The sequence below is a fragment of the Mercurialis annua genome, linkage group LG7 (genome assembly GCF_937616625.2).
Source record: "Mercurialis annua linkage group LG7, ddMerAnnu1.2, whole genome shotgun sequence".
Lineage (NCBI taxonomy): Eukaryota > Viridiplantae > Streptophyta > Magnoliopsida > Malpighiales > Euphorbiaceae > Mercurialis > Mercurialis annua.
Window position 1 is genome coordinate 10,470,235 of NC_065576.1, and position 60,948 is coordinate 10,531,182.

At 34.7% G+C, this 60,948-nt stretch overlaps 4 protein-coding genes across 11 annotated transcripts; 2 read left to right on the top strand and 2 right to left on the bottom strand.

Annotated features, from left to right (window-relative positions):
- Positions 1-27,757: 27,757 nt before the first annotated feature.
- Positions 27,758-29,177, top strand: LOC126655111 (senescence-specific cysteine protease SAG39-like). The gene is made up of 2 exons (XM_050349112.2): positions 27,758-28,250; positions 28,499-29,177. The coding sequence occupies exons 1-2, from the start codon at positions 27,827-27,829 to the stop codon at positions 29,089-29,091; spliced, it is 1,017 nt and encodes a 338-aa protein (XP_050205069.1). The 5' UTR covers positions 27,758-27,826; the 3' UTR covers positions 29,092-29,177.
- A 6,816-nt stretch (positions 29,178-35,993) lies between these two features.
- On the bottom strand, positions 35,994-51,082 carry LOC126654905 (protein ACTIVITY OF BC1 COMPLEX KINASE 8, chloroplastic). Of its 8 annotated transcripts, none has more exons than XR_007632789.2 (22): positions 50,477-51,082; positions 49,990-50,125; positions 49,325-49,491; positions 48,958-49,078; positions 48,751-48,851; positions 48,559-48,657; positions 47,758-47,868; positions 47,590-47,669; positions 46,861-46,930; positions 46,439-46,512; positions 46,281-46,350; positions 46,048-46,136; positions 45,310-45,434; positions 45,060-45,140; positions 44,917-44,977; positions 44,739-44,793; positions 44,530-44,628; positions 43,487-43,576; positions 37,512-37,571; positions 37,291-37,414; positions 36,939-37,041; positions 35,994-36,428 (listed from the first exon to the last, which is right to left on the bottom strand). XR_007632789.2 is itself a non-coding variant. In XM_050348906.2 (21 exons), exons 1-20 carry the CDS (start codon positions 50,945-50,947, stop codon positions 37,298-37,300), a joined length of 2,277 nt encoding a protein of 758 aa, XP_050204863.1. In that variant the 5' UTR covers positions 50,948-51,082; the 3' UTR covers positions 35,994-36,428; positions 37,291-37,297. The 8 variants fall into 8 exon arrangements, 5 of the variants coding, with proteins under 5 accessions (XP_050204863.1, XP_050204864.1, XP_050204862.1 ...); XR_007632788.2 differs by having other exon boundaries at positions 35,994-36,433; XR_007632787.2 differs by having other exon boundaries at positions 35,994-36,443.
- On the top strand, positions 38,348-40,211 carry LOC126654907 (uncharacterized). The gene is made up of 2 exons (XM_050348911.1): positions 38,348-39,676; positions 39,988-40,211. Exons 1-2 carry the CDS (start codon positions 38,617-38,619, stop codon positions 40,020-40,022), a joined length of 1,095 nt encoding a protein of 364 aa, XP_050204868.1. The 5' UTR covers positions 38,348-38,616; the 3' UTR covers positions 40,023-40,211.
- Positions 51,083-52,792: 1,710 nt separating the features above from the next.
- Positions 52,793-60,381, bottom strand: LOC126655913 (LRR receptor kinase BAK1-like). Its single transcript, XM_050350282.2, has 12 exons — positions 60,174-60,381; positions 59,937-60,083; positions 58,942-59,074; positions 58,763-58,834; positions 57,376-57,519; positions 56,307-56,378; positions 56,134-56,205; positions 55,939-56,051; positions 55,415-55,546; positions 54,996-55,337; positions 53,736-54,130; positions 52,793-53,272 (listed from the first exon to the last, which is right to left on the bottom strand). Exons 2-12 carry the CDS (start codon positions 60,043-60,045, stop codon positions 52,958-52,960), a joined length of 1,899 nt encoding a protein of 632 aa, XP_050206239.1. The 5' UTR covers positions 60,046-60,083; positions 60,174-60,381; the 3' UTR covers positions 52,793-52,957.
- Positions 60,382-60,948: the final 567 nt, after the last annotated feature.

The following is a 60,948-nucleotide window of genomic DNA, read 5'->3' on the forward strand; positions in this document are numbered from 1 at the left end:
TTCAGTCTTTTAAAAATTAAAACCGAACCGAATAAAATATACAACCAAATCAAAACATACTATTTTGGTTCGGTTTGAAAAACGGTTTTTGTCGGTTCGTGCACACCCCTAATTTTAACCATTTAGAATCTTTTCTCATTTTTAACACACACACACACACACACACACACATATATATATATATATATATATATATATATATATATATACACATATATACATATATATATATATATTACCATATTTTCTTTGAGCTTGTAAAAATTCATATTTATTTTGGACATGTTCTTAGTGTGTGACCATGTAGGTTCATGTAGCAGTGGTAGTGGGCACGAAACACAAGTCATAAGTGGTCTCTAATAAGATATTATGGCTACCAAGTCACAAGAATATCGATAATTCGACTTAACCTTTTACTTTGAATATTTTAATCTCTTTGTCACATGATATCTAGAATTAATATAAGCATAATATTGTCATCGCTATATTATTCAATCATTTGTTTTCTGATTTCAAGTAGACTGAAAATCGTAACTCTTTATGAATTCTTTCAACATGGTGTAAACACCTATTTTCCGGAAAGGTAGAAAAGTGATAAGGTACTGAAGCGTCTGATGATGATTTCTAGAGACATTCTTCCGGGTGACGAGCTAGTGATCCGCTTGTTAGAATTCGAGTGGATTGGATCGTCCTGCAGCGACAAACTTGAAGGACTAAAGTGTAGTTGTCTTGCAAATGGCCAATAAACATTTTAAAGGATTGTGATCTAACTGTAATAAATTGGACTAATTACTATGCCTTAGAAGTTTATGAGCCAATTTGCAGGTTTGATTGACGAGATTGCCCAAAACCAAACCCTAGTGGCCCTGAAAGCCCTTTTAATACTTTCAGGGACTAAAACCACCTTTTGCATGGCACAATTAATCAGTACGAATTTTGTAATTAAATAACCTAAAATAGATTTTTGACCTAACCTAAACCTAACCTCTATAAATAGCACAGTTAAACCCTTAATCAAAGGTGGACATATAATCAACAAAAACCCTAATTGTACACGTACGAATACCCTATTTTGCATACCCCTAAGCCGAAACCCCCCCCCCCCCCCCCCCACACACACACACACACTAAATTTCAGTCAATCATTCGAATTGAATCTAGCTTCTATGCTTCAAATCTGCAAAGATCTATTGCTGCACTACGATCCACACTGGATTTTATGTCAGAATCTTTACGGGATTTAGAACGGTATGTTTGAGGACCCTAACTTCGGTTTTTATCACGTTTTTATCATTACATATGCATGTTATTTCGAATTCTGTTGTAATAGGATGCATAGCTTTTTCTTATGTTCTTGACATAAACTGCCATGATTTGCCATGCTTTTTGGTTCTAGATCCATGTTTAGTAGAGGCGTCAAAATGGGTTTGCGGGTCGTGCTCGTGTCAACCTACTCTGATGACACGATAAGGGTCAACGAACATGACCCATTTAACTAATTGTGTCCAAAACTCAACCCTAACACGACGCGAAATTTAAAGAGTGACATGACACGACACGCCTAACACGTTATGATAAATTAGTTACACGATTAACACGACTAAACGACACGACCAACACGACCCGTTTAACCTGTAAAGATATTAAAAATATACAAAACAAAATTTTACACTCAAATTTATCAATATACTCAAATTATAATCGAAACTCAAATATCTTAAATTTTAAACAAACATCTATAATTTTTAAGATAAACCAAACATGGGCATAAATTAAATGTGTCCCACAAGAATAAAGTAAGTTTTAAAATCTCCTGAAAACATATTCATCACTTAATTTTTAGAACTTGACGAAGGAGGACAAATAGCATCTTATTTTAAGTCAGACTCCAAATTAAGCTCCATAATTTCTTTTATGAGTTCTTCTACTTCCAACAATTTTGTATCTGTAATAGTAAAGTAATTGAAATAGGAACTAATTTTCAAAAAATATTCTTTATCAAACTTTAGAAAATCATGTTATACCTTGGTTTCCAAGTAGCCAATCTCTACTGCACACCAAAACTTCGACAACTTTGGGTTTTAATGCACTCTGATATTGACCAAGGACCCTTCGCTATTACTAAATGCACTTTTAGAAGCCATTGTAGTAACCAGAATAGCTAAAACATCACGATCCATGGCTACAGCATGAGGATATTGATATTGATTTCCTTTCCAATATGTCAATATATCTAATTTGATCCTTCGATCCATACTTAACTCCTTAAGATAAAGCTTCAATTCAGACTTTTAAGGAGTAAGCTCATCAAACTCCAAAAAAATTAAATTCCTACAACATAAAATATATTTTCATAAATAAAATAAAGTGTTAATGTTACAAAAATTCACCAACTTTACACGTTTTCTCAATTTAATCACGTTATTTAAAATTTCACATAAAAATACACCAACTTTCATTTTTTTTTCAAATTCATACACGGTCCTGACGTGGCACTCATTCATTGGTGTAAGTCACTTTTAACCAATGAGTGTCACATCAGCACCATGTATGAATTTGGGAAAAAATTAAAGTTGGTGTCTTTTTATGAGAAATTTTAAAGAACGTGATTAAATAGGGAAAACGTGTAAAGTTGGTGAAATTTTTATAACATTACCCCTAAATTAAATAGATCTCAAAGGAATATGAAAAATTAAATGACTAAAATTTAATTTACGGTATAACTAATTACTAGTACAACGACATATATAAATATTATTAGTTAATATGTTGTGCATAAATTAGTTATGTCACTAGCAAATATTCATTAGTACTCCCTCCATTCCAAAATCGATGACATTTTAGGTTGGAGCACACATATTAAGATGTCATTAATATATAAAATTATTTCCAAGACTACCCTTAATAACTCAGCTGTTGTTTATTCCAAAAAAGAAAAAAAATGCTTTCTTTCATTCCAAAAACAACCACATCTTCTTCTCTTTTCTGCAACTTCTTAATACCACTGCTAACTTATTTTTCACACATAATTAAAAAAAACCAATCAGTTCTAAATTCTCAAAACACAAATCTTTTAAATTTCTTTTGAAATTTTGATAATCACAAAAATACCTTAAAAATGACAGCATATTTCAGCTAATACAGAAAAATTACATTGAAAATAAAATATGTTCAACCCATCAACACAAGATCTCATATACTCGTAAACAAACTTTTACTCTTCTGTATTTGTGAAAAAAAAAAAATTAGAATTTTTGTGTTTTAATTGTAATTTTAATGAATTAAGAGAAAATGAATTTAACTGTGGCTACTATGAGGAGTAGTCAGCTTTTATCCGACTCTTATGGAGCTTTTGTAGACTGTGGCGCTTCTAAACTTCATCGCCTGGCGCCGTCGCGGGACTCGACGAACTTTCTCTGATCAGCTTCAACACTAGATTTGTTTCTGTTGCGGTTGTAGCAACATGCCCATCTTGGCCTAACCCAGTCGCAACCATGATTAACTATGCTAAGAAGGATTTTGAGAGTTTTACTAAATCTCCATTGGCAAAAGAGAAGCTTTCTCTTTAGAAATATTTCTGGGCATGTTTTCTTTTTAGAAAATATGATTAGGCTCTGTAATCTATATTCTATACATGTTTTGGATAGAAAGAGATAACAATATGCAAAACGACAAGTAATTTGAAATTTTTCACATATCTTAAAACGACAACTATTGTGAAATGGAGGGAGTAATAGTTGACTGATTAAATAGTACAGCAGTCACACGTATAAATATGGATAAAAATATAACACTTTTGATAACTAATACAAGCAGTTAGTAGCCATAGATAAAAAATTTAAACAAAAAATTTAAATCAAGAAGAAACATCACTGCTTATAAAAAATGAGTAAAAGTACTAGCAAATGATAGTAATAAAAATAAGTTTCAAGCTTCAATAAAATTAAAAAAAAGAGCAATATTTATAAAGAGTAATAGAGTTAATAAAATATACCTTCAATACATTTTAAGCTTCATATGAATAATTTGCATTGTCCTCCATTATTTATATGAATTTGTTGCTAGACGCTTCACTACTCGTGTCATGACTCATAATTCATGTGATGTGTATTCACAATATTCATATACGCGAAATATCAACAAAATAAATCATTTCTAATTTTTTAGTCTCAATTAACCCCTCATCACCATATATCTTTTTTGTAACATTACTCAACAAAACTCAACTTGTACCTAGGATCTAAAATCATGGAAATAGCTAAAAATTTACTATATTTAGCCAAATATTTATTGAATTTAATAAGTATTTTTTCCGCTATTGATTAAACATATGCATTTTCACTAGAACTACCCTCATTCAATGTCAAATGGGATGAAAATACCAAGGAAAATACATATATGCTGTAGAATACTTTGTTCCGAAAAAGAGATAAGTAATATCATTAAACACTCGTAGAAATTTATAAATCTTTTTTACCTTTTTCCATTCATCAATTGATGGACAATGCTTGAAATTAGAATCATTCAATTGAAGATGAACGAAAGAATTTTGATAAAATAAAACACTATCAATCATCAAATAAGTTGAATTTCATCTTATAGAAACATCTTGTATAAGTCTTCTTCGTAAATCTGAATTGGAAATATGAACACTTTCTAAGAACTTAATTTTTCTAAATTGAGATCTCTTCACATACTTAACACTTTTTCTAATTTTCACAATAGATTCATCAATTTCTTTTAAACTATCTTAAACTATCAAGTTCAAGTTGTGAACTGAGCATCTCATGTGAAAAAAATCTCATTATTCAAAAGTCCACCCTTAGCAAGCAAAAGATTTTTCGGTAACTCGGCACAAATATCATTGGCAGATGCCTTATTCAAAGTAATGGAAAATATCCTCATATCAATTTTCCAACAATATATAAAGTTATAAATTTTGTCACATAAAACTACTCAACTATGAAGAGGAGGCATATAACAGAAATTCAAAATTTTCTTTTGCAATTGCCATTCCTTATCAATAAAATGTCAATCAAGTAAATATATCCATATATGGTTAAAGAATACCAACAATCAGAAGTTAAGCAAATCTTTTCCAAAATTGACTATAACATAGATTTAATCTGATTTTTCTCTCTATTAAAAATCTTAATGCAATCAGCTCTACAAGAGTTCCTTGAAATGATATGCAAATCAGGTTTCAAATAGGAAAATAATTTTTTCCTCGCTGTCCATTTAACAAACTAAAATGGCAAATCATGCATAATCAAAGTCATGACAATCAACTCTCTAAATACATTCATATCAAACTTCACATTCACAACATATCCATCACTTACAGAAACTAAACTCTGACCAATATCCCTATTATTTTTTCTAGGACAAATAGGTATATGGCATTTCATATTACCTGTCTCATATTTACAGTCAACTGCATATGTTTTTTCACAAGCTTTACATTTTAAAATCCTCTTGTTGTTTTTTACTCCTTAATAAAATAATTTCAAACAACCGATTATAATTTTCTTTGACGCTTTACTATCTTCTTTCCTCCTAATTCTATAACTTCATCATCGTCTTCATCAAATTGATAGTTTCATTATCTATCGACACATAATCAATTTCAGTACAAGTCATCCTGAAATAAATTTTCAAAATTAAGTTAAGTTAGTTTAATAATTAAAAAGTTAGAATATGAATAGAGATTAAAATAAAAACCTCACAAAAAAAGAGGATACAGAGGAAGACTTTAAACTTAATATTATAAATCCATGGAAATTCCACAAAAATACTAATGTGGACATTCATTTAGATATCAAATCCAATAAATTTTTTATTTTAACCTTCGGCAAATCCACTAAATTCCACCAAGTGACTAATCTGGACCAGCATTTGGAATTTTTTATTTCATATATTTTTTCTTTATTTTTTAAACTTTGAAAAAAATAACTATACACAATTTGTTGACTTAATCTCTAAATTTTGCTACTAATTTCCAGTTATGCAAGAAAATGATGCTGATTAGATTTAGCATGAAAATCCAAATAAAATCTAGCATAGAGAAAGACTTTAAGCTTAACATTATAAATATATAGAAACGTCAGAATCAAAACATTGATATTAAAACAAATTAAAAATGACATAAGTTGTGGAAATTAGAGGAGATGAACAAAACTTTCGCCAACCACAACTCAACAATGTTGTCGCCGTCGTCGTCGCTGCCGAGCAAAACCGGTATATTTGAGATGATTTAAGTTGTGAAATTTGGAGAAGATGGACAATTTAGGTTATTTTAGAGAGGATAAGTGTAAATCATGAAAGGAGGCAAAATTATTTAAGATTTTAATTTTTAATAAAGTGGTATATATATCACTAATATAAAAGACAATTGTGACTCTTCTTTCAATAATATGAATTTACCATAAGTTGTATAATTGATAAACGGGTTAGATGGGTTAGCGAGTCAACCCATGACGCGGTCCATCTATTTCGTGTCATAAACGGGTTGACACATTTCTGACACAAACCCGCTAAGACTCAACCTAGATTCGCCAAATTTACATGTTTGGCGAATCGGGTTATCGTGTCATGACTTTTTGACACCGCTAATGTTTAGGTTGTTTTAATCACCGTTGAACATGCTATTTTCAAATATATTAAATTTTAGACATCTATATATGCGTTTTTGTGTATTTTTGCACGTTTTTGGTCAAAGACCAAACAGCTCCGGATCTTCGTGTTTTAACGCCACCCAGTGGCGGAACCAAGACTCCAGCTTAGGAGGGTCGACATTTTTATGTTCGGCTATATAAAAAAATTCAAACGGCAGTAAAACTGTCAGGACCCAATCTCAGAGCCGAGACCGGCGCTAGGGAATGGGAGTGGTTGCTCCGAAACCCGTAGCAAGCCTAAAAACGTAAAATAATTTTTCGCAAACGCAAGCGTCATGCATGACATAAATAAACACGTGTCATGCAGAAGCACACATGCCAGGCATACATATCCTCTGGCAGTCACAATATAAATAACGCAACAAGCGTAAAACGTTTAAGACTTTAAAACGGTAAAGTTATATTTACAGAAAGCTACACATACAAGCTGACTTACAAAACACTTATCTACTGCAGCTCTAAGAGTAAAGTACTGTTTCTTTACATACTCAAAAATACATACTTCTGGAAGTAGGATAGAAGTCCGTTGCTTCAAAGCGTCTTTATCCTGAAAGGAAATCTGTGAGGGGTCAGTATATTGGGATATACTGAGTGAGTTCATACATTTACTAATAAGTATTCAAACAAAACATAAAATCGTAATCAATCATATGCAGCCAAGTACAGGATCCGATTGAAACCTTAATCCTCAAACATACTAATAATCAATCGATCAACCCAATCATAAATATCAATTGCGAGTCCAACTCGCTGGTGGCCCAGCCACTAGATACGGGGACTTCCATGCAATTCAAATATAAAGCAATATAAAATAATTGCTTAAATAAATACTTTAAAAGCAAATCGTATAAACTCAAAGAAAACGCTTATCCAAAAATACGTCGGGGCTTTAGAACATCAAGCTTCCCGAACTACTGGTCCAGCTGCTTCTTGCCTCGCCGGATCTAAAACAATTTTAAAACATTTGACTTGTATTAGAATCCTATTCTAAGATTGACTCTAGACTCAAGACTCGACACGTTTCACTTTCATTAATCGTCGTGCTTCTCACGTATACTCCGATAAACGGTATCAACCTCGTTTATGGATCGTATAACATTTCTAATTCAATCTTCTTATAACCTCATTAGGTTAACTACTATTCGATTTCCGATTCAACACGCGTATTCAATTAATTCAATCGAGGTACGAAGATTCAGGGTGCGAGAATCGGAAGGTGCACGCTCGTGCAGGGAGGTACACGTTCGTGTACCCTGGTACACGTTCGTGTACCCTGGTACACGTTCGTGTACCCTTGATGGTACACGTTCGTGTACCATTGATGGTACACGTTCGTGTACCACAAGTACACGATCGTGTACTGTCGTGCACGATCCCCGGAATCGATTTCCGAGGTTCCCGACCTGCTATATACGCAAAAACGCTCCAAACTCAACCAAAACGCATATTCCAAGCTCAAAACGCTATATATCAATCCTATACTCGATAAAACGATAAAATCGTTTACTGGCCTAAAACTTTGAATCGATATAACTCAAAATATAATCAACGAAACGGTAAAACGTCAAGCTTACCGTGATTCGCCTCGAGAATACGATCAATTCGAGCTATTAAACGTCAAAAATGGACGAGAAACGGAATCGAGCGTCGGAACCGAATGAAACGAGCGAGAGAGAAAGGAATGAACTGAGAAAGAAAATGAAAGCATCTGGATCCTTCTTCCTCTCATTTCTTATATATATATTCTGGCTAATTTGCACTTTGATCCTTGAAACTTTTCAAAAGTTTCAATTTAGTCCAAAACCTATTCAACTAATCTTTCTATTAATTCAAATACGTATTATTTATCTCCGAATAAATAATACTAACTTAAAATATAGATCCCCATCGAAAATCCTCAAATTTCTATTTTCGAGCTTAATTGGCTAATTTGCACTTTAGCCCCTAAACTTTTCAAAATTTAGCCCCAAAATATCTCCACATCCAACTTTTCAAATTTAATTCCTTAAATCCCGCTAACTGATTCATTAAATTTTTATTCTGAATTTCTGATATAATTAAATTAAATTCTTCTTAATTTAATTTATCGAAAATCACGACACGTGGCACGACTTAATTACCTTAAAATATTTTGGGGTATTACATTCACCCCCTCTTAAAATAAATTCGTCCTCGAATTTAAAATTAAGCCACGTACCTTGAGTGAATAGATATGGATACTTCTGTCTCATATCCTCTTCTGTCTCCCACGTGCACTCTTCTACGGATTGACTTCTCCAAAGAACTTTCACCATTGGAATCCTCTTTGTCCGTAGTTGTCGTATTTGTGTATCGACAATCTGTACTGGCCGTTCTTCGTAAGTTAGTTCCTCGCTCACGTCCACCACTTGTGGTTGAATTATTCGAGAAGGGTCTGGTACATACTTCCGAAGCATGGAAATATGGAAGACAGGATGAACTTGCGACATCTCCTGTGGCAAGTCTAGCCTATAGGCAACTGAGCCTATACGCTCCACGATCTGATATGGTCCGACATATCTCGGAGCCAATTTACCCTTCTTTCCAAAACGAATCACTCCCTTCATCAGTGATACTTTGAGAAATACGTAGTCTCCGATCTGAAATTCGATATCTTTCCTCTTGGGGTCCGCGTAACTCTTCTGTCGACTGGAAGCAGTATTCAAACGCTGCTTTATCAACGGAACGTTTTCTGACGTAATCTGGATAATCTCTGCTCCAGTGAGCTTTCGCTCACCGACTTCGTCCCAACAAATAGGAGATCGACATTTTCGCCCGTACAATGCTTCGTAAGGAGCCATCTCGATGCTTGAATGATAGCTGTTGTTGTAGGCAAACTCGACTAGAGGTAGGTACGTATCCCAACTACCTCCGAAGTCTAATACGCAAAGTCGAAGCATATCTTCTAACGTTTGAATCGTCCGTTCAGACTGACCGTCTGTCTGAGGGTGAAACGCAGTGCTGAAATTCAATCGCGTTCCTAATGCGTCTTGTAAGCTCTTCCAGAAATGAGAGGTAAATACGGAACCTCTGTCTGAAACGATTGATACGGGAACTCCGTGTAGGCTTACGATCTTATCGATATAAATCTCCGCCAATTTTGCTGCAGAATAAGTCGTCTTGATAGGAATGAAGTGCGCTGACTTCGTCAAACGATCCACAATTACCCAAATAGAGTCAAATCCTTTCTGTGTCTTGGGCAATCCGATTATGAAATCCATCGTGATTTGCTCCCACTTCCACTCCGGGATGGGTAACGGCTGAAGAAATCCGTAAGGTCGCTGATGCTCTAATTTGACTTGCTGACAAGTCGGGCATTTCGCCACGAACTCTGCGATGTCGTTCTTCATTCCGCTCCACCAGTACGTTGTCTTAATATCGTGGTACATCTTCGTGGAACCAGGATGAACGCTATACATCGTTCCATGAGTCTCCTCCATGATCTTTTGTCTTAAATCTTCCATATCTGGAACGCACATTCGATTGCCGTATTTCAAGATTCTGTTGACGATACTGAAATCTTGACTCTTTCTTTGTTGAACTTCCTCAATTAAATGCTTCAATTGAGGGTCGTCTGCTTGCAACTCTTTGATCTGATCTCTCAACGTCGATCGTATCGTTAACTGAGCCATTAGGTTTCCGAGAGATGAGATCTCAAACTCAACCCCTTGGCTAAACATCGTATGAATCTCGTTGATTAATGGTCTCCGCCACGCCGTTGTAACGTGCGAGAGACTTCCTGCCGACTTTCTGCTTAATGCATCCGCCACTACATTAGCCTTGCCTGGATGATATTGTATCGTGCAATCATAATCTTTCAGTAACTCCATCCATCGTCGTTGTCTGAGGTTCAACTCTCGTTGATCGAAAATGTACTTTAAGCTTTTATGATCTGTAAAGATCTCGCACGTAGCGCCGTATAAATAATGTCTCCAGATCTTTAACGCAAATATCACTGCTGCTAGCTCTAGATCATGCGTCGGATAATTCGTCTCGTGCTTCTTAAGCTGTCGCGAAGCGTACGCTATTACTCTACCGTGTTGCATAAGAACACATCCTAGTCCAACTCTTGACGCATCACAGTAAACTGTGAATCCTTCCGTTCCTTCTGGTAGCGCTAAGACTGGTGCCGTCGTCAGACACTCTTTCAATTTCAGAAAACTGAGTTCACATTGGTCCGTCCAATTGAATTTCGCGTTCTTTTGAGTTAACTTTGTCAAAGGTACAACGATCTTCGAAAAGTCCTGTACAAATCGTCTGTAATATCCCGCTAAACCAAGGAAACTTCTAACTTCCGTAACTGATTCAGGCCGCTTCCATTTTATCACAGCTTCGATCTTCTTTGGGTCAACCTTAATGCCGCTTTGTGAAACCACATGACCTAAGAAAGCCACTTCCGTTAGCCAAAATTCACATTTAGAGAATTTGGCGTAAAGCTGATGCTCTCTTAGCGTCTGTAGTACTATTCGCAAATGTTGAGCGTGCTCTTCTTCTGAACGTGAATAGATCAAAATATCGTCAATAAATACGATCACGAACTGATCCAAGTATGGTTTGAATATCCTATTCATCAAATCCATGAAGGCTGCTGGGGCGTTCGTCAATCCGAATGACATAACGAGGAACTTATAATGTCCATATTGAGTTCGGAAAGCAGTCTTTTGTATGTCATCTTTACGAATCTTCAATTGATGATAGCCTGATCTTAGATCAATCTTGGAGAAAAACTTCGCTCCTTGTAACTGGTCGAACAAATCGTCGATTCTAGGTAAAGGATACTTATTCTTAATCGTCACCTTATTCAGCTGTCGATAATCGATACATAATCGAAGCGATCCATCCTTCTTTTTCACGAATAACACTGGTGCACCCCACGGGGATACACTCGGTCTGATAAAACCACGATCAAACAATTCTTCTAGCTGATTCTTAAGTTCTTTGAGCTCTGCTGGCGCCATTCGATAAGGAGGTATCGATATCGGCTTTGTGCCGGGAGCCAATTCGATACAAAATTCAATCTCGCGATCTGGGGGTAATCCAGGTAATTCCTCTGGAAAAACGTCTGGATATTCCGACACAACTGGCACATCACTTAAATTTACACTTTTCTTCTCCACGTCTCGTACTACTGCTAAGAATCCTTGACATCCCTTCTTCAACATACTACAAGCTTTAATAGCTGAAATAATACTCATAGAAGATTCCATCTTATCACCCTGAATTGAAACCGGTTCAATTCCAGGCGTGTTAAACGTCACCGTCTTCTTCCGGCAATCCACATCAGCGTAGTGCTGAGCTAGCCAATCCATTCCTAGTATGACGTCAAAAGCTAATACTTCGAGTAAAATCAAGTCAACTAACAAATCTTGTCCTTGAACTTTCACAGGACAAGACGGGTAAATGATACTAACTTCCACACTTTCTCCAACTGGAGTAGCTACAGATAAAGGGTTTCTAAGGTACGCTGGTTGCATTCCTAACTTACTAGCAAAACTAGGCGAAACAAACGAATGCGTAGCGCCCGGATCAAATAAAATTAGTGCGTCTTGAGAAGCGATAGAAAAGGTACCTTGCACCACCGCATTGGAAGCCTGAGCCTCCTGAGGATTCAGTGCAAAGACCATAGCTTGACTTCCGCCAGCCTGCAAAGTCTGGCCAGTACCGCGTCCTCCGCCATTTCTGCCTCCTCGATTTGCATAACCACGGCCTCTCTGGCCAGTGAAGGTACTTCCTATCTGATCATATCCTGACGCTATATGTTGCGCAGTTCTCTGCTGTTGATAAGAAGGCTGTACTACAGTAGTCATCGAACCTTGGGGCATCTGCCTTGGACAATCTCTAGCAAAGTGACCTCGTTGACCACAGTTAAAACACGCTCCATTAGCAGTGTAACACGCGCCATAGTGCCTCCTATTATAGTTCAGACATAAAGGAACTCCGCCTCCCATGTCACTCATCGATCTGGCACTAAATCCGGTGCCTGAAGTGCTGACTCTAGTTCCATACCGAGCTCTCTTATTTCTCTGTTGACGTGATGGAGGTCGAGAATAACTCCCAGCATATGATCGGGTAGGTGCGCTCTGTACGCTGCGAAACGTATTATCTCTCACAGGTGCAACATTGGAAGGGTCAGGAATTCTTCCAAAACGGATAAGAGAAACTTCCATTTGCCTAGCACTGTCAATCAGTTGCACTAGGGTTCTTCCGATATCAGACGTCAGACTCACAAATTCAGCTCCTAGACCCTCTATAAACCTTGAGTTCACTCTGACTGGGTCTGTAGTCAGGTCTGGTGCAAACCTACTCACTCTAGTGAACTCCATCACATACTCTTGCACAGATCGATTGCCTCTACTCAGGGTCAACCACTGACTACGATAACTCTCCGTCACCGCATAAGGTAAAAAGTATTCCCTAAAGTGGTTTGTAAATTTAGCCCAGGTCATAGTGTCCATGGTTGGCTGAATATACTGCTGAAACCAATCTTTCGCAGGTCCTTTCAATGACATTTCCACCATAATGATGGTCTGTCTCTCATTAGCTTGCAGGCGTTGAGCATTACGTTCTACTTCTTCAAGGAAATCGAGAGCATCGCCTGTACTGTCAAACTTAGTTGGCTTGAGGCGCATATAAGCCAAAACGATATCTCGATCAGTGAAAGCCACATTGCGTAACTGTTGCTGCTGTAGTTGTTCACGATGCATATTTTGCACCCCAGCCTGATTAGCTTGCATAGCCGCAATTCCCGTAAGGAACTGATTCAGATCAAAACCCACAACATTAGGTTGCTGGGCTTGCGCTTGCACTCCAGGTGCCTGCGCCTGGGCCTCTTGCAACCACCTCCTCCGTGAACAGAAGACTCATCTTGAGCTTCTGGATGGACGTTATGCGCCCCTTCTATAACGTTTCGTGCTGCAGCGGCAGCTCGCTCTACTTCTTATCGTTGGTCAGACATCCTGACCGAGACAAACATCGTTACTTAGCTACATAATCGCATATTATCGCAAACGCATACCGTATTAAACACGCATCTCCTCACATGCGAACACACACATAAGACAGACTCACATCCTAGAGGGAAAGCTGAAAGTTTGAAAATCAAATGAATACGTAACAAAGACAAGACTTGAGTCCTATATGCTGCAGTAGAATCCTAGGAAAATCAATCACTCTTCTGACATAAGCAATGGTAACTGGACCATGCTCTGATACCAACATTGTCACGACCCAATCTCAGAGCCGAGACCGGCGCTAGGGAATGGGAGTGGTTGCTCCGAAACCCGTAGCAAGCCTAAAAACGTAAAATAATTTTTCACAAACGCAAGCGTCATGCATGACATAAATAAACACGTGTCACGCAGAAGCACACATGCCAGGCATACATATCCTCTGGCAGTCACAATATAAATAACGCAGCAAGCGTAAAACGTTTAAGACTTTAAAACGGTAAAGTTATATTTACAGAAAGCTACACATACAAGCTGACTTACAAAACACTTATCTACTGCAGCTCTAAGAGTAAAGTACTGTTTCTTTACATACTCAAAAATACAGACTTCTGGAAGTAGGATAGAAGTCCGTTGCTTCAAAGCGTCTTTATCCTGAAAGGAAATCTGTGAGGGGTCAGTATATTGGGATATACTGAGTGAGTTCATACATTTACTAATAAGTATTCAAACAAAACATAAAATCGTAATCAATCATATGCAGCCAAGTACATGATCCGATTGAAACCTTAATCCTCAAACATACTAATAATCAATCGATCAACCCAATCATAAATATCAATTGCGAGTCCAACTCGCTGGTGGCCCAGCCACTAGATACGGGGACTTCCAGGCTACACCGTAGCCGAGTTCACTCGCATATCGAAATCATAACCCAATCGTAAATTTCATATTCATCATCAGCTCCCAGCTGAGTTATATCAAAACTGGTGATCACACAGTCCTATTGTCGCCCAATAGGTAGCACGTTCCATCGGATCAATACTGGTTTCAAATCAACCATATGTAATTCATAAAAAGAATTCGCATATAAAACATGCAATTCAAATATAAAGCAATATAAAATAATTGCTTAAATAAATACTTTAAAAGCAAATCGTATAAACTCACAGAAAACGCTTATCCAAAAATACGTCGGGGCTTTAGAACATCAAGCTTCCCGAACTACTGGTCCAGCTGCTTCTTGCCTCGCCGGATCTAAAACAATTTTAAAACATTTGACTTGTATTAGAATCCTATTCTAAGATTGACTCTAGACTCAAGACTCAACACGTTTCACTTTCATTAATCGTCGTGCTTCTCACGTATACTCCGATAAACGGTATCAACCTCGTTTATGGATCGTATAACATTTCTAATTCAATCTTTTTATAACCTCATTAGGTTAACTACTATTCGATTTCCGATTCAACACGCGTATTCAATTAATTCAATCGAGGTACGAAGATTCAGGGTGCGAGAATCGGAAGGTGCACGCTCGTGCAGGGAGGTACACGTTCGTGTACCCTGGTACACGTTCGTGTACCATTGATGGTACACGTTCGTGTACCACAAGTACACGATCGTGTACTGTCGTGCACGATCCCCGGAATCGATTTCCGAGGTTCCCGACCTGCTATATACGCAAAAACGCTCCAAACTCAACCAAAACGCATATTCCAAGCTCAAAACGCTATATATCAATCCTATACTCGATAAAACGATAAAATCGTTTCGTGGCCTAAAACTTTGAATCGATATAACTCAAAATATAATCAACGAAACGTTAAAACGTCAAGCTTACCGTGATTCGCCTCGAGAATACGATCAATTCGAGCTATTAAACGTCGAAAATGGACGAGAAACGGAATCGAGCGTCGGAACCGAATGAAACGAGCGAGAGAGAAAGAAATGAACTGAGAAAGAAAATGAAAGCATCTGGATCCTTCTCCCTCTCATTTCTTATATATATATATATATATATATATATATATATTCTGGCTAATTTGCACTTTGATCCTTGAAACTTTTCAAAAGTTTCAATTTAGTCCAAAACTTATTCAACTAATCTTTCTATTAATTCAAATACATATTATTTATCTCCGAATAAATAATACTAACTTAAAATATAGATTCCCATCGAAAATCCTCAAATTTCTATTTTCGGGCTTAATTGGCTAATTTGCACTTTAGCCCCTAAACTTTTCAAAATTTACAATTTAGCCCCAAAATATCTCCACATCCAACTTTTCAAATTTAATTCCTTAAATCCCGCTAATTGACTCATTAAATTTTTATTCTGAATTTTTGATATAATTAAATTAAATTTTTCTTAATTTAATTTATCGAAAATCACGACACGTGGCACGACTTAATTACCTTAAAATATTTTGGGGTATTACAAAAACGCTGCAAAGCTGTAAGTTTGTAGTTGTAGGGGAGGTTTTTAACCGCCCCTAGCACGTGTAGGGGCGGTTTCTAGGGGCGGTTATACATAAAAAAACCCCAAAAAATTCTTTTTTTTTAGTTTTTTTTCCGGCGATGAGGGTCGGCCGACCCTCCTCGACTCTCCCTAATTCTGCCACCGCCAGAAAAGAGTGGCGCCGCCGACATATCTTTTGGAGTATTCGCCACTCTATGTGACGCCATGATTCTCCAGTCCTCAAATCCTCCGGATCTTCATACTTGCATTCAGATCGTCTTTTTGTGTTTACGGGCTCATTCAGGCTTGAAATTGCTCTATGTTTGAACCCACGGGCCTGTAATTAGTTGTAGGATTTATTTCTGTTTCCAGTCCTAGTTAGCATCTTTCCGCCACATCAGCAAAAGTACGCATCACCATATCATCATGGGCTTCGAAGCCCAACAGCCGGCCTAGCAACTTCTAGAGGCGTTTCCCACTTTGTTCGGACCCAAAATCGATTCTGGTTTAGATTAGGGGACTCATGTTGACCAGAGGAACAAATTCTGTGTTTTGACCGAACCTGAATCTGGCTATATCGATAGATAACCGCCAAAGGCTCTAGAAAGAGGTTTAAAAGTACCTCTAACCTTATATGTATATCAACAGCAATTTGGGTATGTAAACGTTGTTTGTTGCTTTGAATGTATGTCCAAATCCATCATTAGCATGACTAATCAGATAATCATGTTAATTTAGTTTCAAACTAATCAAATCACATAAAAATTCCAGGGCTTCCATGAAAACAATTATTAGTGGTTGTATAGGCATTCAAGACGGTTAATCTAAAACCAATATCACATTTACATCTGGTTTAGGCTTTATGCATGTAATTAGAATAAAATCCACATTTGCCTGGTATGTGTTAGAAATCCAAGGATTAGATGCTTGTTCAGGAGTACTTGCTTCTTGTGTCACCATGCCAGTCCAGGTCGAGTCATATGCGAGTCTTAAATGTAATGCATGTTTACATTTCTGCACTTACTTTCTAGTCCTTTATTTTCCAATTATTTACCTTTCTAGCCGTTTTACTTTCCAGTATGCTATCTTTTGGACTTCTTGCTTTGATGAGATGATATTTCTATTTGGAATATGTAGGTTAAATTGATAAAATCAATAAGTCAAGTAAAGAGTTAGGTTGTGTCCACGAACCCAAATTTTTTGGTCTAATGCACGATAATCTCATTGATAGGCGTCTGAGGTTTTCGAGTCGGTAGAAAAGGTATCTTCCAGCTATGCTAGACGGCGACTCCATTTTTTAAAATAAACCAGACCAAGGTTGTCATAAGCATGGGCGAGCCCGACCCCCACTTCACTCACAGTGGCGACTCAACTGGGGACATATCAAAACTATTTTTAAACATATAGAACCAAAAAAACTTTTTTTCAACTATTTTATCTTGGACACAATCACATGACTTGCAACATATTGATCCTATCAATGTACCAGACATATCTCTCACCTGCTGCATTGCATTATAATTTATCTTCTCATCTTACTCTCTAGGAGTCCCTTTTATCAACCCCGATGCTCATAGCTGATCTCAGATTCTAGCGTTGAACTCCAATGCCCAGAGCGTCTTATGCGGAGTAGCATCACTTAAAACCTCGTATCTTAGTCGCTTGCACTCTTGATATAGGAGACCCATCAAAGGTATATTTTTGTGGGGACCTAAGCCGGTTAATGTAATACCCCAAATATTTTAGGATAATTAAGTCGTGCCACATGTCGTAAATTCCGATGAAATAAGCTAAGATGTATTTAATTTAATAATATCGGAAATTTAGAATAATTTTTATTGAGCGGATTAGCGGGATTGAAGAAAAAGGCTTAGAAAATTAATATAAAATAAAATATAAGTCCTGTGACGGAAATTATTTCGCCAAAGTTCGCGAAATATTTTATAGTATCTATGGTAAAAGTTTCAAGTCAATCGGAGACTGTTTCAAATTTGGACGCGGATCCGTTTTGGACTAAATTGCAAATTTTGAAAAGTTCAAGGACCAAAACGTAAATTAGCAAATTAATCCTCAAGAATAGCGATTAAAAGATCATTGATGGAAAATAATAATTTTGGAATCGTATTATTTGTTTGGATATAAATAATACGTACGTAATTGAGTTAAAGTAAATAATTAATCGTTAAGTTAAAATAGAAAGTTTTAAAGAGAATTGGTTTAAGTTAAAGAGATGAAGGATTAAAAGAGTACGTTAGCCATTATATATATACCCTTCATCAGATGAAGGATCCAGAGCCTTCATTCTCTTTTCTTCGTTCTTCGTCAATTTCTTTACGGTTTATCGCTCGATCTCTGTTTCTCGTCTGTTTTCGACGTTCCATAGCTCGAATCGATCGTGTTTCATTGGCGAATCACAGTAAGCTTGTCGTTTTACTGTTTGATTGAGTATTTTGAATGATATATCGATTTAAAGTTTTAGGCCGCAGAACTGTTTCATCGTTTAGGATCGATTTATAGCATTTTGAGTTTGGATTTTGAGTTATTGATGTATTTGAACGCATTAGGGGCGTTTTTAAGTTGGTTAGCACGTCGAAAATGGCTCGGGGAGTGAACCCCGGGGCTGCACATCATGCAGCCAACACGCTGCACGAACGTACAGCAGTCTGCACGTTCGCGCAGCGTACTGCACAAATGTGAAGTCCTTCGCCAGTGGGAATCTTCGATGTGGGCTTTCAGGGCCCTGACGCGACGCAGAAACTTGCTTTCAGACAATTTCAAGTCGTGTAATCAATCATGATTCAATTGAATTTCAAAAAAAAAGTACAATTAGGGCGTATAACATGAGAAGTAGGATTAGAGTTTTAACATACGGAATTAGACGTTTTAAGTTTAAAGTTTAAGTCGTAAACCTAAAGTTTTATAGGGTTAGTATCGAAGGTAGAACAAGTCGAGTTAGACGCGATTAGAACTCGACGAGTTACGTATGTGGTTATGTCTCGAGTCTAGAGTGTCTCTAGAGTTAGACTCTTACTCGAGTTATGTTTGTTTGATTCCTATATCCGGCGAAACACCAGATACCGGACGGGAAGCTCGTGAAGCTTAACGAGTTTTGTTCAACGTGATGTTTTTGGATATAAGCGGTCACTCTGAGTTTATATAATTTATTTTTAAAGTATTTACATAAGTAATTATTTTATATTGCTTTACATTTGAATTGAATGCTTTTAATGCAATGTTTTGGTATGAAATACGTATATGATTAGTTTGAAACCAGTATTGATCCGATGGAACGTGCTATCAATTGGGCGACAATAGGACTATGTGATCACCAGTTTTGATTTGATACAGCTGTAAATTTGATTATGAATATGAATTTTGAAGTTGGATATGTGAATACGATACGAGCGAGAATTCGGTTGATGTAACCTGAGCCCCGTATCCATTGGGTTGGGCCCACAACTTGGGAATTAAGAGATTGGTCGCGGCTGACGTGGTTGAATGTGAACACTCCCGAGTCAGACCATTTGGATCAGTATGATTTGATGAGATATGTTTGTCATGTTCGAGGATTACGGTTTCAATCGGATCTTGTACTTGGTTGTATATGATTTGAATGTTATTGTATTGTTTTATATTTTACATGAATACTTATTAGTAAATATATAAACTCACTCAGTATATTCCCATATACTGACCCCTCACAATCTTTCCTTTCAGGTGAAAGCATTTTAAAGGATGGACTTCCATTTCTTGTTTCGGAAGTTTACCGAGTTGAAGTATGTGTCAAAGGACGTATTACTTCATAGTACTGCAGTAGTCCATAGATGTCTGTTTGAACCTAATGTTGAAGTCAAACGGTATACATACATATAATTAATTTTAAAGAATGATGTTTTCTTCTGTTTGATTTCTTTGACTAATTACCATTAATGGAATTGGTCACGATTATGAATAGAAACAGGGCAGTGCTGGATATGAGATATCGCTTGGTAAGACCCTGGTTTCTAAGAATCATTTGTAAATATTTTCGGAAAACAATTAAGATAATTTGATATTTGTAATGATAATGTTTTAAAAGGTTTTCTGAAAACGTTTTATATAGAATAATATATTTAATTCGCAAAAAATGCATAGTGGTTCTAGGCTTGCTACGGAATTTGGAGCTATCACTCCCATTCCCTAGCGCCGGTCTCGACTCAATAATTTGGGTCATGACAGGTTACCACCATACCCTTTTGACTCAGCCCACATGCATTCCAGCTTAGTCACTTCCCTCTAAGAAAATACCCACTTTAATTGTATATGAGACATATTAACGTAAAGGCCCAAAGCCCACTTTTTCCAAACGTAACATTTTCCAAATCACTTTGTCAAAACAAATCCAATATCCAATTTTGATGATCTAGTTTGTAATTCAAACAAATCTAAATTTTCTGTTATCAACCCCGATTTCAAAAATCCTCATCCAGTTTTCTAATCAAGATTTTTAAAATTTTGGTTTTTATCTAGTCTAAGGTCTAACCTAACAAATTTTACCAAATTTTTAAATCTATCCTTTTTAGGCCGGACCTAACGACTTTTTCAAAAACACCCTTTTCAAAACTCCAAGACTTCAAAAATTGTCTAGTTTCAATTAGATAAAGTCCATTTACTTGATCAGTCTGCATGCTTTTTCTATTTACCTTTAGGGTCACCCTTTTTTGCGACCTTAAGTCACAATTTCTTTTCAAATTCCAGGTTTTTACCTTTAAAGGTCACACTTATTACATGTTTCAAACTTTGACCTTCATGGTCACCTTTTAATTTCAGATTCCAATTTTGACCCTTAGGGTCATTTTCCCTTTTTTAACTTTAAGTTACCTATCCTCTTGTTCACCTTTGATCAATCAAAGGTCGACAACTCTTACATCGACAATGCCGCTTGTCTGTTTGAGAACTGCTAGAGAGTTTGTATATACACATCAATAATAGCATTTCAGATGCCACAGTCTAGACCAAAAATCCTAGAAATTATGCCTCGCCCAGAAGCGTGTGTGGGAGTAATAAGGTCGGAAGGACACAATGTGTCTCCAGGATATAAATTGTTCTACGTGCTACATGTTAAGTAACAATGATGTCAGGAATCAAATTTATGAGCGGAGACCGGCGCTAGGGAATGGGAGTGGTAGCTCTGAAACCCATAGCAAGTCTTAAAACCACTTATAATTTTTTCGCTTAACAAGGCGATATCAAAATACATTTGACCCCATTTACAAATATAACAGAGTTGAAACGCATTTATACAAATATCTAGTCAACAACCTCTAGACTACTACGGACCGCTAGAATGAAAGTCTCCTTTCATGTCTCGTACAACTGACTTCCGACAATTAAAACTTCAGAAGCTGGACTCGTCAAATCATAGTTCACTCTTCCTGTAAAATGGGAGGAGCAACGGGGTCTGTATAAAACTGAGTGAGTTCACCAAATTACAAGTAATATCACATATAGGGTGCAAACGTTTAAAAACCGCTTTATGTAGAAAATATTGCTTTACTCAAATTATACTTCATATACTCTTTACTTACTTTCATTATTCGTATATGTTTCAATGATCGTATATACTTCTCATAGTATATACATCTCATAAACCATATATTTATATCATATTCGTATTTGATATCTTTTGCTTTTTTATGTGGCTTGATGTTTGTCTTTTCTCATTTCATTTCTTTGGTTTTCGACGTACGTTCAAGCTTCGGATCGTATTATCCTAATACGTCCATGTCGAGCTGCACTTCTGATTAGTCGCTTGTACTTGTTCCTTATGGTTTGGTCCGGGATAATTCAACCGAGTTTAACCACAACCATATGGTACAGTCCGGGGATAATTCCACCGAGTTAAACTCGTACCATTTCTTACGTCTGCACTAGTCGATGTGAGTCCTGGGATAATTCCACTGAGTTTAACTCCTTGAACAGAGGTCCCGAGATAATTCCACTGAGTTCAACCTCGTGTCAATCTTTAAATTCTGGTACCACATCTCCTCTGATCTCGATCGATGATCACATCTTTCCTATTGTCATCTAATAGGGCGATTTGTTTCATATTGTCGTTCTCGTTCTTTATCATTTTTGTCTCATATTAATTTTCTATATATTATGCTTGATTTTATTTTCATATGAATCCCGAGGATTTTTATCGAGAATTAGTGAGATATAGGTCCCGGGATAGTTCTACCGAGTTTAACCTCGTATATCGAATCTTAATTATTAATGTACTGTAGTACAATTTTCTTATCTCGTATGTCAATCATTTAGATACTTTACGTTGGGTTTTCTTGATCCTTTATGGACCAAGGCATATGCACAATACAATCTACGACATACATTTACAACACAAGCACATAAGAGTATTTATTTTGATTAATAGTACATATCAGAATGTACTATGTTTCTTTGCTCGTATATTATCGATTCTCATTTTCATATCACAATGCTTTACCCTTCCCCGGTTCTTTAAGTATTTGAATCTTTTTCATTTAATTATATTATTATCAACATAATATAATACGACAAACAATCATTTTTGAAAAGTATAATACATATTACTTTTCAAACATACAATTCATATACTTTGCAAACAAAATTCAATATATAAATATTCATATAGCTCCTCGTATTAAAATACGCGGCTTTATGAATATTAGCGAGTAATTTAAAGTATACTCACCACTTGCTATCCATATACTTTAAACCAAAAAAACCGCTATCTCGATCCATAAATTTCGAGCCTCGTTTGTAGTCTCCTCATCGGGTTTACTCGTCGGGTCTATACAATTACGATAACATCACAAATCAATAACAAACTCTAAATTCCAATTTTCATTTAAAAACTGTTTTGATAGCTTACTTCGGCTAGCAAAACTTTTATTTAAAATAGTCTGACCTCTAAAAAAACTTGACATTCTTAAAGTTCAGAATGTGGTCTACAACTTTTGTTTAGATCTCCGACTGAGATTAGCACTCGAAGGTATCGGAAACTAACCCGGAAGTTAATATCTTGGGCTATTCTAAAACTGCAGAACTGTTCTGTGCAACATAATGTTCTACTTTATATGAACAACTTAGAGGCTTATTTAGCAAAAACATAAACTTAGGCATTCATATCTAACATCCTTAGGTTTCTTTACCAACAAACAGAACCTAATTTGGAGCTACATAGCCCAAGATATGGCCCTCGCAATATTGCTATTTTGCAGGATAATTTTCTGCAAAACGTCAATTGGTTTGCGTCGACTAGTATCGCAACTATTATGCGTCAAGGCTAACCAAAGATAACTAGCAAAATCTATAAAATGAATGCTTGTTAATATTTGGATAGATAACTGTCACGACCCGATTTCCATCCTGAAACTCGTGTAGAGGCCGGCGCTAGGGAGTGAGAATGGTTGTTCTGAAACCCGTAGCAAGCCTAGGAAAAACAGTAAAAAAAATTCGCGTTTTGAAAACATAAAAGGTCTCAATCTCTCTTTTAGCAAGTTTTTGAAAACCTCTAGATAAACGTGTAATCAAAACCGTGCGATTGCATTCCTGGACTTGGGGTAGTACGTGTACACAGCACGTACCTTAGCAAAACTCTGTCCGAAAACAATGCCAGCGGTGCAAACCAGTTAACACATTAAGTAACCGGTTAAAGCATGCCAAACAAACATAAAGATTTTATCAAAATCAGGTTTCTTTATAAACATCTGGCAAAAGCCCTTTTTGGTATAAAACATGCTTTTGTCCCAAAATGATACTGATAGTAGTTTCACATCAGAGTTAAAACATTTACAAATGAACTATTGTGCGATAGCAGAATTACCCTGCAGCTCTAGAGTGACCTTTATCTATTTAAACTTCCGGAGAAAGAATTAAAAGTCTTGTCATGTCAAAATGTCATTTACTTGTGAAAGGGAAATCAACGGGGTCACATATGTGTGAATTTACATAGATACTTAAGCATATTAATAAAAGCAGAAATCGCATGTAAACACACTTTGTGCAGCCAAATAACTGATCCAAATGAAACCCTAAGAGAAACCCCATTTGGTTAACTATGGTTAATACCACAGTTTATGCTCCCTTGTTTAACACAGGATGAACTGTGAACTCATAACGTTACAGTCATCATAACTCTGTGTAAGGTTTGCTGGGCCGTAAATTGAATTACTGGCTCCCTAGGAAAACCTGTTAGGTCTAGGCCGCTTTGCAAGCATCTAGCCAAAGGACCCAACCAATATGCAATACAATGCAGTTAATTATTAATACCGGTGATCATACAGTCCTATTTTTTCCCAATAGATAGCACGTTCCAGTGGATCTATATTGGTTTCAAATTGATTCTATGCAATGAAATTTCAATCACATTTTGAGTTAAAAATATTTTGCCATTAATATTCAAAAGTAAATATGCGAACTCACAAAACCGTTATCCACAAAAAGGTTTTCGATCACCCTCTACTCTCCTGGTTTGGTAGCTTGCTTGCTCGTTCGTCGGATCTAGTTAGAAAACAATTGTTGAACAAAATTGAAACAAGAATCATAACTTTAAAGAGTAGACTCTATTGACATTACTAGATATATATATATATATATATATATATATATATATATATATATATATATATATATATATATATATATATAACAAATCTAGTCTATTCTCATCCTTGATATAAACTCATAGTCCTCTAACTATTAATCGTAATCACTTTGATTCATAGAGCACCTAATTAAAACGTCTTTAAGTTTTAATTAATCAAACTCTTTAATTTCCAAATCCTTTTTTAAACGTCCTAGTTCATATTTCAAAGTCCTTATGATTCCGTATTTAATGTACCATTCAAAATTGTCAGAACCTCGTCGATTCAGATCTCGACGTGCGAAAGCACGTCAGAAGTGCGCGTTGGCGCGAGGTCCTGTGTGCCCGCACAGTGCCCCTGTGCGTCCGCACAGGTGATTATGCATGCGCACAGCCACGGGATTTTACTCCCGAGCCTATTCCATCAAGCTTAAACTTCAATTCTCGATTCAAAACGCCAATTCACAAACCAAACAACTCGATTACGTAATCGAAACGTAAAATCAATACGTATACGTTTGATTCAATACGGTAACCGTTATATATTCGAATATAATCCATTTTCTATATAACCGAATTCAAAATAACGGTTATATCTTTGATTAATAATGGATTACCGAAGAAATTCGAGTTAGAAACGAGAAATCCGATCGAAATCGGTGAACCTACCGTCGATCAAAGTCGTCGCCGTTTATCTAAATGAAAACCTAAGTTTTAGGTTCCTGAATTCAAATGATTCAATTCGTTTGAATTCTGAGTTTATATAGTTTGGCTAAAAGCCAAACTAATCCTTAGGTATTTACACGTTACATTAACCTAAATTCTTAAATACTCGTCCGTAGTTAAAACGGACAACGAACTCCAAATTTTATAAAATTTTAACCATGAATTTCATAATTCGTAATTAGAATAAAAACATAATTTTTTTTCTCACGGGACTTATATTTTATTTTTAATAAATCATTTAAGATTTATTAGGGCTAAATTAGACTCACTTAATAAAATTTCTATTTTCAAATTCTATATAATTTTAGGAGTTAGTCCCTAAAAATATTCCGTGAATATTGACTCCAAAAATATTCACACGGGACTTATAAATTATTTATTTTAATTTATAAAGCATTTTTTAATTCCTGTTAGTTAAAAGAAAAATATTCAAATTTTATATTTTAACTTATATAGCTATTTTATATTTTCAGAGATACTAATAATTAAATTTATCCTCAAATTTAATTTATGTTCCCCGATCCTATAAATTATTCATTACGTGGAATAATTTAATCCTTTAAATTTACGGGATATTACAATAACATATTTACAGGAAGTTGGAGTAGAATGCCACAAATTTTGTGTAGCAACTCAAGGTCACTGTTTTGCAACAACAAATGCACAATTAGCAAAGGAAAACACCTAAAGAATAGGAGTACGTCTATTATCGAGAAATAAATAGTGAAACTTTACATATGTAGAGTAAAATAACCAAATTGAAAAATGTAATAAGTTTATAGAGTTGTATTGAAGTTGATTTACTCTATTCATTGGGGACATATTCTATTTTAGAGTTGGGTTGGAGATGGTTTACAGTCAATAGTCGGTGCCTAGCATCAGCAGACTGCCGGCAGACGACCACTAATCAAAATTCCAACCAAATTTCAATGACTAATACCAGAGTCTGACAGCGGACCACCGCTTGTCGGAATCGAACCACCACTCTTCCATTCTGGTAAAAATGCAAATAAAAAAATAAAAATAAGTTAACAATATATATGGTAGAATAGAAAGTGTAACATTTTAAAATTTTAAATGTATTTTAGTAAATAAGTTTTAGAAAGAGGTGAAATATATATTGTTCTCTTATTATTTGAATCAGTTAATTACTTTTACAGCATAATTAATACTCCTACTATCTCATTTAGAAAAAAATATTTTTTTAATAATTGTTTTTTTGTATATGATCTATTTTTTACTACCTTAATAATATTTATTAATTGCCTTTAAAAATAGGAGTTAACGTCCCCCATCAATATATTATGAGCTCTTGCTTTCACTGATCGATCCAATGCATCATAATTATTAGGCTAATGTCTTAAAAAACCCCGATCTCTTAACCCCTTTTCAATCATACCCTGACGTTGAAAATTTGTCAATTTTATCCTATTTTGCATTTTTGTGTTTCAATTGTACCCTGAAAATTTAAATTAACGTCTTTTGCGTTTGGAAATTTGTTTAAAACATTCTTCATGTCTCGCATATATTGATTGTATATTTTTAAAATTTATTTAAATTTAGTTAAATTAATTAAGAATTTAAATTAGTGTTAATTTGATTATGGTTTTTAGTTAGCTTTTAAAAATAAAGGACTTATTTGTACTTTTTTGAATAAAAAAGAATTCAATTTCATGTTTAGACTTAATTAATTGAATGATTTCATCATTTAAGTAAAAAAATTAACAAAAATTAAAATATTGGGGTACAATTGAAAACGAAAAATTCAAAAGTGGGTAAAATTGACAATTTTTCAACGTCGGGGTGGAATCGAAAAAAAGTTTAAAGGTGAGGGGTTTTTGAGTGATTAGGCCTAATTAGTATTATTAGATGATTTATTTATAGGAATCACTTGCATAGAAATAAAATAAGATGATATAGTTTAGTGATTCTCATGTTTTAACTATGCAAATCCAAGCTATTTTACTTTTAAAATAACTACTTAAAAATATTTTGTTATTTCATTTTTTAAATAAGAAAAACATTGGACTGTTTTTATAAAGACAATTTTTCCATTTAAAATCAGTCCCCCTATATTCTTGTACAATGTCCTTAATATTTCCACATGTAACACTCAAAAATATAAATCTCTAATTCATTACCACAAACAACAATCTAATTAATAAGATCTTATTGTTCAAAAGCTTAAACCTCATAATATTCATTTTCAAACACATGTCACACTTTGAAACTTTCATAGTAATCCTATTATTGGAATCCAACACTTTGAATGTTTCTGTTCTAACATCTCTTCGAACCCCTATTTAAGACACAACTCATCATGAGCTTAAACACTATCACACTGAACTCAAAACACTTTCAAACAAACATTTTTTTATAGCTGCAACTAATTAAAATGGCTTCAATTCTAATTCTATCGGTCGCCTTCTTCTTCATTTTTGCTAATCAGTGTACCTCTCGCGAGCTTCATGAATTAACAATGGTGGAAAGGCACGACCAATGGATTGCAGAGTACGGAAAGTCTTATACGAATGACGAAGAGAAATTAAAAAGGTTTGAGATATTCAAGAACAATGTTGAGTTCATTGAGAAATTCAATGCTGGTGGTGAGGAATCATACAAGTTAGGGATTAACCAGTTTGCTGATTTAACCAACGAAGAGTTTAGAGCTTCTTGGACTGCTTATAAGAGACCAGCTGGTGGTTCATTAACGGCTACGACGACACCATTTAAGTATGAAAATGTCACTGATCCACCTTCTGCCGTAGATTGGACGCAAAAACATGCTGTTACTAGTGTCAAAGATCAAGGAACTTGTGGTAACTTACAGTACATTAGTCTCATTTGATGTGGCACCTCTCATAACAATTTCTTTTATTTTTGTCAATTCAATCTATTTTTTATTTGATTAACTTAAAATATTTTGATTTAAGATAAAAATAAATTTTGTATTTGTATTACCTTAATATCATTAAAATTTTAATAAAAAATCATAAGATAAAAGTGTAGTAACATTCCAACTATTTTACTAGCTTAGTAATCTAGCTTAATAATTTTGTATGAATAGGGAGTTGCTGGGCTTTCTCTGCAGTCGGAGCAACCGAAGGACTTCGCAAAATCACAAAAAATGACTTAACATCTCTATCAGTACAAGAGCTTGTAGATTGCGACAATAAAGGTGAAGATAAAGGTTGTGAAGGTGGTTCAATGGAGGACGCTTTCAAGTTCATCATAAACAACCGTGGAATTACCAGCGAAATTAAATATCCATACAAAGGAGCCGACCAAAAATGCGACCCCAAAAAGGTGACTTCACGGGTAGCAACCATAACCGGATACGAAAAAGTTCCAACAAACAGCGAAAAAGATTTGATGAAAGCGGTGGCTAATCAACCAGTAGCTGTCGCAATTGACGCTGGCTCAACATCCTTTCAATTCTACTCCAATGGTGTTTATAGAGGAACCTGTGGAACTGATGTAAATCATGGAGTTTTAGCCGTCGGCTATGGCCACAGTAATACCGCGACAAAGTATTGGCTCGTAAAGAATTCATGGGGAAAGAAATGGGGAGAGAAAGGGTTCGTGAGAATGGAGAGAAATATAGAGTCCAAAGAAGGTCTGTGTGGTATAGCTACGGATTGCTCATATCCAGTAGCTTAGTTTTATTCATTTATTATTAGCGTTTTAGTAATAACTTTTTTAATGATGTAGTTTGGTTCAATTTAGCAACAATTTTTTTTCTGGTCGATCATAATTGAAAATGTGATAAAATTTATTTGTCTTTCCATAGAAATATATATACCTATTAGCTTATAAGGCATCTTCATTGGTTATATATTTTACGCTAATTGTATCATAAAAATATTAAAAATATTATAATATAGTGTGTAATTTAAATTTAAATTTTAACTTCAAAATAAGATGTTATATTGAATGAGAAATTTCTAATTTCTGCAACCGATTCTCATTTTGTATATAAAAAATATAAATGAAATGTAAAAAAATTAGTTTCCTATAAATGTATTGTTAAAATTAATTCTCCAATTTTTTCTTTGTTCAAGAATAAATAGTAGCGTAAAAAAAGAAGAGGTACATGGAGAACGCAGCAGAAATGCATCAAAATATGATGGAAGAAAAGATGACAAATAATAACTAAACTTTGTTAAAAAAAAATTAAATAAATGTTTTTTTAACATAATTAAATAATTAATGATAATTTTTTAATTAATTTATATCAATATGATGATTTGGCATATGCTAAATTTGGCATCAAATTTACCATATGCCAAATTTTTAATAAAATATATTAGTTCAATGAGGATATATTTTACTTTATATATCACTTGGTTCATTATAAAGTACTTTTCGGGAGTTTACTTCTCGGGAAGTTTTAATAAAAAATATTTGTTTCATTTTTTTATTTCACAATAAGTGTAGAACTAGTTTTCACATATCATAATGTGAGTAGAGCGGGGTTCGGGGCGTCTCGCCCTATCTTATGGCTGACTTCGGATCTAAAAAGGTTAATAGAGTCGCCACCTAGCTAAACTAGGAAATGCTTTTTTCTACAGATTAGATAACATCACATGCTTATGGGTAGATTATCGTGTATCAATTCAAAAGACCGGGTTTGATGAACACTACCAAAACTCTTGTACTTGACTTATCGACCACATCGTATTTATAGGATATATCCAGGTATCTCATCTTAATCATACATGTAGTCCATATGATAATGTGTTGGAAATATAAACAAGTCTGGAAAGCGATAAAGCATGTGAGACGCGCATATGACTCGATATGGACTAACATGTGAGACATGTATCATGTACTCCTAAACAAGCATCTAATCCTGGTGGTTTCTATCACGTAACAGACAGAGGTGGATCTTTAGTCAGTTTGCATGCACAAAGCCTAAATATGTCTAAGTGATATTGATTTTATTTTAAGTCATCTTAAATGCCTATACAACCTTCTAATTACATTTTCCTGTCAATCCTATGATTTTTTAGTGATTTGTTGGGCTTGCTGGATTTGGAGCTAAGTTAACGTGAAGTTAATTAGCCTGTCAATATTGAATCTGGACATGCTTTGAAAAGCGATTAAACATTGGAAACATACACACATGCAGTTGGATATACGTACAAGGTTAGAAATACTTTTTAACCTTGTATAACTAGAGTGTTTGGCACTCGTCAGTCGTCTGACTGTCTCTGTTATCAAAATCGGGACTTAGTCAGAACATGGAAATTCTTCGTCTTGTTGATATGGATCTGCTAGTTTTACCTGGGTCGATTTTGAGTTCAAACGTGTAATACCCTGAAAATTGGACGTTTCGGAAGAAAGCGGTGTATATCATTGTGGATCGACAAAATGATAAAATTACAGAATTATCAGAGATAATTAAATAAAAGAGGACCCGAGTAGGTCGATATTGAAGCTCTAATAAAAAAAATTCAATATTTAAAATTCCATTAAAGAAATGGAAATGGACTTAAGAGGAATATATGAAGAAATGGATAAAAGTACAATTAAGCTCAAAATTTGAAAATAATATTTAATTCCCGGAAAATATAATTTAAATAGATTATTGACGGAAATTAGTATTTATAAAAATAATATCGATTATTTGGATATTAGTATTTGCTAAAATAAAATATGAACGGAAAAAGTAAGAAAACAAACGTTTTGGCTCAAATTGGAAATTGAGCGTTTTTGGCCAAAATTTATTAAAATAAATTATCGAAAAATGAAATAATAATATATTTAAATTATATTATTTATTTGAATATAAATAATACGGAATTTATCGAGTTTAAATATTTAAGCGACCGGAGGACAAAATCGAGTGAAAAACAAGCTAGAAATCAAAGTGGTTTGAGTCAATTTCTTCAAGGATAAAAAAGGACTCTTTGTCGAAATTATAAATAGCCAAAGGATTTAATTTTCATTCAGCAATATCAAATATTCTCAGCTGAAGCAAAAGGAGAGATCATCTTCTTCCTCAATGTCACATGCAAAAAGATTCAAATCACCATATCTCACTCGTTTTTAGTCCGATTAAAGCAATTCTTACGGCAATGGAACGAGCATGGAATCCTCTATTGATTGAACCCAGAAAATCAAGGTAATAAGCTCGTTCCTTGGTTAGGGTTTCTGAGTTAATTTCCTATATTGATTGAGTTTAATGGCTATGATGATTTAAAGGTTAAAAATGGTGTTTATGGTGTTTATAGTGTGAAATTGGTTGGTTTAAGCTAATAATTGTGGTGTTTGTTGTGAGAAATGAGCGTTGTGAATATTGTTGTGTTTAGGGGTTATTAATAATATTTCACGGACCTTATGAAAATTATTAGTTCGGACTTTTCAATTTATTTATTTTATTTTATTTCCTTTCTTTTTAATTCTGCTTAAATCCAATTTATCGCGTAATAATTTCTTACTGAAATTATTATTTTACGATAACTTTGATAGACCCACTTTGGTCTAAATCCTTATTATCCAATCTTAATCTGATATTCTCGTTCTTAATCTTCACGGTTATGCCTCGTGGCACTATACGTTAAACCTAAAAATTTAGGTTATTAGAAATGCATATCAAAAGCATGCATATCATTCACATCATATATCATGTATGTCATGCATCATATACTAACCCTTTATGGATGCATCCATATAGGAACAAAAGTTCTGATTGTTTGCTCGTGAAGGCAAGGGTCCAGGGTAATCAGACACTCAAATCAGCTATTCTCGATTGCAGGATGACGCATTGTAACAGTGAGAACCAGATTGCAAGCCAGATTGAACCAAGGTGTTCCACCTAGGAAGTTGAACCGATAATGGAAGAAGGGATCTAGATCCCAGGATTTGAGATATTTCAGGATGTTCTCGAGGACATGAAGAAGGATTCGAAGAATGCTACCCCGCAAGACCTACTTGTTGAGGACTTGTTCGACAACATGTCTAGAAACCCGACCCTTGGGGAGGACACCTTAGCAAACTTGGAAGCATTTGTGCTTAGGAATATTTTTGATTTATTTAATGAAACATGATGTAATTCCAGCATCCATTTATAAGGATGACGACATCTTTGCTTCCAAAGTCAAATAGATAATTAGTAATCATGCGCATTTGTGTGATATCCTACTTGATGAACATGTTATTTTCAATGATCACCCTATACACATATATGACATAAGATCTACTAAAATTGATTTGTACTATATAGGTCCAAAGGAAAATCCTAGAGAAATTTCTATTTCCAACGATCTTACCCCTGATGTGAGAAAGAGTGTCGAACGAGTAATCTTGAAAAGAAAAACAGTTTTTTCTTAGTCTTATGATGACATGCCAATAAACCAGATTTGAAGCTGATAAAACAAAAACTCAGGAGATTGAGCGCCTGCCAGCATGATGTTCTCATTTATGGTCGGGTTCTCTGGATACAACCAGATTATGATGACTTTGATAGACAAAATCAAAATCGCCTTCATCACAAAATAGGGAACTTACTACTGTCGAGTAAGGCCATTTGGGCTGAAGAACGCAGGTGCTGCCTACCAGAGGATGGCTATAACCATTTTCCACAATATGATCCATGAGGAGGTCAAAGTCTATGTTGATGATATGACGATAAAATTAGACACAGAGAGTGTTCATTGGGAAACCCTCGATAAATTCCTAGCAAGGGTTGAACGTTATAATCTAAGGCCCAATCCCAAGAAATGCATTTTTGGGGTGACAGAAGTAAAACTGCTGGGACACATAGTCGGTAGACACATAATCAAAATTGACCCAGACAAGGTGAAGGCTATGTGTGAGTTGATGGTGCTGAAGACAGAATCAGGGGTAAGGGGTTTCATCGGAAGATTACAATGCATCTTCTAGTTCATTGTGAGGATAACATCAGCTTGCAGCCTGATCTTCAAGATGCTCAAGAAAGACCAGGCAGTGGTATGAAATGACCAATGTAAAAAAGCATTCGATAAAATAAGAGAGTATTTGATCAAATCCACTAGTCTCGAGACCACCAAAAAATGGAAGGTTGATGATCCTGTATTTGGCCATGGAGACAAACTCCATAGGGGCGATGATGGCCCAAGAGAATGAATATGGTGTCTAACACGCTAAGGGTATGAAAACCGAACAAAAAAAAATTTGGGCAATTTTCCATGTAGACCGAATCAGAAAACCAACCGGTTCAGTTTAAAAAAATATTTTTTCCTAAAATTTCGGTTCGTTTTTTTTTAAAAGCAAAAAATCGGTACGGTTTTGTTCAAACCGGTTCAATCTCGTTTCAATCTTACAATTATGTTGATTATTAAACTTCCTAAAAATAAACACATCTGTTTCAGTCGGATTTTCCAATTGCACTCTTTAGTAATGCACTTTACAATAAATATAAGCTTGCACGATTTATTAACTTTGTATTGAAAATGACCTTTATAGCACAAACTGCTAACACTTTCTTCAATATTTCGTTGTTCTTGAATTTCTGACCTTCTCTCATCTCTGTGTATCTTGCCTCTATAATTATAAACATTTCCTCATTCAACTTTACTAATTCTGGAATACAATGTGCCATAACCAATTCCAAATTTGTTGCGTCTGTAAACGTTTTGTATTTAATTCACATCCTTTGTTGATATTTGAGAGTTTTTCAAACACATTTTCTGAAAACTTGCAAGTTTTTTCTTCAGAAATTTCATATAACAGATTTATGATCCGTTGAATAGAAAGAGCAACGCTCTGACAGATTTTGTATATCAACATAAATTGGAAATATTGTGCTATCTATTTCTCTATTTTTCAATGTAAAAATAAAAAGAAAGCGACAAATCATCATCTACTAAAATTGCCGATACACAACTCTTCACCTAAAAACCGAAGTTAATATGATAAAACATATTATTACACCAATAATACACCAATAATGCACAAATAATTCAGCAACAATATATGACAGATACACTAACGTACATTAGACTAATTATATATCAACAATAGACTAATAATACACCAACATTACACTAACAATATAGCAAAAATAAATCAAAAATACACCAACATTACACCAATAATACACTATAAATTATTCATTATTCAACATACATATTATTCATTGACCTGAAATGCTAGGAATGCTACTTACATATGATAAAAATCTACACCAAAAATTTCATGCAATAAATAAACTAATATATTCATTAATCAAGTGATATAATAAAAGTTACTTACCTGATATCGTATTTCAATTTTATAATCAATATTATCAAGATTCCGTAGTTTTTCAGCATATCTAACATTGCTTTAAAATTGCTTTGTTTATCAATCAATGCTCCTTTTATTTTGAAATCTTTAAATTCCATATCATGATTCCAGTATCCATTATAATGCATAAAAATTAGAATTTCAAGATCTCCATTTCTGCAAAAAGTAAATTCTTCTTTATTTTGACAGTTTATCACATATGAAATCTCATTAAAAAAACTAAATTTTATCAAATATATATGTATTACCTCAAATTTCTGATTTTGTCGAGTTCATCTAAAATTCAACCGTTTCAATCAATATTCTCACCGATTTTGAGATGTATCGGTGTCTCAGGAATCGCGACTTCAATCAATTTCTATTTCAAATCATTTTTCTAAATCTCAATTTAAAATTAGGATTGAATCTAAGAATTTTTGATATGGATTAGGGATTGAATTTCAGAGCTTTCAAAATTGTAATATGTTCTTCAATTTTCACTTTTTTTTGTTTCATCAATTATGGTTGACGTTGTTAAGTGGCATCCCATTAATTAAGTCATTTTTGAAATTAAGTTAGCAAAAATGGTAGCGAAGGGAATTATGGAAAGATGACCAAATTTGTTGTAATTAAGTTTCAAAAACAGGGTATTATATTATATATGAAAGCATGAATTGGGGGCACATTTACGCTAATGTCCTTTTCACTTTATAAAATATAACTATTAATTAAAAACTATTAAAATAATATTAAAATTAGAGTACTAACTAAAATAAACTACTATATTAAGATAATTATTGAAATTAGAGTATTAGCTAAAATAAACTACTATGGTGGGATAATTTTCCAGAGTACTAACTAAAATAGACTACTTAAAATATCTAATAATTACTATTTTAATTGTTTTTAATCATATAGAATTTTAAATAAAATAAACTACTTTAATTATTATTTGATATTTTTCTATTTAATTTTCTATACATATAAAATTTAATATCAATTAAAAATATTAAACTATTAATAAATTAATAAATTATTTAAAATAGTAAATAAAATAAACTATTCCTACTTAACTACTATTTTAAACATAATTTGATAATTTGACGAGTCATACTACGAGTCACGTGTGAAACACATAAAGCGACACTAGTTATATAAATAATCCCTAATTAATAAGGGTAATGTATAATATCTTCTCATTTAAATAATAACTATATGTCTATTATTTAGATTAAAAATTTGAAATAATTTTCGGGAGGGGCAGTATGTATTTTTCCCATGCTAATATTGGAATGCCAAATCGGGATGAATCAGAAAACAAAAGAATCCAGAAGTTGGAGTCCAATATAACAATGGTATGACTCAAAATTTGTACCAAAAACATTACAAAAGTTATAGTATTATTATTATACACAGTTTATGGACATTGCATTTCCAAAGGCTATACATGCCAACAAAAGTATTAACCCTCCTTCCTGCTTAGAGATGTTAACCGTGAAAAACCTGAATATTCCTCGACGGGAGCAGGAAATCTGTAACTGTGCATGCTTGGAGAAATACGATTGTTTTTCTGAACTAACAGAAGTTCGAGGTAGGCATTTTGCTTTAGAAGACGGCCAACCATTTAGCTTTAAAATTGTCTTCATTGCATGTCTGTGTGCTGATATTGAACCAACAATATATATTCACCAAGGTTAGTCTTCGAAAGGCTAGATCTTGCCATAGTTAGCCTTGCATAAGTTGAATTCCTACACTAAAAGGATCTGCAGTTATATCAGATGAAAGAACAGAACTAAGATTCTCTGAGATTAACTGGGAAGTTGAATGGACAAGCATCATAATAACGGAAAGAAAGATAACACCGAGTGTCAACATCTAAGACATACTATACAACATGGAAACGTTGAAATAAAAATACTGAAATGAAAAATGGTGAAAGAATATATTTTACGAGAATGGGTAATAAAATTAAAGTTCTGAAGTATCATTAGCGTTTCAGAAACAAAAACATATTAAAATGTATGACTCGACAAGTTTCCGTGTGCAGCAAAGAAGACAGGCATTCTCTTAAAAATAAGTTGGATTGAATGATGATAAGACACAATAAGAAACTTTAGCATGTCTTGCACGAGGCAATCACAAATTCACAGTATGTAGAAGAATCACAAAGAAAATGATTTAATCAGTTTCCAAAGTTCCTAACCTCAAAGAAACTGGTCAACACAAGATTTTTGTCAGTCTAGAGGAAAATTAAATACCTTACAAAAAATGATTCTGTTTGCTGGTCAGGAATAGGAAAACCAGAAAAAACAGGTACCCGGTACTTAATCCTCAGAAGCTATGCTTGCAGAGTCTCAATATCTTTATTCACGTCCATTTTGGTCGAACACATTGCAAAATGCAAAATGCAGAAACCCCAAAGTTATGCATAAAGAAATAGGAAGAGCAGTTTCATCAATAGGAGAAGGCTTATCGGTTATATTTGTAAAATGACATTTCAACCTTCCTGCCAATTAAAGCAAAGGCTATTGCTCGATAATTTACTTTACTTAATCTACCAAAGATGCAAGATACCAAACAGAAGTTGCATAAAACAACACATACACTTACCAGTTTGTTAAGCAGTTCCTGTTATCAACCTTTCTTGCTGATCTAACTTTTTGACTTTTATAATGCCAAAGAGAATTTGGAAGCTGAAAAATGCACAAACTACATATGCTGCAATGGCTGGTACCTGGAAAAGAAAACCATTTATTAACCGCCATTAAATATCAGGAGTACAAATACAAAAAAACATGCATAAGAAGAAACAATTGCAAAAAACAGCTTACTCTAATAGAGTTGAGGTACAAAATTGTTGCAAGGTTTATAAGACTTCCAGCAGCTACTGCCTGTTGTTTGGAAAGGTGGACAATATAAAAGTAAATATTCCGGCCAATCAACACATATTAAAACATTGTCTTAAAAAATTATGAAAAAAACAATTCAACAGCAGATTTGGAGCACGGGCATATTTTACTGCTAACTCTATGAGGCAGGCACACTGACTCCTAAATTTCTGAACAAGTGAATACAGCCATACAAGGCATTTACGTACAATTTAGAATATTAAAATTCTGGATGCATGAGCACAGCAATAAAGGTATCTAATAGCCAATATAGAACTTTTGACCATGTGTAGCGTTAGTAAAACCAAGCAACTTATCGGATTCAAAAGCTATTTATTCCCAAACGAGCTAAATTATACTTATTCTTCTGTGAGTTTTTGATAAAATTCATAAAAGAAAGGCATGATAAGTGAAGGTGAACACTTTTACTACATTTTAGACACAAATGAAACCAGCTATAATGTCCTCAAAAGTTAAACATGCAAGCTTTCAACAGCATATTCCAAGAAAAGACTTTCTCATTGAAGTTCCAACGAGGCAAATTGCACATTTTCTTGAGGTATTTAATTCAAAGTACTGCAATTATGTAATTCAGATGTAAAATCATACGAGTGGGACTTAAAGCACATGAAAGAACATGGTATCCGCAACTATAAATGTCAGCCAAACCCCTCTTCATCCAGAAAAGCATCCGATTACAAACAGAGTTTGACATAATGTGAATTCATATAACAACAATAACACTTCAAGCTTTCAATTTAATTTCTTTTGAGTGTGTGGGAAATATGAGATCTTCTAGTTTTTTTGTCATTTGGAAATATTAGCTGTAGTTTCCTTTTCTGTTTTTATCAGTTCCTTAAGTCATGGGATTGTATATTTCTTTCCTTAGTTTATTTCCAAAGATAGAATTGTAAAGTTGATATAAGTTGTAATCTTGATAATGAATTATTCAAGCTGAAAAAGTATATTCAATTCTTTTTCTGGTTTCATGGTATCAGAGCCGGCCTTTCCAACGGCGTAAATATCATTGGCAACCAGCGCTAACCAAATGGCAAACTCTACAACATATTCAACAGAATCAACTGGAAACCCGATTGTTTCCAACCCTCAGTATATCGCTCCTTCTGATAATGCTTCATTCCAAATCACTTCACACAAGCTGAATGGGAGTAATTTCAGAGAGTGGTATCAATCAATCTTACTCGTGATGAAAGGCAGAGGAAAAATGGGATATTTGACAGGAGTAAATACAGCGCCACCATTAGAGTCAGCCAAATATAGTACATGGGAAGCTGAAAATTCCATTGTAATGGCATGGTTGATTAACTCAATGGATCAAAGAATTGGACGCTTGTACCTGTTCTACCAAACGGCAAAAGAAATATGGGATGCGGTGAAAGAGATGTATTCGGATCTTGAGGATATATCACAAAGTTTTGAAATTCGTTCCAAGATCCGAAATACGCGACAAAGTACATCATCTGTCACAGAGTACTTTAATACTTTGTCGGAATTATGGCAAGAAATTGATTTGTTTCATAATATCAATTGGAAATGCCCCGATGATGGAGTATTATATAGCAAAATGCTAGAAAAGGACCGAATATTTGATTTTTTGCAGGGTCTAAATCAAGATCTCGATGATGTTAGAGGACGCATACTCGGCATGAAGCCTCTACCCACATCGAAAGAGGCCTTTGCTGAAGTTCGACGTGAAGAGACAAGGAGAAAAGTGATGTCCCTGCCATCACAAAGTGCAGCAATAGAGACAGCAGCCCAGGGATCTGCTTTAGCTACAAATCGCTACAGTGAAGAAAAAGATGCGAAAGGAGCCTTTGGAAAAGATGTTTGGCGGTGTGAGCATTGTAAAAAACCTTATCATACTAAGGATACATGCTGGGATCTCCATGGAACACCTCTTGATTGGAAGCCTCGAACTCAAAGAAGAAAAAAGGTTTATGTGACTGAAATAACTACGAGTTCTACTCCTCAACTATTCACAGATGAACAAATGGAAGTGCTTCGAAAAATGGTGAATTCCTCCTCAGAGCTATCCAAATCTGCCCCATCAAATTCTAGAGGTTCTACAGCCTTAACAACTCACAAAGGTATTGTTTCTTTGTTTTCATGTAAAGATGTATGCGAAACTTGGATAGTGGACACAGGTGCCTCTGACCATATGACAGGTTCAAGATCAAAAATTAATAACTACAGATCATGTAAAGAGAAAGTTGGAATTACAGTAGCTGATGGGTCTGTATCTTCAGCGAAAGGGAGAGGAAATATAGAAGTCAATGGACTAAACTTGAGATCTGTTCTTCATGTTCCTAATTTGAAGTGTAATTTACTTTCAGTAAGTAAATTAACAAAAGGCTTGAACTGTTCAGTGACCTTTTTTCCTTCTTATTGTACATTTCAGGATCTGTCATCGGGGAGGACGATTGGGAATGCTGAGGAGCGAAATGGTCTCTATTACTTATCTGATGTAATCCCTTCTGTGAGTTTTAAGTCATATGCTAGTCTTTCTGTGTCTTCTGATTCAAACATTCAGTTATTGCACAAAAGGCTAGGTCATCCAAGCTTCTCTTATTTAAAACATTTGTATCCTCAATTATTCATTAATAAAGATCCTTTGTCATTTCATTGTGACTACTGTATTCTTGCCAAACAAACTCGTGCGTCTTACCCCCCTCACGCATATAAGCCTTCTAATCCATTCCATTTAATTCACAGTGATGTATGGGGACCATCACGAGTGCTAAGTTTAACAGGAGAACGATGGTTTGTTACCTTTATCGATGATCATACACGAGTATGTTGGGTCTACTTAATGAAAGAAAAATCAGAAGTGACCAAAATTTTTAAACAGTTTCATAAAATTGTGACAAATGTTTTCCAATCATCTATACATATTCTTCGAAGTGACAATGGCAGAGAGTACTTCTCTAATGAATTAAATGAGTATCTTCAAAAAAATGGCATAATTCATCAAAGTTCATGTGCATATACCCCTCAACAAAACGGTATCGCCGAAAGAAAAAACCGTCATTTGTTGGAAGTTGCCAGATCAATTATGTTTGCTAGTCATGTTCCAAACTGTTTTTGGGGTGAAGCTATTACTACATCTGCTTTTCTTATTAATCGAGTCCCTTCCAAAAATTTAAAATATCAAACGCCTCTTAGTAAATTGCTGTCTATTTTTCCATCATCTCGCATCTATAATTCTCTTGAACCTCGAGTGTTTGGGTGTGTTGCATATGTTCATAACGTTCAACCTAATCGTGGTAAGTTGGATCCAAAAGCCCTTAAATGTGTTTTTCTTGGTTACTCTCCCACGAAAAAGGGTTACAAGTGTTACCACCCTCCCACAAAACGTTTCTTTATCACTTATGATGTTTCCTTTGTAGAAAATCAAACTTTCTACTCCCAAATTTCTCTCCAGGGGATGAATGATAATCAAGGAGAGAAACATTGGGATCCATTTTCTGCCACTATTTCACTTCCTTTGCCCACTTCAATTATTCCCTCTGACATTGTTCAAGCAGGAGAGCCAAATATTTCAGCAGATCCAAAACCAATCTTAATGTATTCAAGGAGAGCTCCAACGCAAACTCAAGAGTCCAACCAAATGGCAGGTCCTAGTACTACAAACAATCAAGAAGAGGATGGTGGAGATAATCAAGAGGAGGATGAGACATATCATGAGAATGAAGAGCACACGAATGATCTTGACCTTCCAATTGCCATGAGAAAAGGGGTAAGATCTAATGCCAAAAATTTCAAATATCCTATCTCTGATTATGTTGCATATTCTAAATTGTCAGGAAATTTCAAGGCATTTACTGTTAAAATTGACGAGATACAAATTCCTAAAAATATCCATGAGGCACTTCAAGATCAAAATTGGAAGAACGCTGTGCTAGAAGAAATGAAGGCATTGAATGAAAATAATACTTGGGAGATGGTACAATTGCCAGAAGGAAAGAGAGTAGTTGGTAGTAGATGGGTATTCACAGTGAAATACAAACCAGATGGCAGTGTAGACAGACACAAGGCGAGATTGGTCGCACAAGGTTTTACTCAAACCTACGGAATTGATTACGAAGAAACATTCGCACCAGTTGCCAAACTTAACTCAATTAGAGTTCTCTTATCTATTGCTGCCAACTTAGATTGGAAATTACATCAGCTAGATGTTAAAAATGCTTTCCTCCATGGCATGTTAGAAGAAGAAGTGTATATGAGGGCTCCTCCGGGATTTGAAGTAGAGAAAGGATCAGACAAGGTATGTAAGCTAAATAAGTCTCTTTATGGTTTGAAACAATCTCCGAGAGCTTGGTTTACAAAATTTAGCAGTGTGATGAAGTCTTTTGGGTATAATCAAGGGCATGCTGATCACACCTTATTTGTGAAGAAGAATGAGTCAGGAAAACAAGCAATACTCATTGTGTATGTAGACGATATGGTAATCACAGGCAATGATGAGTTGGAGATTGAGAATCTCAAAAAGAGACTTCAAGCTGAATTCTTGGTGAAGGATCTTGGAGAACTTAAGTATTTTCTTGGGATGGAGGTTGCAAGAAGTCGTAAAGGAATCTTCATTTCGCAAAGAAAGTATGTACTTGACTTGTTGAAGGAAACAGGAAAGCTTGGATGCAAACCATCTAGCACACCCTTAGAACGCCACTGGAAGCACAAGATATCAGAAGATGATCCACCAGTAAATAGAGAGAGCTATCAACATTTAGTTGGAAAACTCATTTACTTGTCACTCACAAGACCTGATATTGCCTTTAGTGTGAGCACAATAAGTCAATTCATGCATGCTCCTACAAAAAGGCATATGGAAGCAGCAAATCAAATTTTGAGATACTTAAAAGGGAGTCCGGGCAAAGGTTTACTGTTCAAGAAAACTGAAATTAGAGATGTTGGATTCTCTGATTCCGATTGGGCTGGAGGTAATGATAGCAAGTCAACAACCGGATATTGTACAAAGGTTTGGGGAAATTTGGTCACTTGGAGAAGCAAAAAGCAATCTGTGGTTGCTCGAAGTAGTGCGGAAGCCGAGTATAGGGCCATAGCTCAAGCAACATGCGAACTTATTTGGATTCAAAAATTATTGACAGATTTGAACATGCCAATAACAGGTCCGATGAAGTTGTTTAGTGACAGCAAATCAACCATCAGCGTGGTTCATAATCCAGTTCAACATGATAGAATGAAGCATGTGAGAATTGACAGAAGTTTCATTAAAAATGAGATAGAAAATGGCACTATTGCATTGTCATATACACCTACCATGTCTCAAGAAGCTGATGTTCTAACTAAAGCTCTTCAAAAATCAAGTTTCAATCTTTGTGTTAGCAAGCTGGGAATGATTGATATCTATTCACCAACTTGAGGGGGAGTGTGGGAAATATGAGATCTTCTAGTTTTTTTGTCATTTGGAAATATTAGCTGTAGTTTCCTTTTCTGTTTTTATCAGTTCCTTAAGTCATGGGATTGTATATTTCTTTCCTTAGTTTATTTCCAAAGATAGAATTGTAAAGTTGATATAAGTTGTAATCTTGATAATAATGAATTATTCAAGCTGAAAAAGTATATTCAATTCTTTTTCTGGTTTCAGAGTGGCAGTGGCCAATGAAGAAAGTTACAAGGTTTACATCACAATAATATTCTTCAAGCTAATTAATCAACAAAAAAGATAATATCTACCATAAAAAATTGAGATTGTTTGGACATTTCATTACTTAATACTATGTTGCTTTTTAATATCTTATAGACCAAGCTATTTTTCACCATATTATCCTAAAGCTGTACCGATATAGTGACTAGCCTATTTAATGGAAATCCACAGAAATATGAATGTAACTTCTAAAAGTAAAGCTATCATCAATTTCTAAGTTAGACACACTTACACTCCCTACTGTCTTTTGCACAGCAGCCACACGCAAAAAAGCCCTTTCAGACTCCAGAGTTCTAACCCGGAGCTTTAAATCACCTTGCTCCTGAAAAAAAGTGTTAACTGCCAATCAGCACACCTGCAACCAATAATATAATATTGATAAAAACAGAGCAAGCTAGAACACAAGAAGCAATGGCAATGGGTCGAGTTTGGAGAGGGTTTTGAGACACCCTTACCCTATCCTTTTTGTGAATAGGTCGGGTAGGGTTCGATTCAGGAACGGGGCTGGGGCTGGTAGAGTCGGATAATACATATTATTTCTAAGAAAAATATAATATTAACTACAATTTTAATTATTATATATTGTTTTTCTATGTATAAAAGTATATATTTAAAATATTTGCCTACAATTGCAAAAATAATATCCAATACTTCATTCAAAACTTTATTTAAATCAACATAATTTTTAATTTTTATATTAAAAACATAAAACTTATAATATAAATAAGGCCAAACTATTTTTAAAATTCAAACCTTTGCGTCTTTATCAATTACGGCCAAACTTGTTAACCTTTTTTGTCCAATTTGAAAGTTTTTTTTGCAATTATGTCCAAAACTTTGGATTTCATTTTGTAAATCCAAATTTTTGCGTCATTTATCAATTGCGACCAAACTTTCATATTAATTCTATTTAGAAGTTAGAAAACATTTTTAAAATTTGGTAGTAATTGTTAAAAGATAAAAGATTTGGATTTAAAAAATGAAATTCAAAGTTTTGGACACAATTGCAAAAAAACCTTTTTCGACATAACTGTAAACATTAGAAGGTTCGGTCAAAATTGATAAAAGACATAAAAGTTTGGATTTTAAAAGTGATTGTGCCAATAAATAAAATCAAAGATCCATATCGGGTTTTGGATAGGGTATATGAATACCCTTACCCAACTCCATATTTTAAAGGGTAGGGTGTTATCCGTTCCGCTCGGATAGGATTGGACGGGTACCCTATGGATAGAACACCCATTGCTATCCTTAGTCAGAACTCCATCATCCTACCAATCGTTGGATAGTTTCTGCAAGCTTTTCAACTCTATCAGCCTGTCTAAATAAGTTGTAGAATGCACTAGACTGCCTGTCCCATCTCTTTCTGAGGTCCTGAAATATTATACATTAAATGAAAATGAGACATGTCTCATGCCTAGCTAAATAGGCCAAGTTTATATCAAATTCTTTGTGTAGATAAATAAGAAAGAGACAAATTACACCTTCACAAAAACTTCAACTCCAGCTTCGCGAAACTTTAGCAACTCAAGTGCATAACTACATAGGTAAAACACGCAAAAATTCAGACATGTAAAAAGAGCATGTGCAACCAAAATCTATAAAATTAAACAGAATTTTTGTTTTGGCTAAAAATAGAAGCGGAAGCTAGATTTTTCTCACGGCTTGGCAATCTCTGTTATATCAAACCGAGGGTCAAGACCCTTCCCAATGCCATCCAATACTGCAGAAGAATTTAAATTAATGGCCTTAGTTCATTGTTGCACTTGGCATCACAAAAAAAACTATAGATTCCATAACAGCACCTGAAAAGGCTCTAACAACAAATGTGAATGTGGCAGGAAATCGAAAAGGTTGATCTGCTGCAATGGCTAACAAGTCTTCTCCTGTAAAGAGAATCAAACAGATGAGAGTTCTACTTAATGTCCAAAATCAGGTGAAAAGGTTAAAAAGCTGCATTGTCTTTTCCATAGTGATTAATCCAATCCCATGAATTTATTCAACAAGCCAAAAACCTTGTTCGCTTATGGAAAACAAAATAGCAATGAGAATTACCAATTGCAGCCAAGCGTTGCTTCTTTTTCTCTATCTTTTCCTCCTTACTCAATTGCTTTTTAAATCCAAGTTCTGCTGTAGCCATTTCTCTCTCTCTTCTTTGAGCAGCAAGACGCTCCTCAAAACTGCCAAAAGAATCAAAAGTTCTTAGTTGCAATCACGTTTAAACATAGCCACTTGACATTAATTCACATTTGTGTCAATCATTTTTTCAAGAATTAACATTAGTATCATTAATCCTACTGGTAATACCCAATGTCAAAGAAAACTAGGTGTTTTTTTTTCTTCATACTACTAGAAATGTCACTTAGACCATTGCCATCTCACAAGGGGGCAAAAAGAACTGAGGGGAAGCTAGGCACCAGACGTTTTGTAGATCATAGCACGTACATAACTCCAGCTAGGTACTAAAACGATACTAATATTTTAAGGAACTAAGATACTACAGCAACTATGAGTGACCTCCATGGAGTTTAAAAGTATGACCATAAGTGCGCAACTGCATTCATACTTCTTTACTCCTCCTCACTATTATTTGAAGTTTGAACCTTAGAGTTATACAGTTATCATCCAGAAACAGTGGCCGAAATCAACACTTTGAGATTGCTCTAATAGCTAGCCAAAAGTGCACCAAAGACGTTCAACAGATCTGGCTAATCGCTTATCCTTGATCAACAAAAAATTTACAACTACAGCAATCAAAATGAGAAAGAAAACACTCTAATAAACTTAAAGCACCTGACAAGGAAGAATTGTGCAGTTCGTCTGACAGCTGTCATGTCTCCAGTAGGCACAAGAACACCCATTTGGACCATTGCTTGAAGAACCTACGTAAGACGAATTTTTTATTTTATAAAATCATAAAGACATCTAACCAAGTGAAAGACAATATAACTGAAAATATTAGTGTAACATTAACGTTAAGGAAATATAACCTGATGGCAGGCAACCTTAGTTAGAAATAAACTCACCTTATCAGGATCCTTCTCATAAACTCCATAAAAAGTTTCCAACAATCCTTCTCTTATGTTTGAACTGATGCTGCATCATCTCAGCACAGAAGACAGTCAATACAAAAATTTTAAGGAAACATTGAATTTGCAAAATCTACAGAGAATCAAAGAAGTACCTTCCCATCATGCCAAAATCATAAAAGATCAGTCGTCCACCGTTGACATCGTCAACAGCTATATTTCCTGGATGCTGAAGATTAAACATGACAAAGGGTTTCATTAAATGGACATGAGAAATTTGGAAAGACATTTAGTAATCTTGAATTGCAATTTCCGCATCTTCCATATTTGTTAAATAGAGTAATAATCATCAAAAGACTCATAAAAGCTTTTAAACTACTGAAAATAGAATAATAAACATCAAATTTACAACAATCTAGTAAGGAGATTCTTTAGTTTCTTTCCTTCTACATGTTCAGGCCCTTTGTTTTGTGATGAAAACTAAGGAGTGAAATGGAGTCCTAGGAAACGGAACAGTCTATCCAAACACAGCCTTAAGAACTTTAACACCAGAAACTAGAATTCTGCCACAACTTACAGGATCAGCATGAAAAAAACCATGAGATAGAATTTGTTCCAAGTAAGATTCAACAGCATAGCGGCCCAACCTGCAGCATGTGGCGGAAACAGAACCCAGTTACAAGTAATAGTCAAACTGACTGTCTCAGTTTAAAAGAGGCATATTATGTTATCAAAATCGTACAATTCGTGATTCGAATCTTACTATTCGATTCGATTCACCCCCAAATCAATTCGAATCTCTGAGTGAATCTCAAATTAAACTGAATCTATGCCGAATCTATAGTGAATCTTACTGAATCTACGATTCGTGCAATTCATTATGATTCCTTAAATTAAACAAAAAAATCAAAAAGATTGATATACCATAAATTAAAAGAGAAAAAAGAAGATTTTAATAAATGCAAATAATTTAGAAAGGAATTATCAATTACCCTCTTAACTCAAAATAACCCTTTCAAATACACTGGAGAAACAATAGTTAGTTTGTCAAACACTTTTACTACAATTATTTTAATTTTATTTGTTAAGAGTCTTAAGACTTTCATGTGTCAAATTATTGTATAGTTCATTTTTTTAGAAATATATTACATTTTACATATATTTTATGCAAGTAAATATTTTTTTAGATAGTATTAAAAACATAAATCGAATCTTACGATTCGATTCGATTCCTGATTCTCGATTCTCTAATCTAAGCATTTCGATTCTCGATTTGACAACTAAAATGTCGAACACAGGTTGTTACCTTTTACGATCAACACCCAATTGATCTATAGCTTGTATCTTATTAATTTTGATCCCTGGGACATACTCCATTGTCAGCACCTACATGGGACGACATCAGTAAAAGAAAGTTATTTTGATTCAGAAACTTAGTATTCATATGTTGAAGCTCATATTAACAGATGCAAACCTGTGGCGTAGTGAATTCCCAGTAAATTGATGGGACTTTGACATATTCCAGATCTTTGAAATTACTTGCAAATAGTTCTGCATTAGCAGCTTCCTTGGTGTAATCAATCTCCTGAAAATTGGAACTCACATTAGCTACAACTGCCACAAATAGCAATCCAATACATGCAAGGAAAAAAGAATCTATTCTAGTGATCCAAATATCTTTAAAATCTGCAAGTTAAAGATTAACTAGAAATATTGTTAAGAATTTATGATTTAAGTCCTACCGACACATAAAGGGTATGGCTTCATGCTGTTACAGTTTTAATTTTTCACAAATTTAACCGACCCTGACCACAAGAAGAAAATAACATAGAGAGGAAGAGCAGATCAGAAGGTACTAGTAATTCTGTTGGAGCAATTTCAAATAATCCTGTTTTCTCATTATTGTGTCCCATAGTGGATCATCCTTAATTATTAATATTTAAGCAGATACTATTCACATTTTAACTCTAATGATACCCCATTCTGTTACCATTGCTGGATTATTGGTTTCTGAATTCTGCACAAAATCAAATAACATTAATTACATTGTCCCCCATTTGTCTTTGGTGTGCATCCAATAGAACATTTAATTTCAGTTATAACTTGGTCTCACACTCACTACTTGAACCAGCCGTGTTATAACAAAGAAATTGCAAGGGATATTAATTGTTCCACTCAAATATAGCATTCATCAATCAATTATACAGCAAGAATAGTACATTCTAATTTGCATTGCCCGGCCAAAGATAATACCGAGGAAATAAAGGGAATTCACCTGATACAAGACATTAGCACATTCATCATAAATTGCAACCCAATCTCTCTTTGCACCATCTGACTTTGGGTCCACCTTCTGAAGGTATTCTGCTATTACCTAAAAGAATGACCAACACGTCCATGTGTTATAGTTTAAACCCTCAAAACTGCTGGAAAAATCAGAAAATGTTCAAGCACCAAGAAAACGAACCCTCAGGTTTTTAAGATCAATGTCAAAAAGATCCTTGAGACCAGGTCTTTGCACTTTCACCACAACTTCCTCTCCCTTCAATTTTGCACGATGAACCTGGCCTGTATTTTATAAATAGAGTTATAATTTTACACACGCATAAACGAAAAGAAAGATTATTATATAAGCTGTTGCATCACAGGGACTAACAAACAGCATCAAAATTACCAAGACTTGCAGCAGCAATTGGTTCATAGTCAAACCGATCAAAGATATTATTCAATGGGGCTCCAAGCTCCTCTTCAACTATGGCTAAGGCAGTGTCTGATGGGAAAGGTGGGACTTGATCCTGCAGAAAAACATCATTTCAGTTCATCCAAAGAGTCACAGAAATATATACCTAACTGGAAAGTAACCCAGTTGAAAGAACATGCAACAGAAAATGCCCAAAAAAGTATTGCTACAATAACTGCATTTTCTTAAAAATTCTTAGCCAGAATAATAGACATAACAGATATGAAACAAGCCGGGGAGACATAGATTTGATCACTGGAAAAATCTGGTGAAAAAGAAAAGAAAAAAAAATAGTTTATACCTGTAATTCTGACAGCTGATCAACATATTCCTGAGCAAGAATGTCAACTCTAGTGGAGAACTGCTGCCCAATTTTGATGAAAGTAGGACCTAATCTCAATATATTTTCCTTTAACCACTTAGCAAGGGCTTTCCTCTTTAGAACTTTTTTTTCCTCTGTCATTCCACCTGCACAGTTCCTCGCAAATTCATACAGAATGAAGTAAAAGGGAAAAATGGAAAGAAATAGACACCATGATTACACCTAGAAGGCGAGCATAAAAGAGAAGACATATTATGTGTAAAAAACATGAGTTACACTTGGACATCTCCATCAAAAATAAGACCTGCGATTTCAGTAACACAAAGCACCACCAATTAGGGAGCTGTCTGATTGGTATTCTGACTCTTCGGAAATTATGGAGATCTTGAGTTCCACACCGCCACATTCATATCTTTATATAAGAGTTTATCACCTTTATGGTCATACTGTGTAGCACACTCATTTTGGGCCTCCGATGAATATAATAACAATAAAGCACCAAAACAAAAATATACAAATAAATTCACACCAAACTAAACAAACAAAAAAGTTCTAAATTCAACTAAAAGAGAAGTCTGACCAAAATTTAACAATGTAAATTTTAAAATACCATTACAAATCCACCATCAACAAAAAAAACTGACCTCGATATGAGAACTTCTGGTTATTCAACCAAACTCTGAAGATGAAAGTTATAACAAATCCCCATATTTCTAAAGACCTTTGAATTGTGGAATAAGTTTTAAACCTACTCCAACGGCCACCAGGAGCAACAGAAACCTGAAAGACCAACCCGTAGTACATTATCAAAAGATGACATCAGAGTTCAAAATTCAGATGAAATACAAAGAGAATACACAGCTATTCAGTAGCACTAAAGAATGAAGGTAATCAACACAATACCAATTAATCCTACTACCCTAAACACTTCACTCAGTCAAGCGTTTCCCTTTCAATAACTATCAGACACTTGGCACTTGGCGTTTGGGACAGGAAACTTCATTTTTATTAGGAAACCTTAAAATGACACCATTTCGCAGAGTCTGTGTCCAAGTGTCTTGTTTCCCTGTGCCGGTGTCCGTTCGACAAACAATTTCTATTCAATTATTATAGTTAATAAAAAAATAATACCTCAACTTGCTGCTGCTGATCAGCTTTCTTAAACCAAGCGTCTTCTTTCCCAATCTCTTCAATTCTCTTTCTCCTACCAACCTCCTTCGAAAACTCCGCCGCAGCATTTTGATCTCCCTCAACAACCACCACTTCAGCAGACGAAGCGACGCCGTTTCCTCCATTTACATACTTTACCAAACTGCCATTACTATTATAAGAAGATGAAGCAGAGCCGTTTCCATTCACTTGTTTCAACAGCTCTCTTTCCTTCTCATCAATCAACAAAATCTCCTCTCTGATACTACTGCCCCGAACTCTAGTCGCCACCGTCCGGAGACGGAGAGCGGCGGTTTTAGCCGGAACTCTAGAGAGAGAATAGTTTCTAGAGAGAGAGAATCTGTGCTTTGAATTAGCAGTTGTTTTTGGAGAAATGAAACTGAGGTCTGGTAGTGTTAGTGAAGTAGAAGAAGCAGAAGCAGAAACTGCCATATCAATGGCGATTACTTAAGCTTCTGAAATTAAGAAACAAAAGTAAAATTAAATTAAAACCCTAAAATTGTGACATTGGTGTGAGGAAGATGAAGAAAATTGAAGGAGAAGGAGACAGATTGAATTAAATTATTTATTGAGATGAAAATAAAAATAAGTGAAGGAAAAAGGAGGGAAAAATAAGGGGTGAAGGATAATCGGACACGTGGCAAATGTGTAGATCAGTAAAGTGGAAAGCTCTGTGATTCTATTGGTTGAGAGAGTTAGAACTTAGAAGAGTTGATGTAAGCCACAAAAGATTATTTTGTCTGTGTTAGAATTATTTTTGACACCTTTATTTTCTTATATATATATAATTTGGGGAGGGGAGCGCTTGTAGAAGGAAACGAATCCATGATCTAGCAGTTTACTGTTCAGCGCTTATAACATTTGAACTATAACTCATTGGTATGACACCTTTAGTTTATTTAGCTTACAACTGCTTTTTTCTTTTATTTTAAGAAAAACCCTTTTAATCCAAAATTTTCATGGAAAAAAAAAAGATTATATTTCATATCTTTGACACCATCAACCCATTATGATATTCAAATATGAAACCTTTAAATTTACTCTAATGTCTAACATCATTTTTTTAAGGCCTAATTACTCAAAAACCCCTCATCTTTAAACTTTTTTTCAATTCCACCCCGACGTTGAAAATTTGTCAATTTTACCCACTTTTGAATTTTCCGTTTTCAATTGTACCCCAATATTTTAATTTTTGTTAATTTTTTTACTTAAATGATGAAATCATTCAATTAATTAAGTCTAAACATGAAATTAAATTCTTTTTTATTCAAAAAAGTACAAATAAGTCCTTTATTTTTAAAAACTAACTAAAAACCATAATCAAATTAACACTAATTTAAATTCTTAATTAATTTAACTAAATTTAAATAAATTTTAAAAATATACAATTAATATATGTGAGACATGGAGAATGTTTTAAACAAATTTCCAAACGCAAAAGACGTTAATTTAATTTTTCAGGGTACAATTGAAACACAAAAATACAAAATAGGGTAAAATTGACAAATTTTCAACGTCGGGGTATGATTGAAAAGGGGCTAAAAGGTCGGGGTTTTTTTAAGACATTAGGCCTATTTTTAAAAATACCATTATCTTTTCTATTTATTAACTTTTATTTATCAATTTTCTAAATCAAACAATATATGCATGTATATTATTATGCGTATCTATACATGGCGTAATGCTTATTGTATCAAGTCGGGGACTCGGGAAATTTTTAAGGTGAACAAAATATTAAGTGATATTTATTCTATATATAATTTCGCAAAAGTGGATATAATGTAAAATTAAAGGTAGATAAGATAAAATAGCAAGGTGGGCAAAACTATGTTATTAGATTTTAAGATTACACGTTTTTTCATTTTAATCACGCCGTTTAGATTTTCTCACTTTCATGCACAAACTACCATTTTTTCTCAAATTCATACACGGTGTTGAGGTGTCACGGCTCTATTGGTGTAATTCGCTGAGGTGGAGGTCATTTTACACCGATGAACAAGTGTCACCTCAGCGTTGTGTATAAATTTGAGAAAAAAATAATAGTTTGTGCATTGAAAATGAAAAAATTTAAACTACGTGATTAAAATAAAAAAACGTGTAAAGTTCGTGATTTTTTTTGACATTAACCCTAAATTTTATATTAATGATATAGCTTAAAATTTTAAATTTATAAAGTGGATAATTGCACAACATAAAAGCCTCCCATGATGAGTAGTACTAATATAAAAGTGCACTATGGGGTTATCTTAAAAAATGAAAGAAAGAACACTGAGGACATACAAATTTCTGATGTTGAAGTCTAAATATATAATCTAAGTCCATCTTACAAAAATTAGAAAGAGCACAAGAGCAATCTATACGTACAATAAATGCACAAAACGTAATTCACATAATACATTCGGACAAAATATGAGTAAAAAATAGTAAATTAGTAGTTTTCTCTTATCTCGGACCTGACAATTCCACGGCATGGAGGTTCTCAGTGGAGTCGAGGATCCATTCAGAGCTTCGGGATGGAGCTAAATCGTTCTCTTGACGAACTACCTCTACCTTTTGCCACTCTTCCCATCTTTCAGCCAACCCATCACCTTCGAGCATTCTCACAACCTCGGCCATCTTAGGCCGCTCCATTGGGGAGCTTTGGGTGCAGAGCAATGCTACTTGGATTAGCTGTTCTACTTCAGTGTCCACATAATTGGTTTGCAGGTCTGGATCAACAAGCATTTCCAACTTCTTCTCTTTTAGAAGGGCTTTAACCTGCAAAACATGCGGATATGTGAGCAACCATGCAAGTAATACTAAATGAGACGTCAACATAATGAAATTTCTTTTGACTTTAAGTCACATTATCGAGATCTATATTTCGGCATTTTGTTTCCATTTCAGGAAATGCCTCTAAAATTCCAAGACTTTGTATTTATAAAAAAAATTGTAAGAAATTGTGTTTCACCGTTTTGTTACTTTTTATTTCAGTACAACATAGTTGAACAATAAAGAAAAGTGAAAAAACTTAATAGGAAATGAAAGTAATGAAACATCAAACATGAATTAGCACAAGTCAATACTATAATATTAGCATTGTTCATTCTAATACTGATCATATAATATCCATCACTGGATGATGAATGCATAAGAATATTAAATTGATTCATGCAGACAAAATTAGATAAGAATTCATCTGATAAATAATACATAGGAAGGAAAGCACTGAGTGCATTACCCAATCGAGCAGCATAACATCATCATCATTTGCGAGCCTTGCAAGATCAAATGCTCTCTGCCCAGTGATTAGCTCTAAAAGCATGATCCCGTAACCAAAAACATCAGTCTTCTCTGATGATTTTCCAGTAGAGAGATACTCTGGAGCTATATGACCAATTGTCCCCCGTACAGCAGTTGTTACATGGGTATCTTTATAGTCCATGAGTTTAGCCAACCCAAAGTCGCCAACAACGGCCTCAAACTCCTCGTCCAATAATATATTTGCAGCTTTCACATCACGATGAATAATCTTTGGATCACAATGATCATGTAAATAAGAAAGGCCTCTTGCAGACCCTAATGCAATTCTCTTCCTTGTTGGCCAGTCAAGAGGGGGTTCTGATGGGGGACGTTCTATACAAATGAAAGAAAAAAGATCATTTGTCCTCCATTTGTACATAGCAAAGGAATACTTCTGTTATAAAATTTGATTTTAGTTATTCTCTGTGTAAGACAGCAGAGGCATGAGCCAGCAGAAACCAAAAGGATCTCTTTGGCATTGTTCCATAAACATTTTGCAAGGTAAATTTCACATGTTTCAGTGTTTAAGTTTAGTAAAAATATTACAAAACAAAGAGTGAACTAATACAAACGGGATAAGGCTAATGGGTCGAGTGGTTGATAGGATAGTGATGATAAAATTTTGCTTGAGAAAAAGGATCCTTTTTGAACAAAGATATCAATTTTGCTCTAATCAATCACTTAGGCACCGTTTGGATTGATGGATTCTAAACGATGGATTCTAAACAATCCATGGATTTGGACAAAATCCATCGTTTGTCTAGAAAAAAAATTAATAGAATCCATGGATTTATAAATTCCCTCATTTTCTACAATCCATCATTTTTGAGGGTTTTGATTTCCCACTTACTAGGTGGGAAAGTCCAAATCCACCATTTTTTATAGATGATGGATTGTTGTACTATTTATTATTTTCCATAAATAATATTAAAAATCCATTGATTTTATATTCAATCCAAACGATGGAATTTTAAAATCTATGGATTTAAATTCCATTGATTTAAAATCCATCGATTTTGCTAAAATCCATGGATTGTAAAAACCCTCAATCCAAACGGTGCCTTAAAGAATAGTTTATACTTTTAGTAAACAGTTTTTTCTCTTCTTTCGAGCGTATATAAAGAAACAGGATGCATTAACATGGCAAGTTTTGATAATAAAAGACCAACGGTACCAAAATCAAGCTAACAAGCAGTACCTCTTAGACATGATGCAACGCTTCCATTAGCCATGTATGGATAAACAAGCAGTCGTTCAGTTGGTGTCATGCAAAATCCACGCAGCCGAAGGAGATTCCGATGGACAGCCATGCTGATCATTTCAACTTCTGTTTGAAATTGCAATTCTCCTCCTGGTGTTCGCTCCTCTTTAAGTCTTTTTACTGCCACCAATGTGCCATCAGCCAAGCGTCCTTTGTACACCTTACCAAATCCACCCCTGCCCAGAATGTTCTTATTGGTAAAAGTATCTGTTGCAACTTGAAGTTCTCGCAGGGAAAACCTTTTAAGCTGTCCCAAGTGAAGTTCAGGATCTTCCTCACCTGAAAAAAAAACGAAAGTCAAAATCAAATTCTAGTTGCAGATTTTGCAGCTAATCTACTTTGAACATGAAACCAACCAGGTACGTCAAAGAAATGATCTGGTGGCTTCCTTCTCTTCCAATATGCAAACCAAATAGCAGGAGCAGCAAACAGTAAAGCAGCACCAGCAGCCACTCCCCCAGCAATTGCTCCAGTGGGGCTATTTTCTCCTGAAATCATTATATAATTATCATCCTCTCATTGTTATAGAACTCAACCCAGCATTTGGAACTCACTTAAATCAATTTCACATGTAAATTCCATTTCCTATCAAGCTAGCATCGGTAGGCAAAAATCGGAAAGAATATTCAACTCCATTGCATTGTCTAATGCTTTTTATGCATTGGTCAGTGTACAGCTTGAAGCGAAACAGTAGATTCTGTAATGCCTTTCCTTTTCTTTTTCTTTTTTTGAATTCAGCAATGTCTTTACATGCTTATCCTTGGAATATCATATTACGTCCAAGCAACAAGAAAATTTGGGCTATGGGAATATTGCATCACTCAATACCAAAAGAATAAGACTAGGTTCTTTCTTCCACATGATTGGCATAGGGGACTACCTGGATAGGGGGCAGTGGATGTTGGAACAAATGGTGGTGGCGGAGCAAATGGCGGAGATCCGGGACAAGGCTTTCCAGTAACTGGCCCACATAGAGCCAGGTTATTTGCAAAACTGCAAAAGGCCAATCAGAAAATAACTAACTGGTCCATATTAGTCAAAGAAAATTCATAGTTTTGATTATAAGCAAGAAAACCTGATGGGGGTAAACAGTGAAAAAGATCCGTTGTCGGGCACGGGTCCTGATAGACGATTGTTTGATAAGTCCCTGCCACCGACATTATTTAATATTAATATTATACCATTATAAAGAAGATGAAACTGGCGGATGTAGGGAAGTAAATAAAGTTGAGTTTATATGGTACTTACAAGACTTGCAGTGCAGTTATATTAATCAAGGACATAGGTATTTGACCTGACAGGCTATTGTTGTTGAGTCGACTATCCTTACACAGAGACATAAAAAATTTAATGTTAAGTTCCATTCTTAATATAGGTACAGATCCTGCAGCATTTAACAGACATATTACACAGCCAAGAGATACTAATCTAAGTTAAAACTGTATTTAAGTCTAAGAAAACAGAAAGACCAACTGACCTCAGTAGCAGTTATAAAACAGAATCTCCACCGTAACAGATGACAAAATTCAATTCAAAAATTATACCATTCTGGCTTAAAGATCTATTGTAATTACTCATATAATAACTTGCACCTTGCTTAGCATTTCCAAGCAATTATGTACTAAAATTTCCCTTCGAACTTTGAATGATGATGCATCTTACCGACTATGATAATGCTTTTTCCAATAATGCTAAGTGATACCATTTAGAAAAAAGTCTAATTGACAACAAATCATTAATATGAAACCTGTTAAATATGAATGTCAGTAGGTCCTTCCCTAACAGCTGTTATATTGTCATTAGAGTGTAATTAAAGGAAAAAAAAAAGAAGTTATAGACATCGAATCAGCCCTTGAAATCTATTTGTTCCAACTTTCTATAGTTCTAGGTCCACCAAATTTCTAGAATATTCCTGTATGCAGATGCTCCATAATAACTAGCAAATAGTCCGTTATTTTTTCAGCTTTATCATTCTTGTAGAGTATCTAAACCTTAATTTAGAGACAGATATGAGAGCAAACATCAAATTATCAGAGTATCATAAAAAAGGAATCTATTTTAATGCAAACAAAGGAGAGGACTCCAAATTTACCTCAAATCTCTAAAAATGAACAAATAAAATGTTTAAAGGCCTCCTTTACAGTATTGTTTATGACTAATGTTTACCAAGATTATGCTCTTAGATGTTCATTAACAAGATTAAGCATCGTGGCAAGTTCAATGATAAATAAGTTCTTTCAGGGAAACAAAAAAGAAGCACATCTAAAAAAAGAAAGAAAGAAATTGCATAGTTAAGGTAAAGGAAGTATATTCATACAGGAAACGCAGTTTCGTCAGTTTGCTCAATGTATCTGGAATAGGACCAGTGAAACTGTTCAAGTAAAGATCCAAGCTCACCAAGTTTGTTAAATTCCCAAGATCACTAGGAATTGGCCCACTTATGTTGTTTCCATAGAGTTCTCTGCCACAAGACAAGATTAACCATAATTCATGAATGGAAGTGTTTGATACAACAAGGTGCACCAATAAAATAGGTCAGCCAGAACCAAAGAATTCTGTGCCTATTTCCAATAGGCAAAACCAAATAAAGCATGTCATGTGTGAATGTGAGTGCAAAGCATATGACCACTTTCTTACACTGTGGTTGACTAGGACTTTAACAAGGTATAGACTTCACTAATCAGCGCACAAACCCAAACTAAAGCTTCTATGTTTAAGCAGCGCATGATTGGGAAAGTAGGCAATTAGATCCAGTAAAACGGATCCATAAAGTAGTAATCATCTATGTGTTTTTAATGAATTATTGAGCTCGTTTCATCTCTTCTTGGTCCAAGCAACAAGGATTTCTATCTGCACTTCCGGCTATGCAGTAATCGTGTAACAAGGACACAAAACTCATATGTGCAGACTTAACTACTCAGACTACTTAGATGAACAGTAATAGCTGCCAATCATGAGAAAGCATAGAAACAAAAAATTGTCTTCAGTATTTTTAACAATAGTAAATTAATCATCATTTGGTGCTGTAATTGTTCTACATTTGAAGACTTGAGAAAATGCAACAAATATAATAAATAGCTTTAGTTTCATTGTATTAGTATCACACATCAGCCAATCGGAAGATTAATTGTCTAGAACCATAGTTATCTCCAAACTTAAAGTCACTGAAACTTATTGCTCCTTATTAATGCATTGGTTTTGCATCATTAAGCTTAGGCTAAAAAGGTTTCAAGGTCCTCCATTTACAACTTCAAGTCAAACAAAATTGACAAAAGCGAGAGAGAACACTTGCATAGTGCTAACTTTGCCTAGAAACCTAAATTCACTCATGGTTGTTTGCCATTTTTCGCCCCTATATTTCCCTCTCTTACTAGGAAGAAGACATTTTACAAAGTCTAACCTATTACTATGCGTTGCCAACTCACAAGTTTCAAAAAGTTTATAAATAGATACTTAGCTACTATTGACGTTTGGCTATACTCAGAAGAATTAATTTCAAAAAATTGTTATTAGTATATAAAAGAACAAACTCAATATCAAGATTTCAGTAGTGAATAACCAGAAAGACTGAAACATACAAAAACATCTTTATCCTTAGGAGAAAAAATTAAATTGGGAAATGTCATTGCGAAAGAAGAGAGTTAGCAGTATTATAAGACGTGATATCTAATTGAACAGAGTGTAAGATGTTAAATATGACTTACAGGTATTGTAAATTCTTAAGTTGGCCAAGTTGTGGAACTAGTTGACCAGATAGTGCTGCATTGCCAAGGTCACTGCATAACAATAAAAGAAATTAGCTTCAACATCTGATAATAGATATAAAAACTTACAGAAAATGCCAAAAAATCAAAAGAAGTACTTCCAATGAAAAGTTGCTTACACTCTAATAACACTATTTTCATTGTTACAAGTAACATGAAACCAGGTGCAGGGGTTAACAAGGGTAGGATCCCAGCTCTGCAGCACATTGTTAGGATCTTGTAAATTTGTTCGGAGGTTATGCAAAGCATCGCCTGCTTCCACATGCAAACATCTTTGATCAAAAACAGAAATTTGTAGAAAGTAGCATACTACAAGTTGTAATTTGTTACAGCATAAAATAAAAGAAGCTGTAACATTCTAAAATCAAATTACATGACTGCACGATTTATATGGAACAGTAAGCTGAACATGTTAAGCTTAAACTCAGCAACGCGTTTAAAAAAATTAACAAATCGCAGCCTACCAATAATATGAACTTCCGACACAAATACGTATCCCCCCGTAAAGATGGTTATATTAAAGAAACCGGTAGAGTTTCTTCCAGTAATTCATGTCTCGAAAAAGTTGATTACTTGATGAAAAGTGAAGACAAATGAGTTGCTACTACTCCAACTTTAATCTAATTTCACTAGAATCTTTATCTATGAGGGTGAAATGCAAGAGAATATAGCACTTCACCAGTCAGAAAAGTGAACTTTTGTTAGACTAAGTGAAAGAACAGTATCACCATACCAAGAAAAAATAAGTTACCATCTGTGCAGAACTTCCCATTATAAGCATTTACCCTTTGAAAAAAGATGCCATTGTTGAAGAGAAACAATAAAAATAAATGAAAAGCAAAATAATGAGCATAATGTATATGATATCAATGGAAAAGGACACTAAAAAAAATTCAAATAATAACAACTTAACATATTAATTTAACTTATGAAAGCTGATCTAATCATGTTATAGCAGTCATTATCAGAAAATGACAACATATTATCACAAAATCACTCACAGCTACTCTAATTGAGCTCATAAAATATGACAATATCAAAGAAATTAGAGAACTACAAAATTCCAAAAGTGCCAATTAAAATTAAAGACAAAAATAATTAAAAAGTGAAGAACCTTCCATATTTGCAGAGATCCTTGAAAAAGGGTGCAGAACCAAGATGATCCACACCAAATTCCAAAACCCAGTAGCTTTTATGTCCATCAAGCTTGAAAAATTGGTCATCCATGCAAACCCACATCAGAAAAGGCTGTATCTTGGAACTTCATTTAACCAACAAAAAAACAACAAATTAAAGCTCAAATTTTTACACCTAAAAAATAAAACCCATCACTAACAACAAAAACACTAACCCATTAATTAAAAGAGAAAATAACAAAATTGGGTAGATTGGATTTATGTTGAGTGAGAAAGATTCTTTGAAAAATTGTGTCAAAATGTGAAACTTTAGGGGGGTACTTTTGTGGAATAAAAATAGAAAAATGGATTCTTTTTTGTTCAGTGCTTTATTGTTGATGATGGAGTTGGAAGAGAGAAGGTGGCGTGCAGTAGTCCAGTGAGTTCGAGCGGACCGTGGTGGTCCCGAGTCAAAGCTAGCCAACGGAAAGGGTTTCGAAAGTGGGGTCCATTGTTGTGCCACCTTGGTTTCACTCAATTTTTTTTATCTACCCACGCATGGTTTGTCTACAATTTTATGATAATTGCTAATTAATTACCCTTTCTATCTATTTTTGTTGCCTTAATTACTTAAAAAATCCACCTGTAATTTTTTTCGTTTATACCCTGATCTAAAAAAAAGTCATATATACATTTGACATTGTCTTTATTTTTCGCCTCTACCCTCAAACAGGGGTGGAACCACGTTCAGGCTAGGGTAGGCTTGAGCCATGGCTGCCGTCGGCAAATCGAGAGTCGGAGGTGTGAGCATCGAAGCCCGGCGTGAAGTTGCTGAGTTTCAGCCATGGTAAACGACAATGTCGTTTAATCACTTACTTTTGAAATTTGAAAGGGGTTACTTTACCGAGTTTACTAACCAATTAGTCAAATACTATGCTATTAATTTCCATCATTACCCACATTTCTTTTTTCAAATTATACACCCAACAAATAATTCTTAAACTTAACAAT

What these genes read in the sequence shown, in the direction of transcription:
- LOC126655111 (XM_050349112.2), top strand. Translation starts at nt 27,827, where the DNA reads ATGGCTTCAATTCTAATTCTATCGGTCGCCTTCTTCTTCATTTTTGCT. An exon ending in CAAAGATCAAGGAACTTGTG is followed by an intron (nt 28,251 to 28,498) that starts GTAACTTACAGT and finishes TTGTATGAATAG; the next exon opens with GGAGTTGCTGGGCTTTCTCT.
- LOC126654907 (XM_050348911.1), top strand. Translation starts at nt 38,617, where the DNA reads ATGGCAAACTCTACAACATATTCAACAGAATCAACTGGAAACCCGATT. An exon ending in AGCCTTAACAACTCACAAAG is followed by an intron (nt 39,677 to 39,987) that starts GTATTGTTTCTT and finishes TGTACATTTCAG; the next exon opens with GATCTGTCATCGGGGAGGAC.
- LOC126654905 (XM_050348906.2), bottom strand. Translation starts at nt 50,947, where the DNA reads ATGGCAGTTTCTGCTTCTGCTTCTTCTACTTCACTAACACTACCAGAC. An exon ending in GCACAATTCTTCCTTGTCAG is followed by an intron (nt 45,435 to 46,047) that starts GTGCTTTAAGTT and finishes TTCTTTTGGCAG; the next exon opens with TTTTGAGGAGCGTCTTGCTG. An exon ending in GAGTTGAAGTTTTTGTGAAG is followed by an intron (nt 44,629 to 44,738) that starts GTGTAATTTGTC and finishes ATAATATTTCAG; the next exon opens with GACCTCAGAAAGAGATGGGA.
- LOC126655913 (XM_050350282.2), bottom strand. Translation starts at nt 60,045, where the DNA reads ATGACCAATTTTTCAAGCTTGATGGACATAAAAGCTACTGGGTTTTGG. An exon ending in TCATTTCTTTGACGTACCTG is followed by an intron (nt 55,338 to 55,414) that starts GTTGGTTTCATG and finishes TTTTTTTTTCAG; the next exon opens with GTGAGGAAGATCCTGAACTT. An exon ending in CGTTGCATCATGTCTAAGAG is followed by an intron (nt 54,131 to 54,995) that starts GTACTGCTTGTT and finishes TCATTTGTATAG; the next exon opens with AACGTCCCCCATCAGAACCC.